This window comes from Canis aureus, chromosome 20 (assembly GCF_053574225.1).
Source record: "Canis aureus isolate CA01 chromosome 20, VMU_Caureus_v.1.0, whole genome shotgun sequence".
Taxonomy (NCBI): domain Eukaryota; kingdom Metazoa; phylum Chordata; class Mammalia; order Carnivora; family Canidae; genus Canis; species Canis aureus.
Window position 1 is genome coordinate 17,130,034 of NC_135630.1, and position 72,089 is coordinate 17,202,122.

At 34.6% G+C, this 72,089-nt stretch overlaps 1 long non-coding RNA gene across 1 annotated transcript; it reads left to right on the forward strand.

The window, feature by feature from the left end:
- The first annotated feature begins 44,858 nt into the window (after nt 1-44,858).
- On the forward strand, nt 44,859-52,874 carry LOC144291903 (uncharacterized). The gene is made up of 3 exons (XR_013359456.1): nt 44,859-45,005; nt 50,395-50,495; nt 51,915-52,874. It is a non-coding gene; the product is annotated as an uncharacterized LOC144291903 (long non-coding RNA).
- Nucleotides 52,875-72,089: the final 19,215 nt, after the last annotated feature.

A 72,089-nucleotide genomic window follows, 5' to 3' on the forward strand; every position in this document is an offset into this window, starting at 1 on the left:
TTTGAATATCTTGATAAATTAGTAATATATTCAGATCCCATAGAACACAAAATATAAATAAAGATGCTTTTAGATACCACGTTCTTAGTGTTCTCAAATGTCCACAAGTTGTTCAATATTATTAGATGTTCATTCAAAAGCCTCACTTGCCTAGAGTATCTTTGATCCCTGTTTTATCATCCTTCCCCTGCTCTGTGCTGACAGCTCTTGAGTTGAAATTATCTTCTCCTTGCAGTCAAATTTTAACAATCCAGTTATCTCTTTTCCTCTTTATTATTCATCTGTCTTAAACCAAATGAGAGGATTTTTTTTTCCAGTGGGACTTACTCTCCACACTTTTTAAAAATGAAAGTAACTTTCTTTATTGTAGAATCAAATTCATATCAAAAAAAGGTCTGAACTCCATTTAAAAGACGGCTTTGTAAGGGATGAATTGAAAGGATTCCTTTATGAAATAGCTTCACCTTAAGACAGAGGATAAAGGCCCTGAGGACAGCATTATAGTGAATCTCAAAGGTACTCTTCTAAATAATGCTAATACAGCTGAAAAGCAGGGTATGATTAAGAATTTGGAAGGGCGCTGTCTCAGGAGGAACGAGGCACCTCTTATCACCAAGGACTGATGGCTGCAGCCTTCATCTCTGATCTGCCATCTAAAGAAAGGCCTAACGAGCAGAGACAATAGACGATGAAGAGCATCTGAGAGTGGTAGAGAAAAGAAAAAGGAGGGAGCAAGAGAAGGAAAATAAGATCGTGGGCAAATAAGAATACAACTCTCCATGGAACTAATCAACTTGCAGTCCCTAACCTGGTCTGATGCTTCACCTTTCATAAACCCGGATTGCGTAATATCATCAGGCTAAATGAATTTCGGAAATGAGAGCTCCCCAGGAGCAGAGCAGAGGTGATTCACTCCATTTGGACCACATGTCAGGTGGTCTTCGTTTTGTGTTCCTTGAAGACAATGTGTATGAAGTCCTTTTATCAGACGTCATGGAGAGGGGTCTATTAGAACCCTTATGGTAGAGATAAATGCAACTCTATCCTTCCCTGAACTCAGTGGTAACTCATCAAAACTGCTCTGACATCACTGGTGGATGAAGTGAAGGGGAGGGCGTGGAGGGTGTAGAAAAGACACTGAAGTGTGAAAAAGTGGGTACATGGCTGACATTCTTCAAGAAGCAGTGACTCTCAGAAGATGATTGGCATCTTGAATTTATAGGAAAATGCTTAGCCCCCTCAACTCTGAAGGTCTGTTTGAGACTCAGAAGAAAATTGACTGAACATAATAGGGCTGCCACGTTTAGAAACTTGCGTACATATTCTGCAGAAAATATCATGGGCTATTTAGAGTCTACTTTAAATATCTATAGATTATATTTCCAGCTTAATACCTGGGGCATTAACTCTATTCATTTCACCAGCTTCAGTGAATTTCACTTTTAGAGCATAACACTGCATTGAAAATGTGTCCTCTAACCTATGATATTTATGTATCATTTAATATGAAATTTATGAGGTTCCATTTCTGATTTCTAAATGGATGCAAATTAGAATACAGAGTATTTACATTTCTTCATTTCTAACCCACATACATAAAGTTTGACTTTAAAATGCCACTGTACTTGTCTGTTTCATAGAAGCTGTATGTATTTGTATGTCCTTTGTGTCTCTAGCACACTCTGGATTTCAGTTTTTAATTTAATATTGGGCAAGGATCAGCTATGAAAATACTATGCTATTGAGAGTAGAGGTGAATCGGGTTTTTTTTTTCCTCCTCTAATTCCTGAGACATTTATAGGTTAGAGTAAAATTTGTAGCATTTTCATGTCTTCTTTGGAGATTAGCAGTTAAAAGTCTATAAATTCTTTTTGCTACTCAGATAATATTCTGGGTAGAGTTGCTATTTTGGTCTGTTTCCATTTACTTTGTTCAGAGAGGATAGATCTTTAAAAAATAAGTGTCCTGTTTGTTGCAGATAAGTGTTTGTTTTCAGAAAGAAATATCTGTATTTCCTTTCTTTTAATAAGCATTTTATGTTAGTTAAATACTGTGAACTATTTACATTTCCACAGGTGATATTTTGGTAGTGAAATGAAAACCTATGAATTAAAATCATAAGTAATTTTCTAAAAATTCTTTTCTAAGGGGGTAGATGGAATGACTGGACAAATCTCCTGTGAATATCGTCACTGACTTTGCAATGGTAATTGCAAAGGGGAACCCTGCTGTAAAGGAACCAGTATTTTTTGTGCACAATTTGGGCAAAGGATTTGAAATGTCAGTAATTTTTGGATATTATTATTGTTGATAAAAGTAGTGCTATACAAATATTTCTGCTTCAGGAATTGAAACACAGGAAAGTAGCAAAAATATTGCAAGAAAGACATTAAAACGGCATGAATGTCTTCTACACCTTCATCACTCTCCTTCCAATTGCATCTCATGCAAAACTGTTCATACTTACAACCTATCACTTGTTGTCTTCTGATAAATTTGTGACACATAACCTGTCCCCTCACTCCCCAAAACAAATAAAACCATTCATTCAGCCAACAAAATGTCCTTACCTTATTGATTATTAGTATTTCTGAATAAAAAGTAAGTTAATACAAGCAGATAGAAAAACAATCGATCTTCTCTCTCATATTCAAGATAAAATCAAATTGGTGTGGATAACATACACAATGCGAATTCAGGACACTTGGGTTCCATGTCCTGCTTCTGTCAGTGGTTATGTAATGGTGGTGAATAAATTCTCTATCCCCTTGTTTCTTTCCTTATAAAATGAGACTACTAATTTTTAACTTTACTTATAAAATTATTGGTGGCATTGTTATAATTCCCAGATTTTTGTATCCTATTTTGTCATCATCTTGGAAACAAATTCCAAAAATATGCTCCTATGAGTATCCTCTAGATTCCTCTAGAGTCCAGAGCTCTAAATTAGTGAAACCCTAGGAATTAAAATTTTGTGGTTGAATCAAAAATTTCGTTTTTGCAGTTTCTAGTCCTTTCATTATACATTTTGTTTGCTTGTTTTTTATTGCTTCATTAAATAGCTCCAGAATACACATTAATATTAATATCAAAGGAACTATTTTCCAACAGATTTTCAAAGTTTTACAACTTGAGTTCAACAAGATTCATGCTGCGTCCTTTTTTATATCTAAGTACTCATACGTTTATAGAAATCTACTTTGAAGTTATAAATAGGTAGAAATTTGCATATATAATATTCCTGGACTTTCTGATAAAATTTTTTATGAAAAAAGGGTCATCTGACTGGCTCAATTGGAAGAGCATGTGACTTATGATCCTGTGGTTGTGAGGTCAAGCCCCACATTGGGTGTAGAGATTACTAAAAACCTTAAAAGTAAGTAAGTATATAAAGAAATAAATAATTTTTAAAAAAGTAAATGCATTTATTTCCATTTATTATGAAGAATAATATTGGGTGGTATTTTCTTGGCCAAACCAATAGACCTTACATCACTTCAAAAGAGATTTGTTTTGTTTTTATTATATGCTTTAGGAAAATTGGACCACTGACACCATTTATTTATTTATTTATTTATTTATTTATTTATTTATGATTTTATTTATTTATTCATGTAAGACACAGAGACAGAGAGGCAGTGACATAGGCAGAGGGAGAAGCAGGCTCCATGCAGGAAGCCCAGTGTGGTGGGACTTGATCCCGGGACTCCAAGATCACTCCCTAAGCCAAAGGCAGATGCTCAACCACTGAGCTACGCAAGTGTCCCACACTGACACCTTTTAACAGTATAATATATTAATAGAGAACTTTCTCAGCAGTCCAGGATGCAGTCATTTATATGTTTCCAATGCTAATAAGAAACAAATCATTCTAGACAATTAAAATCCAAAAATCAAAGTTCTAGAATAGAATCATATATAAATATCCTAATATATACACATAAATATTTTAATGACCCAAACCATTATGACATTTATTTTCTACAATACCCATTTTTAAGATGCATTATTTTCTGATTCTACAATAATTCTACAAATATTTTACTGGCTTTCCAGTTGTAGGAAAACTAGGTAAATGTATTTCAGGAACTTCAAATGTTTAAAGAGTGCTAGAATTAAGCCAAACAGTGAGGAAAATTTATATGCACTTGAATGTAGTTTTTAACCTTCATTCTGTGTTTATCTTACATTGTTATTTTCTCTCTCTTTTCCCCTTTTCTAACTTCACTGCTATTCTTTGCATTTTTCCTTAAGTAAATTGTTTCCCCCAACCTAGCAATAAAATATATATTTCACAGTTATTCATTAAATAAAAAATGCCCATATCCCCCACAAGATAAACCATATTAGGGGCGTCTGGGTGAGCTCAGTTGGTTAAACAGAAGAGTCTTGATATCAACTCAGGTCTTGTTCTCAGGATGTGAGTTTAAGTCTGGCATTGAACCAGAGGGAATCCTACTTAAAAAAAAAAAAAAAAAAGTCAACCACTTTACCTACAAAGCCTTTTATTTCCTTCTCACCACAGTATAGTGAAATGTTTAGACTATTTTCATCTTTTCTCAGCCTCATCTCTAAAAATGAGGTAGACTGTTTTTGTAACTGTCCTCTTTGACCTTCAAGTCATTACTCATGCACAGGTTTGGTGAAATTACTTAGTACTTTTAGGCATATAAAAGATTCATGCTGCGTCCTTTTTTATATCTAAGTGCTCATAAGTTTATAGAAATCTACTTTGAAGTTATTAATAAGTGCAAATTTGAATATATCAGTCTTGGAAGGTCTCTTATTATATATCCCTTTTGTTACAAGAGTCCTTATTTAGGACACATATTCCATATTCTTAGTGTTTCCTATTTGTTTAGCCTTAATTACTAAAACAGAGTGAGAAAGATTAGTTGTTCACTGTTTTCTCTTCTTTCATATCTTGAAATCTTTTTCTAGTTGGCCCAAAGACTTTTTCTTAAATATTTTCTTCAGTGGAGCTATAGAGGTATTTTCTGAAGTGTTACATGTCTTCAATTTTTTTTTTTTTTTTCCTGGCAGGTTAGCATAGAAAGATTCTTGGATTGCAGACCCTTTTGCTTAGCAGTTCATAGGTGCTCTTAAAATTCTACCCTCCAGGGCTACAAATGAGAAGTCCAACACCAGCTTTCATTATTTTTTTCTATTTGCCTAAAAGCTCAACATTTTTTTCTTTCTTATTAGCATGCAAGGAATTTATCAGATTATTTCTAAGTGCGTACTATTCCTCGTTAGTTCAGTCTGAAGGTTGGTAAACATCTTTAATTAAAAGGTCTCAGATCTTTCTTTACAAACTCAGGAAGCTTTTCTTCTATCACTTCTTTGTTATTGTTTCTAACATTTATTCCTTTTTTCTCCTTGGAACTATGTGCATTGTTAATTGCTTGTTAGGTTACCAGTAATCTGTCTTCCATGTAATTTTTTTTTCTTTTCTTTCTCATGATTTCCACCTCTATATAATTTGCCTTTATCTTGGCACTATTTCTTATATTTTATTTGATTCAGACCACTGATGCAGATGTCAAGTGACTATCATATCTTCAAATCAACTATTAAATTGTTTGGATGACAAATCACATTTTCATTCTAAGCATTTATTTTATATTTTATTTTATTTTAGGCATGAAACTTTCTTTTCCTTATGTACTTTTGTTAGTATATGTTGTTCAAGTGGTTGTTCATCTGATGCTGCAGTAATGTTTTGCTGGGTAAATATTATTCAGATCAGAATGATCACTCTTTCTGAGTGCTTTTCATTTTAGATGAGTTGTACCTTATTATGCTGAGCTTCAGGGGTGCAGGTATGGTTATTGTTAGTAAGCAACAAAGTTCCACAAGGGCTGAGAGACAGAGTAACTACTTTTTTTAAGGAACAATAGTAAATAAAAAGGCAGGTTGTCTGGCTTCTCTGATTCCCCCCAAAGCATCCTCTCTAGTCTCTCTAGATCAACCATGCCCTGGATCTCAGAAGATAGGGCCCAGCTACCCACTGACTTTGTGCCCAGAGAAATCAGATATATTCATGTCCCTATGATTTCTACAATTCTCTGAGAACCAATAACTTCCCATGATGCTCCATCTTCCATACTTCTTTCAAGGCTTCAAGTAACCAGTTCTCTCCATGTAATTCCAACAAAATCTAGGCTTCACTTGTCTATACTCATTTACCTGAAGGCATAAACTACCATAAAGCTCAGAGGAAACAAATATATTAGGGCTGGAAGTCGAGGAAAAAAGAGTATATGTTCAGATTGCATATGCCTTATTTGTTCCTGGAAGTCTACCAAGGTGTTAAAAAAGAGGAAAAAAAAAAAAAACAACCCTGAATTATCAACTTCTGTTAGTTAACCTATATACAATTAGATCATGGTGTTATAAATATATACCTATATTCATATTTATAAGGATTTAATTATATTCATCCATTAAAAATAACTGATTATTCAGAGATTTTATTTCTAGGTCATAGAAAGATAAGTGATCTTTTTTTTTTTTTTAATTTCTTCCTTGTGTTTTGTGTTTTCCAAGTTTTCTAGCATGTGTATAAAGTGAATGCTGGTGTGTGTGTGTGTGTGTGTGTGTGTGTAGGTGTGTATACAGAGATATAATCACAAGAAAGTTTTTTTTTATAACACTTCAGGTGTTCTGCATATAGGTTAAGTATTCATTATTTTAGTTTATCTTTTGTACTTTTGAATTTGAAGCTCTGAGTAGGTTGCATTATTTGACTTGCTTTAAGATACTCCATGCATCTAGAAGTGTTTTGAAATCATAAATCTTTTGCTTTTTTAAATTAAGAGGATAGTACCTACTGAAGTTTTATCTACTGATAAGGGCTACATCCTTTATGTTTTGAGGCCTGCACTAGCCCATTCTCTTATCAAATGCAGCTTTGCTTTCCATTTTTTGTTTGCTTTTTTTTTTATCATACATATGTGAAATTATACTTTTTCAGCAGTCTACTACAGACTCCTGTTGAGAAAGAAATGTATTATCTCAGCTGGACATGACTCCACTAAAATATTGAAAATGAATGAATGGCAGAAACACTAAGTATGAAATTTAGAGTATAACCAAATACTCCCTAGGCAAGTGACTTAAAAACTAATGTCACCTTCTGGCAGGTGTAATATATAGGTTTTACTCAAGAAAATGTATGTTACTAATATTTATGGCCCCTTCTCCATTTCTTGAAATGGAGGAATCTTACCTTTTTTTTTTCTTTTAATATAGAACTTAATTGTTAAGATCTAAATCTTCTTCTTAGATTTTATGTAATGGGGACATAGTACATGAACTCAATTTAATATTCTTATTCTTAAGGATGGAAAAAGTAAAAGACCAAAGTTTTATCTATTTTTCAGTGGGCCTAAGGAACATGGAGTTCCAGAAGTCTACAAGGTATTTCTCCCAGAGTGGATATTTTAAGTCCTCCTAAATTTCCCAGAACTTATGTAGACATTTGTTCAGTGGCATCAGAGACCCATATTATTTCCCCTTCTTTTTTATCTTACCAGTTTGAACTTTATAGTCTATTTTTACATGTTTGATCTCCAATTAAGTATGAGTAATTTCAAGGAAGACGCCAGATCATACTATTTTTATCACTAGTATGGCACACTGCTTAAGTGAATGAACAAATACTAGAAAAATTTGCAACAAGTTCCAAGAAATCAAGAAAATGGACCACCACACACAGAAAGGAAAAACAAAAGATTAAAAACTCAGATCAGACCATACAGAACAAGCAAAGGAAACAATTGTCAGATTTTAAATCACATTCTCATAAAATGAAGTGGAGCTTTGTTTTGTCTTTAATGACTTTTCTGTTTTATGTTATCATACAGATGCTTTCAATTCACATGTTGTTACCACAACCCAACTAGGATCTACTAGAACACACACATACACAAAGAAATGTCTTCTCCTGTATCAGCCAAAATTGTGCTGCAACTAACAAATTGGCTGCAGAAATTTCAATTCATGGAAGGCAGGCAATTCTGGTCTAGTTGAGAGTCTCTTTCAAGTCATCAAGAAAGTGGGATGATTTTGCCTTTCTGTTTCACCATAAGTTGTGTCTACCATCCTCAAGGTTGCTGTGGGGTTCAAAGATAACTGCTGCAACTTCAGCCTTCACAGTTGTTACAGATGGGGAGAAAGAAAATAGCAAAGGGACTTTACTTAAAATGTATCAGTCACAAATGTCTTCAAAGGGGATGTAAATGCAGCTTTTCAGCATAGCATCTTGCCAGAGTTCTAGTACCAAAAAGGGACAGAAGAATGGAAAATAGGCAGACAGCCAGAATTTCTCACCACATCACAATTCCAAAGAAAAGTTCAATTATCTGGAATAGGCCCTTGATTCAGGATAGGATATGCCAACTCAAAACTAATGTGTGGTACTGAATTCTACTAGGTTGAGATACAGATCTTCAGATCAAAGGATAATCCATTTCTTCCTAAGGACTGGTACTGGTTAGGTCACACACCTAAGTCAACTCTGCTGAAAGTTCAGAGAATGCCAAGTCCCTGCCTTTATACATAGTAGGCCAATCTCTGATTACTCTTATTCATTCAGCCACAGTATTTACCAAGAATGGAATTTTTACACATTAGATGTTATTTTAAATTTAATTATTTTACACTTGTACAAAGGGCTGGCTTCATGGGTGTATATAACTCGTGCAATCTCACAAGATACAAAGCTCAAAAGTACCCTCTCTCATTCTCCATGTTGTCGCCTTAAAACTGTAGGGTCTCGTGTTTTCATTTTGCATCAGGAATCACAAATTACGTAGCTAGTCCCGTTCCCACATAACATAGCAGAAGAGTCCAGAAAAAAATCAGAACAACACTATTGAAAGCTTAATACCCAAGGAATGAAAAATAATTGTCCACTACTGGCTATAGATTAAATATATTTATGTTGCCATAGGTAACATTTACTAGACATTGTAAATAGCACACAACTTAGAAATCACATAAATTGTGACCCTGGAGCTAATTAAATTCAGCATCTAATGGAGTGCAATTTATTGACAGCTCACTAAAATGAATTAAAAGAAGCAGTAACTGCAGTGTGTTAAAAGTAATAAAGTGTTGATTTTTTTTCTAAGCTCTTGGAAGATTATTATAAAATTGCTCTAGGCCACTCAGTTAATGTGCTACACCCAATTACTATTCTTAAATCAGTGAGGACATGTCTATTTATTGAAAAGTAACTTACTTGTTATTGTTTCTAATTTTTATTCATACTTAAGAAGTTGGACACTTATTAAATATTGAAATTGAGCAAGGCACATCATAGATGTCAGGTTAATGACATGCAAAGACCAATTTGCATTGTATTATCTCTGTTTTCAGGCACTTTTCATTTCTAACATAATTTTAGCACAGGGAGCATGAATCTATATAACCTGCTTCCATGATTTAATTTTTAAAAGCTGAAATTTTTCACAAAGAGAAGAACATTACAGGCGAATATAGACTCTTAGTCACTTTACAGGGATGGAAATCCTTTTGAAAACTTTCTCATGGACACGAAGATTATATTCAGGTCCCAAATATTCAAGGAAACAACAACAACAAAAAAACTCGATTTATACCTGTTATCCATAATCAGTTCATATCATCAAGCAGCATAGGCAATACCCCTACCTCTCTTCTCCTACAATCTAAGAAATTGAAAGCAACAAAAGGAAATAAACTGTATGGATGATAGCACAAGGAGCAATGCAATCAGAACTATTTTAAGGAAGCACAGGAAACTACAGTCTAAATATCAAGGTAGGGGGATGCCTGGGTGGCCTAGCGGTTGAGCGTCTGCCTTTGGCTCAGGGCGTGATCCTATAGTCCTGGGATCAAGTCCCACTTCGGGCTCCCTGCATGGAGCCTACTTCTCCCTCTGCCTGTGTCTCTTCCTCTGTGTGTGTGTGTGTCTCTCATGAATAACTAAATAAAATCTTTAAAAATAAATAAATAAAAATAAATATCAAGGTAGAAAAAACAAAGTATATATTTAAATTGGGTAAAATAGCCATTACTTATGCCTATAAAAGAATTGGGTTTAAGTGTTTTTTTGGTTTACATTGGTGTTTCAGATTTTGTTTATTTGTCTTATTTTGTTAATTTTTAGGCCAAGGAGCTCCCTTAAAATAGTTCAATACATGAGATTAACATCGTAAACTTTATGGCAATTATCACTTAGATATGGAGAGTTTCTCCCCACTGTTAACCTGTAAATGGAAATACAAAATGTGCTTTACCAAAGCCATAAGCCCATTGTTTACAGTTCAAATGCAAGAGTGCAGTCCAGATCAACATGCCTTTTTGAAAAGCACCAAGAAAAGTTAGGTTCTTGCTTCAATTCTTTGGCTAATTGACATAATCCTCCACTTTGTTTTATTAGTGAAGATGAATCCTTTAAAAGTTGATGATCTGGCAAAAGAATGTTATACTCATCTTGTACTAAATGGACACAGGCTAATGTAAAACTAAATGAATTCTGAAAAATGGAGCTGCAGGAGTTACAAAAGCAGAAAACTAAAATGATTAAAAACAATCCATCAGTCCTAAAGAAATTCCGCTGTCCACAAAATTCCTAAGGAACCCACTCCTTCAGAAGCAACTATTTTTGCACTATGTCAAAACACCATGTTTCCTACCTATATAAATGCCATTCTATACAAGACAACATTTTAAGTAGTGAATGCATAACTTTTCACAGCCCCACATGAAAGCATTGGCAAGTATTCATTTTAAAATATTCAGGCGAAGGGAGCCTACCTATGAATGCCTCTTTGATACTGATTCAGGATCCTGAAGGTTCTATAATCAGTGGAGATGAAGAAATGTCCACCTCCATTATTTGCTGCACTGAGACAGAAAGATAAAGATATTTAAATGTTTAGATCTTCATATCTTATGAAATTCTTACCAAAATTTAACTACGTTAGTGTATAAATTTTAACAAAACAAGTAATAAAACGAATCTAGAATTGATGCTTTCTCTGCTTTGTGTGAGAGGATGCTAGAGAGGCCTGGGGTCAAGTGCAGCTATGATTGTTCAAGACAAATGAAAGCTATTACCTTTATCCTAAAATTTTATCCTAAATTCGGTGGAAAGGTATTGAAGCATGCCCATAAGGAGATACTCAGGACATGTGAGCTAATCCTTCTCCCTGGGTACCGACTGCTTGGTATAGTCATCTATGGCCAACCTACGTGCAGCCTCAAACATAACTTCTATGTAACTCTAAAAATATGTTACTAGCTATATAATAAACATAATCTTGGAAAGATGATGCCCACTCTTGAAAATATTAACAAATGTAAAGGCTACGTGCATAACAGGATAAAACAGATTAAATATATAAGATTCAAAATACAAAACAAAATTCCTCAGTGCTTTTACCGAAGAATATTGAAAACATGTTAGTTTTTTTTCTGTTCTTAAGCATGATTATCCTATTTAAGATAGTCTGTATCTTAAAATAGTCTGTTTGAGATTCTCTGTTTCCCTCCCTCTCTGCCTCTCCCCCTGCCCATGCTTGCTCTCGTGCATGCACTCTCTCTCTTTCTTTCTAATAAATAAAATCTTTTTAAAAAGTAAAATAGCATTTTTGTAGGAAAATCTTCTCTGTCTCTGACCTATGAAAACAAGATAGAATTATGTTACCTGTAAGCAGTTATAAAACAAAGCCTACAGTCCATGTGTTTAAAAAACAATAGGGATTCAGAACAACAGAAGCAGTGGCCCTCCCTCCTACCTTCTCCTCTATATGCACATTTTAACTACATGTGTCAATAACCACAGTTGACAAAAACTCCTGATATTGCATTTAGGAAACCTTTGAGCACCTTATTTTCCCCAAATTAACAAGCTTTAGTGGAAAGAGATCGTGGAAGCAAACTAGCCCTTCACACGGAGCACAAGTTCCTTCTACTGACTCCGCAAAATATCTCAAGTGACAGAAAGCTCCGTTCACGCTTGGGCACTTTGTGGAACCAAAATCGTCCCTCTTTTAACAACCACCCATTACACCTAATTTGGCTGAGTGTAGCAACATAGAATTAGTTTTAATTCCCCTTTAAAGTGAATTACCACCGCATATTTGAACATATATAACTGTTTATGATCTGTTTTCTGTTGGACTTGTCCGCACATCCAGTTGGCTCACCCACCCCTCCAAGTCCCCATGTGGCTCCACCCACCCTGCCTCTCTGATTTCCCCTTATTCCACCTTCTCTTCCACATGTTATTCTGTAGCCACAACCATCTTTTTTTGTTCTTTTAATGCACCAAACTTGCTTCTGCCTAGGTCTTTATGCTTGCTGTTCCCTGGGAGCCACATTGACATGGCTAACTCCTTTGGACCTTCAAAGCCAAGTTCAAATGTTATCTCCTTTTTTTCACAGCAGCAGTTGAAACTATTTTGTTTACTTAGTGATAAATTATTGTTTCTTTCCCCCCATCCTAGAATGGAAGCTCCATAATCACAGGGCCCTTGACTATCTTACTGACTGCTGAATCCGATAGTAAGTAGAGCAGTTCTTGGCACATAACATCTACATAATAAAAATTCATTTATGAGTGAATACACTCTACATTCCATTAAGAATAATTATAATGTTCTTATATGATTCCGAACCCAAAAGTAATTACATCACTCTTGGACTTGCAGCTATGAAAGCCCTTCCCATCTGGGATCAATGCAGATAGTTGCACAGGCTATGTGCTACACCACCCTGTAGGTAGTTATTTAGGTATACTACAGTGTGAACACAATTCACGTAAGTTGTACAGTGCCAAGGCCTGTCCCATTGTTCCTCAGCGTAAATGCAAGCTCTAACACCTGGCTTATAAAATTCTCACTATCTGGCCCCACTACGCTTTCTGCTTTATCTTTCTTCCTCTTCTCCCTTGAAATTACTCATCAAACTTCCTGAATTTCATAGCACCATGCTTTCTCTGATCTGCTAAGCCTTATACAGAGAACGATTTTGCCTTTCTCTCACACTCTGATCCTTCCAAGACCATTTACTCTCACCCTAAACTTGAATAAGCTCCTTTTTATGTGTTCTCTTCATTTTATCTGCTCTCCCACTCATATCATTAATCATCTTATTGTGATTTTCACGTGTCTGTTTTCACATTTCTTCTAGAAGGTGACAGCTGTGTTTGTCCTATTTACCATCGTACCTCCAATATCTCCAGCAGGGAGCTAGATGAATTTAACACACAAACAAATAAATAGTTGTAACATGCTATCCATATTGCATACAATCTTGGCCATCCCTTTTTGCATTCTCTATTTTATCATTGTCCAATTTTGAAACGTAGAACTCATATCGGATTTGTATTTCTGATCAAATTTCACCTTGAGCTGATCAATACAGAAAACAGTGAGTGTCCTTCTATTAATATAGTTTATTAGTACAATTCAGCACTTTTTTCTATTGAAAAAAGTCCAAAATATTATTCAACTGAATCTGTGTTGACTGAATTCATATTTCACAAGATCATCTCTCCTCTACTTGATTTCATCAGTGTCTTCTATTTCACAAATATTTTTAGCAAATATGTTTATTTTCCTTAGAAAAAAGCTTTCCACTATAACTGCATAGAAATGAGAGGTAAAATATATTTAGGCCCTTCTCATTCTCCGTAGCCATAACTTGAACACGTTTTAGATCTTGTTTTATACCTAGTAAATTCCCATGACATTTAAATCAAGTTAATTTCTGTGACTTTAATAGGACATTGTTACCAGAGTTTTGAATGTCCCATATTGTGATACTGATTGCCTCATAAACAACCCAAGCCTTGGGAGCAGTAATAGGGGCACCCTGGCACTCACCTTCACCTCCCATCCCATTTTCTGAGCGCTAAAAGCAAATACATCCTCTTTCTTGCCTTCCACTTTTTAAAGAAAAGCCACATCTTCCCTAGAATTTAACATCCCTATTAAAGGAAATTTTTCTCATGGCCGGATCCTTTAATTTTCAGCAGCAGTGTCATTATCACAGAAACACCAGTACCAGCCCTAGAATATACAATCAAAGAGATATTACTTGAGTTGACCTATTATTCAAGCAAATGGCTCTTTCCAGATTTTTAAAGTCAGGTGGATTCATGCAGCTACTATAATCTGATTATAAGCTAAGACAAAATTTTAATTTATTTTAAATGGCAACAAATTCAAAATGCAAATCAATGTCACTATGATAGGATCAAATGCCTTTCAAACACAGAGCAGAGAAGGTAAGAATGATTTTCTTTGAGTATTATCTTTTAGGTATAAAATTAAGAACTAGATATTAAATCACAGAGACGAGCTGATCTTCTTAAGAAGCTCAATGAATATGAAAGCAAAATGAATGACATGAGAGGTATTAGACTTCAACGAACCTGAGCAGAGTGGGGCAGGCTGAGTGTGGGAGATAAACAGCCCAGAGAAGGAAGATGGAAAAGGGGACAGTGACGGGGAGCTGCAGAAAAGATACTACTCAGATTGGCAGCAGAAGTAGACGGCTCAAGTGTGATAAAGAGCTTTAAAAGGTAAAAACTCCCATCAAGTTTCAGATGGCAGATGTTACTGTATATGAGTCCAGAGTGGGATCACAGCATAAGATAAAAGAGGCTGCCAGATAGAAATAAATAATGACAGACCATAGAAAAGTCAAGAAAGGACTTTGTTAGTTAACACTTTATTTGAACACAACTGCGTTAACAAGGCAATGATGAATATTCTAGGACAAACATAAAGGGCATTATTGAAATGGTAGATATCAGTCAGGAGAATTGGAAATGAGCTTTCTTTAATTAGGAACAAGAATGGAATAACAAATGTGGAAGCGACATTTGGAGATACTAAAGATGAGACAATATGTTTTCATATGTTTCTATTTGCTGATGGACCTGACGATGCATCGCATCGCTGCAGAGGAACTTAGAGTGAATAATGGTTGACCATCTGGTTGCAAACTTTGACAGTCTTTGAAGATAGTAGTTCATAGGGAGCAAGGAGTAAAGAAAATAGAGTTTTACCAACTGTATCAAAGTTATATGGGAGTAAAAGGGTTGCCTACTAATGAAGATAATTACCTCTTCTTGATAAGAGATGAAGGCACAAAGCTACAGCTGGATAATAAAAAATTCTTCTAGAGCAGAACAGCATAAAATTATATTCAATTCAGGTCCCATGCATTATTAACTCCCTCAAAATTAAAGCATTTCTTTTAGTCTCTGGTGAGGCAGAGGCATGTAATGGAAAGACCACAGGCTTTGAAGTCAGATAAACATGGATTCAAAATCCAGCTCCATCATCTATGAGTGTGTGATTTGGAGCAAATCTCTTAACTAATCCTCATGTTGAAAATGAAGACATAGCTACCTAACTCACAGAGTTTCGAATGGTTGGGGAAAAGATGAATATATTATGTGAACACCACAGTAACTTGTATTCAATATTCCTTGAACAAATATCTGTTGAGTGCTACCACGTGTGAAGCACTGTGCTAGTGCTGGATCATACAAAGGTGACTGAACACAGATTAACACCTCCTCCCTCTGTGTGGCTTATAGTCTTATAAGAGAGACAGTCACGAATCAGGCAACTACAGAAATAATGTGAATGTAACTATCATGGTAAGTGCTGCAACAGAAACAAAGATCACGTGACTATTTGATGTGTTCAGCGAGGTCATGGAGGTATCTACAAAGTGACAACTGAGCTGATATTAGAAAGATGCATTGGCGTTCACTGGGTGAAGAAAAGTAAAAACAGCAACAAAGGTATGCATCACACACAGAGACACTGAAGAGATAGGATAAGATCATTAAGATGGGGAAGTCTTATAGTATGTGCATAAGGGCATAAATGAAAGCAAGCACTTTCCCCTTTGTATGCATTGCTTCTAGGATCTTCTGTGTCCGATCAACATGAAAACACTAAACAGAACTTCTCTCTGTCCTTAAGATAGCCTTATCTATGTAATGAGGTAGTCTTAAAAGCATTGTGAGCTACTTCTCAAGCATATCAACATGTATAATGACTACTCCTTGTACACCCTGTAATGGGATAGAAGTGGGATAGGAACAAGAATGATCTCTGGGCAATGGGCAGGAACTGGATCACTAACCTTTAGGTGCCAGAAACAGCATGGCACAGGCCCCTGGACTAGCTCTCTCTGAAGGAAGTGATTCTCTTTCACGTTCGCAGCCCCTCAAGACTCCCCCACAACTGTTAAGATCCATTTTAACACCGGCTCTTGGCTCCTCACGTGAAGAAAAGGGCAGAGATTCTCTTAAACTTGTGGATAAGTTAACTTCCTTAACTTATTCTATATGTCAGAAGAATCTAGGTTATGTCAAACTAACAAAAACCCATAAAATGGTGTGAGACAACACACATTTGTTCCTTGCTCCTTTTTCATGACTTTCATGGGTCAGCTGGGGATGCTGCTCCACATTATCTTCATTTTGGGAGGTAGGCTGAGGGAATGACCATCACCTGGTACGTAAATGCATGGCACAACCATACAAACCTCTTTGGCTAAATCAAGTCACACAGACATATCTGATTTCAAAGGAGCAGAGAAGTGCAATTCTAGAATGTTTCTGGAATGAGGAGACCAAAATATTGATAAATAATCTTATTGACTGCATATAGTTATTATCATTGTGGATTCAAAGAACTAAAAATGACTTTGTCATACCTACTTTCAGGGTTTCTTTTTAACCTGTATTGTGACTTATTTGCCATTTCTTTACTAACTCCAGGGTATTTATTAAACAACTTCCAGCTACTGATGTTTATTTTCAATGATTCTCCTATAGTATACATATCCTGTTCATCTTCTCTTGCCTTATAACTCTCTCCAAGCTAATGCTTCCTGGAACTGATAGAATGCAATCAAATAAACTTACTAATCAAAATAGCATGTTACATGGGTATAGGGAAATATTTAAAAGTTACTTTGACAAATAATTTTTCACTTAATACCACAACCAACTTGGAGGTCACTAGTGTCCTCATTTGATAGGGAAAAAAGCTGAAATGCGGATAAGCTTAGGGTAGAGTCAAGCACTAATAAACAATAAAGTCCAGATTTGAAGCTATGTCTAATAACAAGAAATACACTCTTTCCATTGTACTACATGTTCTCAAATCTGACACCTACTTTTCATTATGAAAATCTGTGTATATATAAACTGTTATTCTACAGATCACACAACAGAAAGCAAACAAAAGCTTAGGGGCTGATAAGTTACTGGTTGGTATGCACACTCCAGAGACTCTACTTCAAATTCATTAACTAAATGTAGGCACTCAGAGTCCCAGTGCATTAACCTCATCAGACATTGCAGATAATAACTGACCCCACCCAAATCACAGGATACGGGAAGTATTGACATAAAATAATGGAGTCACATCTTCTAAGTAGTAAAAGGATTAAAATACAGTCAGAGATAAAAGAAGTAAAATACCCTTTCAAAATGTAAATTACTTCTTCCATAGCAACAATGATAATGTACTAATTCTAAGAGTCAAATAAATTATTCAAGGACACTGCCATTTAGTTTGTTTCTTGACTCCATAGGGAAAAAGTAATTATGTCTAGCCTAGCCAAGCCTATGATAACAGATGGCTATAAGGGAACAAAAGTGAAGGTAATATCTTCAAAAATCTACCATGATGTTTCATATTTTAGTGAAAAATGTCTTTGGAAGGACTTTAGAATCAATCAGTCTGAGGTTCTCATTTTATATCTAAAGAAGTTGAGACCTAGAGAGGTTAAATACTTTTCTTGAGGTCACATAGTTTGTGGCAGTACTTAACTTAAAGGCAGAAGGCATATTCCAACCATGAAAAGGCTGGGAAGAAAACTACCAATTACTTAGCATGTTCTTTGATACTTTATTCACATTGTCTCACCTCATGCTCAAATGAGCACAATGGAAAAGGTATCATTTTCTCTTCTATTATAAGTATATCAGGAAGCTGAAGGTAAAATAACTGGCCTGCATTCACATAGGAAAAGGCAGACCTGAGACCAGTTCTTTTTTTTTGCCCCCAAAGATGGGTGTTTTCTCCCACACCAAAAGCCCTGTGAGTGCATGCACTATCTGCTAGTGTGGGTGTTCAAGTCTGGATGACATTTTGCCAATGGTGCTATTTTAAGGGATTACTGCTTGTTTTAAAAGATTTTTGACTAAAGTCTCTTCTAATGTTATCATTCTGGGATGTCTGATTAATGTGTCTGTAACTTCTTGAAGCGCTGTCTTATTTGAGGGGTTAGTTAGATAATTGAAATAATTCAGGGGTCATTAAGATGATTGAAATTGTCTTCCTTGATTACTGTTCCAGGCCTTTAGAATGCATCTGAATGCAAGGGCCTTCTATAGAGAAGTTTCCTGAAGACTAAAGGAGGGATTGTCTTCCAGATTTGTAATGGATTCTCTTAGTGAGAAAACAGTTGCTACTGTGCTTCTGAAAAGTGGATAATCAGGTCTTCCCAAAGGAGCAAGGCCTCTTCCACCTGGCCATGCTCACCATAACACACCCTATCAATATGATTGGGGATAGATATAATACCCAAGAGGCAGCTGAATGATCCAACTACTCCTTTCTTAAGACTGGCCCCTTGTCTTGCTGCCCTCTTCTAAATGCATGTTGGCTTTGTCTTTTCTGTTTTAAGGGGTTGCAGTCTGGTCTAGATTGGGGGCACATGTGAAAGGACAGAACCACCCAAGCAGTCCTGCTGACTCACAGCAAAGAACAGCAACCTGCCTGACACTTTAGGCTTGATTACATTTCTGATACAGTGCCTAAACCTCACTGCATTTTCTGGAGAGGGTTTTTCCAACATGCCAGAGACTACAAACTACCACCCACACCCACAACCTAAATATGACCTTATCACCTCCAGCAGGAGAGCTTCTGACTAAAGGATTAGAGGAATAGAGGATTCTATTAGCCTAGGCATGCCTTTTTTCATATATATATATATATATATATTTTATTGAGATACAACTTAACTTTTTTCCAGTTTTACTGAAATACAGTTGTCACACAACATTGTGCAAAGTGGAAGGTGTACAATGTGTTGATTTGATATATGCATATATTGCAAAATGATTATACTGCCCTGGCATTAGCTAATAGTCCATCCTGTCACATGATTGTTTGGTTTTTGGGTGTACATAATATAGTGCTACAGTTCTATGTCTTTGGATGAATTTATACATCTAGGTTACTGCCATCCTAATTATACATGAAACATCCCCATCCCAATATGTTTGTTTAGTGCTTCTTTCTGCTCAATTCCAACCCCATGGGTGCTTTTGTGTCTTTTTTCTTTCACAGAGCATGTTTTTGAAACGCATCCATGCTGTGCAGGTCTTGTATCTGTCTCTTGTATGGGAATCATTGCAAATCATTACAGTATGTGACCTTTTGTGTCTAGCTTCTCTCATTAAGTTCTTTGTGGAGATGAAGAGCCAAAAGAATTAACAGTGAAGCTTGTCGAAAGAATTTGAGATTCCATAATGGGACAAAGAGAGTAGATGTTAGGATCTTGGCAGCAGCCAAAATGGACTATTTTGTGGCCAACAGAATGGTCTGGGAGCAAAATTGGGGCATATGCTGAGTTGGAAGGAAGGTATTGGATGATCTGTTAAACCAGGGAAGGAGGGTAGGCACCATCATGGGATCCTGGAGGTGCATCCATATTTCTCTTGGAAGAGCTGGTCCTGACTTCCACCCCAGCTAATTGCTGTCGTTTGGCTTTCTTCTTTTGCTCTATGGTTCTAGAACCAAACCCGTAGTACCGTGGGATGTATCTCCAGTTTGAGTACCATGGGATGTATCTCCAGTATGGGTATGGCTCATATCCATACTTGGCTCATACCGAGGAGTATGGGTTCTTACTGAACAGGAATCCCAAATCTGCCCATTGTTTCTCAGTAAACGTTCATTTTCTTCGTGAATACTTATGGTGCTTTCCTTTAGGAAGTTCCCCTGCACCTGACATCCTGAGATCTAGGACAGTGCTCTGATCCTGTGTCAAACCTAGGCATGGGTTCTGGATGAAAAGTTATTTACAGCATTCCCAATCTCATTCGGGAACATTCTGAGAATAAATAATGGCTACAAAGCATATGCAGTTATCCAAAGGCTGTTCTCAAGAGCAGCTAGGGTTGCCCTACAAAGATCAGTCTTTGACTATCAAGAAGAGACAAGACCCAATCTATGGTCAACATAAAGATTTCATTCTCTTCCTCTCCCTGCTCCTCATTTGCCATCCCTCGGTACTGATGCCCGATCAGAACCCAGTTCAGATCTCTCAACTGCATTCTTCGAGGGAAAAACAGAAGGTCCATTGGTGTCTGGTACTTTGTCACTGCTTGCAGTGAACTAGGAAGAAAAAGACTAGGGAAGAGTGGTAAGTCAGACAGTGTAACCAGAGACCTATTATAATAAGCAAGAACCAACTGGACCCCTCCAAGTTCCAAATCAAGTTTCACTGAGCTTCACTATCCATATTAAATATGTGAAATAGTGAAAAAGATTTAAAAAGAAAAAGAAAAAAAGAAAAAGATTTTAAAACTCTTAATAATTTTTTTAGAGATTTGATGAGCTCAAAAAGTAGTAATCTTACATTTGCACGATGCTTTATTATATACAAAGATTGTTCATTCCTTCTTTGAATCCTTTCAGATAGGAAAGATGGGTATTATTTTTATTTAAAAAATTAAGAAACGAAAGGCCACAGAGATGGGAAATGTTTAAGGTCACACAGGAAGTAAATTTTGAAGCAGTCAATAAATGCCTTTTTCTATTTCCTCTCACTCCCTTCCCCTGTCAAGTTGTATTTCATCTACAAAGTAGTCATGAGCTGTGCTTTTCCTTTTGTATCTTTTGACTTTTTTGAGGGATACCTATACTGATCTGCAAGTTTAATAAGAAGCACTGTAATTATTTTCTCCCTTCGTACTTGTCCAAAAGGAAAAGTAACTTATATTTCTGTTTAATTCTGTGGGTGGTCTCATTCTTTAAAAATCAAATGCAGTGTGTTTGAAGTTCTGACCCTTTTTTAAAAGCTAGGGATGTTTTTGTTATTGTTGTAGTTGGAAAGCTGACTCTGACATTTTAGCTATAGAAAAAAATGTTGAGGGATCCCTGGGTGGCGCAGCGGTTTGGCGCCTGCCTTTGGCCTAGGGCTCAATCCTGGAGACCTGGGATCGAATCCCACGTCGGGCTCCCGGTGCATGGAGCCTGCTTCTCCCTCTGCCTGTGTCTCTGCCTCTCTCTCTCTCTCTCTCTGTGTGTGTGACTATCATAAATAAATAAAAATTAAAAAAAGAAAAAGAAAAAAATGTTGATAAATCTGTTACGTTTGTCACCTTACCAAAACCAAGAAAGGTAGGAAACGGAACAGCTGTAGATATCCTAATAGAGACTGTCAGACAGAATAAGTATGAAGAGAACTCTGTTGATGTTAAGGCTTTTGATATGACCCTCCAGGCAGAGGTGGTTCTGGCAAGAGAATTATTCCTTTGTACCACTTTCAAGTAGAAGCTCTAGTGAGTGCCCACATCCAAAATATGTGGAGGACTGAAAGGACTTTTCCCCAAAAGAAGTTTCTTTTCCATCTAAAATGCCTATTCTGAATTAATGATTATAATCTCCATGGTACAGAATTAAATTCAGTGGAAGAGAGAGCACATCCTAAAGTTAGCAGTTGCAGAAACAGGAACCAAAATGATGGATCAAAAGCGATCACTTCATGATATTTATATGTTGCATTTTAAACTGGATTTCATATAGCTCTGACAAAAATAACTTGAAAAAAGACTATTCTTGGGTTAAAAAAAGAAAGCCAAATAGTGCCTGTTTGGGGAGTTGATGGGAATTATGGGAAAACAATAAAATTTTCACTTAATATTTATCCCCAGAGAGCAGATACATGAAAAATATTTTATCAAATACGGTGAGTTGAATTCCCTCTGTTATTTTTTCTCCCCAAATCAGTTAACTATTCTCAAATGATATATGTTTCCTTCCCAGAGTATTCAATTTTTAATTTTCATACTTAAATGCATTTTTAAAATTTGCTCAAGTATCCTAAAGGAGACCATTAACTTGATAAATTGATTTATGGTCTTTTCATATTTTGTAGGTTTTTGTGTGTGTTTTTTTTTTTTTTTTCACATAGAGGCACATGAACACTAAGAAGCTATTTAACAATTTAGGTTTCTCAATGTATTTTAGGATATCATTTCCTTCTTAGATAAATGTGCTGATTTGCTTAGCACTGCTTCAGAAAGCACACAAAGCAATTTGAAAAATATGCAAATATTGTGTTGTTGTTGTTTTTTAACATTACAGGAAAAAAAATAAACTATGTCCTACTTGAGCATACTGCCCTTTTTACTTTTGAAGAAAAGAATTCCCAGATCCTTACAAAAAATGCCAGCTAAATAACAGTATAATTGAAAATTTCCAAAGGAAAAAAAAAAGTTATTTCCAGTCAATCTTCAGTGGAAACCACAGGAGAATTTTTCCAATAAAACAGACATAGCAATCAGAAGAGCTAACAGCTTTTTTTTTTTTTTTAGTAACATTAAAAATATTTAAATGACTGTAGGCAGTTATAAACAATAATTCCCTCAGATATCTATCTTGTTCTCCTGTTGATTCTTCCTTCCAAAGAAGTAGATGGATCAAATATAACTGCCTAAGGAAGTGTGTGACTAAATAAGTACTTTTTACATTTTGAACTCAGGTTTTTACTCTTGAATATCTGTTTCTTAAATTCTGCTGGTTTGTATTATCCTTATGGTTAAAATTCTCCCAGCTCCTATCTCCAATAAGATGGTTATTCACATACATATTTTCATATCTTCATCTTCTCTACCCTTATGAGGACATGTAATATCTGAGCCTACAAAAAAAATTTTTTTTTAAATATCTGAGCCCACAACTAAAAGGTTGCAGGGAGGTGGGGATGTACTTTCCTCTCCAGAAAAGACATTAAACAAGAGCTTACCAAAGAATATTTTGAGACCTAGTTTCTTCATTCAAAAAATGTAAAAATAATGAGCCTGGTCCTCTTCAAAAAAGTCTTGCAATTTTGAATATTTGTAAAGAATTAAGACCTAGGAAAGACTAATATCTAATAGCAACATATAAACCTTGATTTTGAGTTTTCTACCTATATGATGTCAAAGCAAAAATTATAACAGAAATAAACAAACAGGCAAAGAAGACTTTATTCAAAGCTATTGAAATAGACAAGAGAGGCCAGAATTAAGTCTGATCTCAAACCTACTGGAACAAAGAGCAGTAGGGCTTTTAAAGGCTGGAGTTAGAGGGAGGGCATAGGCCATCTGTGTTTGCTAACTGGCTTTACTCAAAGAAAAAGGAAACTTCCAGGGATCCCTGGGTGGCTCAGCGGTTTAGTGCCTGCCTTTAGCCCAGGGTGTTATCCTGGAGTCCCGGGATTGAGTCCCACATCAGGATTCCGCATGGATGGAGGCTGCTTCTCTCTCTCTTTCTCTCTCTCTCATAAATAAATAAAATATTAAAAAGAAAAAGGACACTTCCTCACCTTTTGGACAGAAGATAACTTTAACAACTTGGAGCAAGACACCCACCAAAGTTTCTAAAGTAAATATTCTAAGAAAAGTGAATTTAGGGGTCTCAAGTAAGAAAGAAGCCTATCTAAAGTTTAGTCAAGTTGAGGGATGATTATCTTGATAAATAATTACATAGATATAGATATGTAGATATAGTTATGGATGACACAAAATGGCTTATAAATTCAACCTTCTTTTCTTAGACACGAATTTTATCTTGTTATTATCCAAGAGAGTAGAAATATAGTTTACAATACATCTTTCCTGGGGTGGATCTCTAATAGGAGTAAGAACAAAGAGTTTTCTTGTTCTTAAGAACTATAAACAGCCACAGCTTCTAAAAATTTATATTCCAAGTATCATTTAAAAAAAATACTTCAAAATAGCAATTCTAAAGTTCAGCATCATGGGGGCAGCCCAGGTGGCTCAGTAGTTTAGCGATGCCTGCAGCCCAGGGCCTGATCCTGGAGACCCGGGGTCGAGTCCCACGTCAGGCTCCCTGCATGGAGCCTGCTTCTCCCTCTGCCTGTGTGTGTGTGTGTCTCTCCCTCTGTGCCTCTCATGAATAAATAAATAAAATCTTTAAAAAAAATAAAATAAAATAAAAATAAAGTTCAGCATCATGGTTATAGTCACAGACTGAAGAATTAGACTGTTTGGGTTCAAATAGCAATTCAACTATTTATTAATGTGATCTTGGGTAATTACTGTGTCTCAAATTTATTTTTTTAATTCTTTTATTTTTGTTTTTTGGGTTTTTTGTTGTTGTTGTTGTTTTTTTTTTTTTTTGAGTGAGAGAGAGCAGTGGGGGAGTGGGAGAGAGAAATGGAAAGAGAGAATCTTAAACAGGCTCCACGCTCAGTACAGAACCCAATGTGTGGTTCAGTCTCATGACCCTGAGATCATGACCTGAGACAAAATCAATAGTGGGATGCTTAAATGTCTGAGCCACCCAGGTGCCCTTTTATGCCTCAGATTTATAAATAAACTGAATAATAATAATAATAATAATAATAATAATAATAATAATAATTCATCACTGGATATTCAGTAAGGTTGAGTTTATAAATGTAAAATACACAGAACAGCGCCTCATATATAATAAGTATGTTATGAGAATGACCTTTCTATTTCTAGTCAAAGAAGATTTGCAACTAGTGTTGCATAGCAGAGCCCTTCTCATCTTTGGTACTACAGAACTCTGAATCAGCTTTTTTCAGGATGGTGATCAATATCTTCAATACTTTCCTCTAACTCTCACTAGGTGTCATTGTATTTATTCATACATCTCTAGGATAGATCATCTTAAATGGTAAATTCATAAATATCCCTGAACAGAGTTCAGCATACTGAATGATAAAATCATACCTATTGGAATAATGAAAGCAAGTCTCATGTTGCTGACATGAAATCTAGAATAATAACAATGGGTGGATTTTGGAAGTGCAAGATACCAACAATTCATCATAGACTAACCCTCATGAGACATCACAAGAGTCTTAAATGGATTCCAGCCAAAGAAACTCATGATGCCTACTTCTCCTTAATGATTTCCTAAGCTTCTGGCATAAGTGAAAAAATAATATAGAGTAGAAAACACTACAAACACTACTTTTTATAGTTGGAATCCTAGTTCTTTCAATTGCTATCTATGTGATCTGAGCAAGTTAATTAACTTTTTTGAACATCAGTTTGATCATATCTGTGTTTAATTTTTTAAGAATTTAAAAATAGTAATACATTTTAAAACATTTAGCATAATGACGTATATTAAATGCTTTCTATTCTGGTGCCGAGTTTTCCTCTCCCTTTGCATCTTTATGAAACTCTCTAAAACAAGTTCATTCGTTCATTCAGTCAGTGGTGTGTTATGCCCTCTCAGCATAAAGTCCTAGGAGTACAAGGGGGAACACAGCAGACAACAGATACTCCTTCACAGAAATTGTGCACCCACCTGGGAATGCATGTAAGTGAATAATGAAAACTGAATGTGATAAATGCCACAAGAAGGAAATACAGTGTTCTGTGGAGGAACCTAACACCTAATCTACTCTCGGATGGTCAGGAAAGACTTAGACAATGAAATCATCAAAACTGAGCCTGGGTGGCTCAGCGGTTTAGTGCCACCTTCTGCCCAGGGCCTGATCCTGGAGTCTCAGGATCGAGTCCGACGTTGGGCTCCCTACATGGAGCCTGCTTCTCCCTCTTCCTGTGTCTCTGCCTCTCTCTCCCTCTCTCTCTCATGAATAAATAAATCTTTAAAAAAATAAAAAGAAATAATCAAAACTGAGGTAGTGTTTTTAATGAGAATAAATAATATTCCTGAGGCATACAGTTGGGGAGGAAAGTGGTGAGGATTGAAGCTAAAAAAGTAGGTATTGCCCAAAGGAGGAAGATATACTTAATTTGTGTAAAAAAGTTTGGATATTATCTCATTGGTAATGGAGAAATAAGCCAATGATTTAAGCTGAGAAATGACATAATCATATTTATATTTTAGGAAGATAATTGTAGCTATAATACAAAAGATGAAACAAAAGGGAAGAGGTAAGTTAGAATCATTGGTAATACTTGAGGCTGGACTTTCAGGTTGTCTGAACTAGGGTACTAGAAGTAAATGTGTAGAGAAGTCAATGAACTCAAGACATTTTCTAGAGATGCAATCAAGATGAACAAAGATGGGAAATCAAGGACAACATCTAGGTTTCTAGTTTGAGCAACCAAGGAGAATCATTCTCTACAATGGGGAATGATACAGAGAGAAAAAATGGAGTTGAGGGGGGTCAAGACAAAAAATCCATCTTTTGACACATTAAATTTTAGGTGTAGGTGGGGCAAAAGGTGATAATGACAAGAATTCAAATATATAGTTCCTGAACTCTATGTCAGAATATAGATAAATCTCAAAATTGAGTGGTAGATGAAAGTGTCTAAGCCCAAACTACAGAGTAACAGAAGATATGGACACAAGACAAAATACTAAGGAGCTCCAAAATTTAAGAGTCAAAATAAATAAATAAATAAATAAATAAATAAATAAATAAATAAATAAATAAATACACACACACACACACACACACACACACACAAATAACCCCTATTGGTGGCTAGGAAAGAGAGAGCAAAGAGGTAGGAGAAATACTATGCACATATGCTATCAGAGAGGCAAGAAAACACCATTGCAACCAGACTGAAGTAAAGAAACTTTTAGGTAAATCAATTTTTTTAATTGATCGGGCGTTACATAATGTAATGTAATATGCTTTATTCCTGACAACTTTCCATGCTGACTGCTAAGCTTCTTACTTGCCAGCAGTCAAAAGACAGTTTTTAAAAGATAAAGACCCAAAGTAATAAAATGGAAAACAAAAATAAGAGACAAACAATAAATAATGCAAGACAAAACAATAACCAAACCACAATTACAATGACTGAAATCTGCTTCCTTAGATGTTTGTGATGAGTAGCCAGTTTTCATTCTAACTCATCCCTGGAGAAAGTATTAGTCCTTTAGTTTTTATTTACATAATATTAGAATTTGATCTCATTCCGGAGGATACAGCATAGGCACAGGTACATTTCTAATGTGTGCCAATGTGAAACCATAGCTATTAGTGTTAATTCATCAAGCCCAATGTAGATAAATTCCTAATCTGTCAAGTGTTATGAAAATAAAATTACTATAAAAACAGTAAAATTTTTGAGGGAACAAATTCTGTCAGAGTTTGCATGTTTATTTCAATTAGAAAATCCATGAAGATAAAATAGTAATGCACAGACAGAACAATTTTCTCCAAATCTACTGCTTTTCCCTAAAGCTTTTAAAGTCTTTTCAGTCGTTTAAAATAGCCCCAATATATTTAGGGTGAGAAGTAGGGGAGGGCAGGTAATATATACACAGGAAGCTTTTTGTGACATAAGGGTGATAAATTTTATAAATAAGACCTTTTGGTACCTTAATAAACAAGGATAGTCAGATGGAATCTACGAGAGATAGAAAAAGGAGGCAGACTGTTATAAAGAGAAGAGATTTTAGAGCCAAGCAGACCTTGTTTTCAATCCGTTTTGCCACTTGTCAGTTAGATGGCATTGGCAAGTTTTTTAACCTCTCCAAGCTTTAGTTATCGAACTCTTAAAAAAAAAAAAAAAAAAAAAAAAAGGCAGTATCCTCCAGCAACATTCTAGAGATTAAGGGTAATATAAACATATGGATTAAAGATAATGTAAATATTTAAAGATAATGAAAATGCCAATGTAAAGCAACTAGCATGATGATTTGCACTCAATAAATAAGTTATTATATATTTTTAGAATTACTAGTTTATAAATTGTAAAATTTGTGTAAGTACATTACCATATTCAATAAATATTGAGTGTCTTGCACTGAGCCATGTGATGGGGATGAGGAGCTAAACAAGGCTGACAAGATCCTCTCCCCGGTAATTTAAGTTCTAGTGTACTCCCCCAGATCTGCACATCACTTCCTGCTCTCAACTAACTAAGCACTTTTCTTAATTTAACATTAAGAAAAATTGTATTTGTTATAAAGACCAAGTTGGAGGGATGGTGCCTGGGTGACTCAGTGGGCTGAGCGGCTGGCTCTTGATTTTGGATCAAATCATGATCTTGAAGTCTTGGGATGAAGCATCACATCAGACTCCCGCTCACTGGGGAGTCTACTCAAGGGTCTTCCTCTCCCTTTGCCCCTTTCCCTGCTCCCTCTCTCTCTCTCTCTCTTTCTCTCTCTCTCTCCCTCATAAATAAATAAATACATAAATTACCAACTTGGCATTTATCCAGGAAGTCCAGGAAATCCACTGAAGGGTTTCTGGCCACATGGTGCCAGATCAGATTTGGATTTTAGAAAGATTATTCTGGTGTTAGTACATAGGAAATCAGCTAACAGATCTTTGCAATAGTTTGGCTGGGAAATGATAGGACCATAGGAAAGGGGAGAGTGTACTGATGTAAGAATGTGTCAGACACAGAATCAATAGGATTGGTTTCTGTTTTAGATAATGGATGGCCCATTTTATTACCAACCAATATATTGAATATAAAACAAGGAGCTAGTCAGAGTGAAAACCAGGTAAAAAAAAGTTTTTACTAGCTGAATTTCACTTGGTTTTCATTTCACCAAGCAACTTGCTCTTTTTGTATTATGTGTAATGGGAAATAAGGTCTTTCAAATTCCCATTCAGATGTTCTAACCTCCATGAGGCCAGCTCAACCCTAGAACAGTTGAACTCTCCTCCCTCTTCTGGGTTTCTTGTATATTGCTTAGTTACTGGCTCTATCTCTACATCATACGTTTACGATATCATACATTTACCTGTCTCTACTACTGTGTGCTTCTTGAGATTGGAGCTTATGTTTCAACTATACATGTTTATCCAAGAATGGCAAAATGCCAGGCACATAACAAGCAATGTATAAATAATTTTGAGTTAAATTTCTTAAGATAGCTTCTTATAGATCAAGATCTGTAGAATATAAATATTATCTTTATTATAACCAATTTATTAGTGCTCTCCAAATAAATACACAATGAGGTATCTGCAGACACATTAAAACAATCTTGGAAAAAAAAAAAAAACAATCTTGGATCCATCAATTACTAGCTGTGTGACACTGGAAATAAATATTTTGAACTTCCTGAGTCAGATTTATAATCTAAAACCTAGGTATAATGATACCTGTTTGATCCATCAAACATAACTGTGTGATTAGGATGAGAGGACATCCCTAAGAGCAATCTTCAAAACCACAAAAGAATATAGGTATGCAATTTATATGTTACCCTGAGGAATAGTTTTTTTAAATCATGCATTTTTTTTATCTTTTTATACTTTCTGAAAGCTATGCAATATGTAAATATGCTATTACATTTTTAGGCTACATTTTATGACTAAAATATAGGAATAACAGGAACCAATATTCAAATATACTCTATTCTTCCTCATTTTTGTAGAAAGTCAATCTTTTATCACTGAACTTTCTAAAATTTACATATTTTTACAAAATATAAACTTTATCCTGAGCTGTATTAGGATGAAAAGCAATTAATTATCACTGGAATTTATTCTTGCAAATCATAAAACCAATCATTAGAAACATGTGGCATTCATTCTTTAATTCCTGAGTTTTACATCCTAAAAAAAATGAAGTGTTAAAGAAGAAAAGATATTCAGCCATAAATAAATAAAGTACAGAAGAGAAAATCAGTAGAAAAAAATCAACAAAACTTAGAGTTGGTTTTCTGGAAGGATAAACAAAATTGGCAAACCCCTAACCAGATCAACTGAGAAAAGAGAAAAGACTCAAATAAATATTTCTGATACCACAGAAATAAATGTTAAGAGGCAACTATAAACATTTTCTCACCAACAAATGGGATAACTTAGAAGAAATGGTAAATTCCTAAAAAAAAAAAATTACAACACACCAAAAACAGGAAGAATAGAAAGTCTGAGCAGATCTATAATTAGGAAGGATATTGAATCAGTAAACAAAATCTTCCAAAGAGGTCCAGGAAAATCTGAGACTAGATGGCTTCACTAGTAAATTCTACCAAACATTTTTTTAAAAGATTAATGCCAATCCTTCTTAAACTCTTCCAAAAAGAAATTAAAGAAGACAAAAGAAAAGGAAAGACATCCTGTGTTCATGGATTGAAAGATTTCATATTGTTAAAATGTCTATACTAACCAAAGTAATCTGTAGATTCAATGCCATTCTTATCAAAATCCTATTAGTATTTTTTACAGAAACAAAAAAATAAAATAAAATTCAGATGGATATCACATAAGAGCCCAGATAGGCAAAACTATCTTGAGAAAGAAGGAAAAGCTAGAGGCCTCACACTTTTTGATTTCAAAATATTTTACAAAGCTAGAGTAAACAGTACAGTGCTGACATAAAAACAGACACATAGGTCAATGGAACAGACTAGAAAGCTCAGAAATAAATCCTATCTATAAGGTCAACTGATTTTTGACAAGTCCCAGTAAACCACAGTGGGGAAAGGACAGTCTCTTCAGTGAATGATGTTGAGAGAATTAGATATCTACATGCAATGGAGTGAAACTGGATCCTTATCTGACACCATACAGAAAATTCAACTCAAAATAAATTTAATACTTGAATTTAAAACCTCAAACTGTAGAACTCCTAGAAGAAAACAGGAAAAAAATCTTCATGATATTGGTCTTGGCAAAGATTTCATAGATATGACAGGTAACAAAAGCAAAAACAGATAAATGGGACTACATTAAAGTAAAAACTTTCCTTGTAGGCAAAGGAAACAATCAAAAGGGTGAAAGGGCGAGCTTTGGAATGGAAGAAAATCCTCAAATCATATTTCTGATAAAGATTTAATATCCTAAATATATGAAGAACCCCTCTACTCAATAGCAAAAAAAAGCTCACAAATGGCCTGATTTAAAAAAAAAAAAAAAAAAACCTCAAGACTTAAATAGACATTTCTCCAGTAAAGACATGCAAATGGTCAATAGATATATGAAAACGTGGTCAATGTCACTAATTCTCAGAAAAAATGCAAATCAAACTCACAGTGAGATAATACTACACAGTTGTAATAGACGGCTATTACCAAAAATTTTTAAAAAAAGACAATTGTGTGTGAAGATGTAGAGAAATTGAAGCACTAGTAACACTATTGCTGGGAATGTTAAATGGTGCAACCATTATATTAAACAGTATGGAGATTCCTCAAAAACTAAAAATAGAACCACACCATGATCCTGCAATCCCACTTCTGAATATATACCCAAAATAATTGAAATCAGGATCTCAAAGAGACATCTGCACTCCTGTGTTCATTGCAGCATTATTCACAATAGCTAAATAAGGAAACAACATAAATATCTGTCCACAGATGAATGGATAAAGAAAATGTGTTATATACATGCAATGTAATATTATTCCCTTATAAAGAAGTTCTGAAATATGAAACAACATGCATGAACCTTGAAGACATTATGCGAAGTGTAATAAGCCAGTCACAGAAGGACAAATACTGTATGATTCTACTACATGACTTATTTAGAATAGTCAGACTCAGAATCAGAGGATAGAATGGTAGATACTTGGGGCAGGGAGAAGTGGAAAATGTGGAGCTGCCATAAAAGGGCATAAAGTCTCAATTATGAAAGATGAGTAAGTTCTAATGATCTGCTGTATATCATGCCTACAGTTAACAATACTGCATTGTATGGCTAAAAATGCATTCATGATAGTGAATTCCATGGTAAGTACTCTTTCCACAATAATATTAAAATTTTAAAAGTTGCCTCATTGATTTTTAAATTATGCCTTCAAAAATTTGGAATTTGCCATTCTCAAGGATTATGTGGTTCATGTCCTTAAACTAACTCAATAAGGATATCAACATGTTTTCTATTAAAGAAATTTCTTTCATTAAATAGATTAAAAGATACTTCGTCAATCCTGAAAGCAGCTGCAAACTTTTTAAATTATACAATGCCTTCTTACTGAATGAACATTTACTTAGCTAAGAAAGCAAGAAAGAGAGAGAAGGAGGGAGGGAGGGAGGGAAAGAAAGAAAGAGAAAAAAGAGAAAGAAAGAGGAAGGAAGGAAGGAAGGAAGGAAGGAAGGAAGGAAGGAAGGAAGGAAGGAAGGAAGAAAGAAAGAAGAAAGAAAGAAAGAAAGAAAGAAAGAAAGAAAGAAAGAAAGAAAGAAAGAAAGAAAGAAAAGAAAGAAAGAAAGAAAGAAAGAAAGGAAAGAAAGAAAGAAAGAAAGAAAGAAAGAAAGAAAGAAAGAAAGAAAGAAAGAAAGAGAGAGTTGCATATCATCTTGCCCATTTCCTTAGGCACTGTTGATGAGTATAGTCAATTTCTCTTTGTGACCCCAATTTTTCTCTGGTTTTCGCTGACCATTCCCTGTTGTCGGCATATGATATCTATATAAATTTTAACACCATCAGTTAAGCAGAGTACTAATATAAAGAGAATGGGCTTTGGATCTTGCCTTCACCTATTATTAGCTAGGTGACCTTACACAAGTGAGTGACTTCAAACACAAAATATGGTGTGTAGGATCCTATAATCAAACCTTAGGCAAAACATATGAAGTCTGTTAGTTCCTCCTTCCTTCTTTCTTTCCTTTTTAAGGAAGTTCTGGCCTTAAGCTGAATAAATGAAAACCAATAGTCTCTTGAAAAAAAAAAAAAAAAAAAGAATAAGAAAAAGAATGTTTAGCAATTTCCAATCCTCACTAAAATAATAACCTATCCTGAATCTTTCATATTATATTTTATACTAGATGATTTAACTTTATCATCAAAATATACAAATCAAAGGTATTAGCAAATCTGATTAAAATAAAGGTGTAGCATACTTGATTATATTTGCTCATTACTTTTCTTTATATTTTTTTCTTACTATGTTGTGAAATAAAATAGTCACAAGGCCTGCATATGAAAGCTGCAATTAAAGGTCAAGGCTTCCTAAAGCACCCTGGGTAAACATTGTTATTGTAGTAAATTGTTCTTCCATTTTTTAGAGATTTAAAAGGACGGGTGTAGTGGAGAAATAACGATAGTGGTAAATTCCCTTAAGAGAGACAAAGTGGTTTGAATTTGTTATAAAATTTGATTGAAAATAAGCTTTAAGAGATTATTTTTAACCTATAAATGCATGGTTTCTAATTCCACTTTCATATCTCTAAGGGAAAAAAAACCCTGTTAGATCATTACTTTTACAGTGTGCATAGGGTCCCCAAATAATAATTTTTCAAAGTATTTTTGATGTGAAAGATAAAATCCTGCCCTTGATATTAAAAAATATTATCAGGGCAGTAATGCTGCTCATCTAAATTGAAGGATTATCACTATTAAATTGAACATGTATATTTCTGTAGGACATCTATAATCCCCAATTTTTGGAACAATGATTTTCATCTTTATTTGCCTGTCAAACATCTATAATTCAGATTAACTTGACAGCTTTATGAGACATGATAATTCTGTCCAATTGAATGCAACAGGGTAGGGATTTTTTTTTCTACCAAGAAGCCCTAACAATATTACAAATATCAATGCAACATCTAGCTATCACATTAATGATAGTATTTTGTTCTTAGATGACTAGATTAAAAGTCTTCTATATGTATTAAAAAGTGATAATAATCTCCAATAACAAAAAAAAATCTTAAAATAATTCTTCTTGTCCTTAGTTTTCATTTGGCCAAGAACATAAACTAGTCTTTTATCGTACAACAGCATACAGTTGCTAAAAAAGAGGATCACATGGAAATTTGGGCTGACAAGTTATGACCTAATGGAGGAATTGTGTCAAACCACAAAGAAGCAAATCCACCAAGAAGTCTTCACAAAAGCATGAAGACTGTGTTGTTTTTCTGATTGTAAGTGGCATCAAGGGGTGCTTGGGTAGCTCAGTCCTTTAGGTGGTTTAAGCCATCTGCCTTAGGCTCAGGTTGTGATCCTGGGAATGAGCTCTGTGTTGGGCTCCCTGCCTGGCAGGGAGTCTGCTTCTCTGTCTCCCTCTACTCCTCCCCGCTGCTCCTCCCTGCTGTTGCTGCACACACTCTTTCTCTCAAATAAATAAATAAAATCTTAAAAAAAAAAAAAAAAGTGACATCAAGAGTCTTTTCCAGCTGCTACTAAATTCCCTTCCCTGTCACAAATTCTACTGTTCAGGACAAATTCTTCTCAGTTTATGTCTCAAAGAAGAATGGTGGTTTTTGTTTCTAATGTGTTTGTTACAGATATATATTTAAGAAAAAAAAAATGGCTTTGCTTAATGTTTTACTTGAAGTTGATGTAGACAGTCCAGGAAGTTTCCTGGATACTTTCTGAAAGGCAACAGGGCAAAGCAGGCAAGGCCAGGTCTTTGGCTGAAGGGTTGATATACCCCCAGATGATTCTGTATTGTATAAATGTCAGAAGCAAGTTGGTCCTACGATGGTTACTATTCACCTTGGAGACTGTGCATCAGCCAGATTCAAGACACAAAAGGTGAATGGGTATTGAAAGTCTAACAGGGGAAGGCAAGTATCTTGAACACAAATGGTGCCTACTAAATGCCCATCACAGTAGGAGAAAAACAGTGGGTGGGATTGCAGGCCTTTAGAGAACCATGGCTGCAGTTTTGCTTTATTTTTCTCTTTCTCTTTTAGATACTAAAGCAAAAGCATACAGTGTAGGCTTGTTTAATAAAAATAAAAACCTCACAGATAGCATACTGAGGTGCTTTGCCAAAGTAAAAGAACTGTTTATAGAAACTATTTAAGGGAACCTGTCTTGTTGTTGTTTTTGTTCAGAAAAAGGGCATATTTGTAGTTTACTTATTGCTGTTATTGTTAACCATTATTTAAGAATCTAGCTCATAATGTCTGTCTATTTTTAAACAATCCGTAGGATATTTGGTAATGTTTTGAAATAAAATGAAATTTTGTTTATTAAGGAAATTGGGAGCATTTGGGGCCTATTTTGATGAAACAACTAACATCTTACAAAAAAGACAAATGATTATAAGCTAGTGTGAGTACAAGAAAAGGAATACCATTCTATGAACATAAGTGACAAAGGTTCAATAATCATCATTATTAATTAACTGATAATAAAAGCTCTCATTATTTCAAATGTTCACCAGTTAGCTATATATAAAAAAAAAAAAAAACAAGTTTACACAAAGCAACCATACCATTTATGGGGTAGAGGATCTGGTATTTTTAATCTCGTTTACCAATTGATAGTATGTTAATTAAGTAATTTTCATAGGAAAATGGTCTAATAAGGTAACTAACATTGATGATGTATTGTCATTTTGGTCACATAAAGACTTCACAAAATCTAGGCTGAAAGAAGTAATAATAGTTAATTAGCTTTAGTTTTCCACAATTCAAAACAATAACAACAACAAGTCTTCCTTACAAACGTTTATATATCCACTTAAATAGAAAACATAGCAAGCCAACATGGGTGATGAGAAATTCTAGGAATAAAGAAAGCACACCAAAAAGAAACAAATTCTCAAAATATAAACTTGGGGTAAGGTAATAAATGAAAAACAAGTCTATCAAAGATGTTTGATATAATAACAATAAATGTTAATATTTGGTTACTAAGAAAACCATGAAAATAATTTCTATCCTGAGATACTATATTTTCTCTCAGGCTGGGAAAGATTAGAAAGAACATTAAAGTCTGGGATTAACTGGCTGTGAAAATAGAAGACCACATGTATATCATTGATAAATAAAACATTCCTGGGCATCTGGGTGGCTGAGAGGTTGAGCATCTGCCTTCAGCTCAAGGCATGATCCTGGGGTTCTGGGATTGAGTCCTACATCGCTCTCCCCACAGGGAGCCTGCTTCTCCCTCTGCCTATGTCTCTGTCTCTCTCTTTCTGTCTCTCATGAATAAATAAAACCTTTAAAAAAATCATTCCTAAAGGAAAATTTAGCAATATGGATCAAAATATTTTACAAAGTTATCTGCTTATTCTTCCTCCAACAATTCTAAGAATTTATCCTAATGAAGGAAAACCAAAACCAAACATATTTCCTCCAGTTTTGTTTATGATAGAAAAAAAATCCAACAACAAAGATTTAGCTAAAGAATTTATGATAGTTTAATTTTTTTTTGATAGTTTAATTTTTATCAAATACAGTTTTGTGTTAAGAACTGGGCATGTATCTACATCACAGATCATTGGCAGCTTAAAATAATGATATAAGTGAAAATGAAGATCACAAAACCTTACATAATGAGCAATACATATACAATATATATACATATATGTGCATAACATGCATACACACATATATATTTACATATATTAGCAGTGACTATCTCCAACTGTTAAAGTCCAGATTGTTTTGCTTTTTCTTATGACTTTTCTGTTTTTTAGTTTTTTTGCAGTTATTACATATCATTGATGAAATAGGGAAAAAAATAAAGATAATTTTAGTTCCAATTCATAGCTAATTCTAATATATAAATCAGACAAGCATTCATACCATAGATAGGCAGTATGTCTAATAGTTAAGGTTAATGCTTCTGACTACCGTATGGTCTGAGTTCAAGTCCCAGAGTCATGAGTTACCAGCTGCGTAACTTAGCCAAGTTACTTAACATCTTTGAGCCAAGGTTTCCTTATGTGTAAAATATATTAATTGTTCTTTATTAGATTTTGGATGACCAAGTGAGTTAAGGTGCATAGAGACCAATGAACCATAGTTGCTTCACAGTAAGCACTACATAAGGATTACCAATTATTATTTTCCCCACTTGAATAAAGGCACCACAAAGACAAATATTTTTTATCTATTTTGTTCACTGACAGATTCCCAGGACATGGAACAGTACATAGTAAGCAATAAATATACGATGAATGTATATAGGTAGAAAGGAAAGGGAAGAAAAAAGGAATATTTCCTTTATTTTTTATTTCCTTTATTTTAAAAAGAATTATAACTCACATATAATAACATGGCAGGGATATTACTAATATTGAAGATTATGTGATTATTCTGGTGTATTTGAATACCTTTTATCTAATTTGGTTCTTCTTTAAGTTAAATAAGAAAAATATAGATTCTGTACCTTTTGTTAGAAATCTCTGTGATTAAAAAAAAAAAAAGAAATCTCTGTGATTAATTTTTTCTCATGTGTACTGGAACAGATTTTGATCATTGGTTGACTTAATTTTGAACTTTTATATTATCACCTAACTCTAGGTCCACATTTTCCCTTTAACTTACATGGAGATCCATTTATTTTAGAGGAGAACCACACTCTACAAGGACACGGGGGGATAAAAAATATAACATGGTAGTGTTTGGATAGCCCTGAATGGCAGAGTTTGAACAGTGTAAAATGTTTCATATTTTCCTTAAGGATATGTAAATGCTTTGAAAATGTCATGAAGTGATTGTCTTTGCTGGAAAGACCATTTTCATTATTGAGGAGTATTGTGGTAGAATGTTATCAGGTTAGCCAGCCTACTTTTAAGGCATCTTCAAAACAGATTAGTCATCAAATAACAATGACCCTTAGGAAGCCAATTGTGGACTTCCATTTGAGATTAAAGTAAAACTATTTCATAAAATCACTTCTAAAACAACAAGGAGAAAAAAACACAGTATCAGAAACTATCTTTGGTAAAAACAGAAGACATCTGCAACCCTAATCGCAATACATAAGGGCTATAAATGGAAAGAAGTACGACTAGAAAAGAAGAAAATCATACTTAAATGTTGATGGAAATATCAATGAGGAGAAAACTCATTTACCACTACAAAAGTCTAGAAAGACTCAGGATTGTAAACTTAATGAGCTCAGCAGAGACACAAGCAGAGGGAGAAGCAGGCTCCATGCAAGGAGCCTGACGTGGGACTCGATCCCAGACTCCAGGATCAGGCCCTGGACTGAAGGCTATGCTGAACCGCTGAGCCACCCAGGCTGCCCTCTCCAATTCTTACTCGCAGCTACCAGGCCTGTCAACCCCCCAAAGAAACCAGATGTTTATATTCTGGATCTCAAGAGGCTCCAGAGTAGTGCAATTCTGATGTAAAACTACCAGTTATACTTAAGGGTGAAATAATTACACAAATAATTGGAATTATTCTCATGCAAGATTTGTCTATTCTCCATTAATTTATTTTTCCAATTATTTTTCACATTACGGCCTCATAGATATTTATTTTGTACTTTGAGTTATAATCCAGCATTACTTAATCTCTTATCAAATTATGCCATCTTTGATTATTGATAGCTCTTTCAGTTGGTTCTTGTGTCATTTTGATATGTCATCATCATGGTGTTGGTATTATTGTTTTAGCACTTCCTAGTGCTTACTTTCTGTCACTACAAGATGCTCTGGGGTTATTTTGAATATCCAGTCTTGGTCCTACAATCAGCTATTTCCTCCAGAAGTCTTGTTTTCTGTTATTAGAGAATTGCATTAGAAACTCAAATCTGGATGCTAAGTGTGCTATCTTTCTGTTTCTGATTTCTAGCCTAAGTCCCTTGTGGTCTGAGAAAACACAGTGTATTATTTCTATATTTAAAATTTGTTAAGGTGGAGGCACTTAGATGGCTCAATGAGTTCAGTGTTGGACTTTGATTTCAGCTCAGGTCATAATCTCAGAGTTGTGAGATCAGGCCCTGCATCAGGCTCTGTGCTAGGTGTGGAGCCTGCTTAGGATTTTTTTCTCTTCTCTCTCTGCCCCTTCCCCTCAATTAAAAAAAATAATACTAAGGTCTGTTTTGTGGCCCAGAATGTGGTATATCTTGGTGAAGCTTGAGAAAAACATGTATTCTGCTGTTATTGTATGCAGTATTCTATAAATGTCAATAATAAATAAATTGATAATGTTGTTCAGGTCAGCTACATTCTTACTGATTTTCTGCTTGTTTAATTTGTCAATTACTGTCAGAAGGTGTTGAAATCTAATTGTAAGAATAGATTTGTCTATCTCTCCTTTCAGTTCTAACAGATTTTACCTAACATTTTTATTCTTTGTTGGGTACATACATGTTTAGGATTGTTAAGTCTCCCTAAAAATTGCTTCCTTTATCATTATGTAGTACCCCTCTTTATCCTTGATTATTTTTGTTGTTTTGAAGTCTGCTTTGTCTGAAACTAATACAGCTACTACTCTATCTCTATCTTGATTAGTGTTTGCATGGTACATCCTTCTCCATCCCTTTATTTTTAACTGATCAGAGTCTTTACATTTAAAGTGGGTTTCTTATAGACAATATATAGTTGTGTTTTGTCTCCTCTGACAATCTCTGCCTTTTAACTGGTGTATTTAGACTAACCGCATTTATATTGATTTACTTAGATTCATGTAAATAGTGTTTGTAACTGTGGTCTAGTTATGAGCAGAGCCTTCTTTTTTTATGCCTTCTCTGGTTTTGATTGACATTTTGTATGATTCCACTTTATCTCCTCTTTTAGTGGATCAATTATATTTACTTTAAAAAAAAACTTTTAGTAGTTGTTTTAGAGTTTACAGTATATGTTTGTAACTTATCTAAGTCCATCTTCAGATAACACTATTTCACTTGGTTTTAGTTCCTTATAGCAGAATAAACTCAATTCCTCCCTCTTGCCCCCTATGGCTGTCATTCATTTTACTTATCCACATGCTATACTCACTTAATACATTGCTGCTGTTATTGCTTTTTTATTTTTTAAGATTTTATTTATTTGAGATAGAGAGAGAGAGAGAGAGCAAGAGAGAGCATAAGCAGGGTGAGGGGAAAAGGGAGAAGTAGACTCCCTGAGAAGCAGGGAGTCTGATGCAGGTCTACCTTCCTGGGACTCCAGGATCATGACCCTAGCTGAAGGCAGACACTTAACTGACTGGGGCACCCAGGCACCCTACTATTATTGCTTTAGAACAGTTTTCTTAAAAAACAATTAAAAAAAAAACAATTTTCTTTTAGATCAATTAAGAATAGGAATAATAAATTATTTTACCCTACCTTATTTCATCTCTGGTGCTCTTCTTTTCTTCATATAAATTCATATTCCTGACTTATATCATTTCCTTCTGCCCAAAGAACATATTTTAATATTTCTTGCAAAAAAGATGTGCTGGTAATAAATTACCTTAGTTTTTGTTTGTCTGAGTCTTATTTCTCCCTCACTTTTGAAGGATAATGTCATTAAGTATAGAATTTTAGGTAGGAGGTTGTTTTTCCATCAACAAGGTAAAGTCTTTCTTCTTCAGAAGTAAGCCTTTATTATGGAAAAAGCCTTAGGTGTTTTCCACATTACCTTTTCTCTTCCCCTGCCAGAAACACTAAGGGATCTTTCCCAGATCATCACTAAGGGAACCTGGTAAGGTTCTTGGAAGTAAAACTCCAAAAGTGTGTGGGTTCTCCATAACTGTGACTCCCAGAAGTCTACCATTGTATGCTAATCCCCAGTTACCCTCTAGCAATTAATCAAAATTATTCTTTTAGTGTTCCTATCAATTTCTGGCTCCAGTGTCTTCTGCTCCGGGTAAGTTGATCTCAGATGAGACTCTGTATTTGCCTATTTCCCCAGATTTCAAGGTGATGATTTGCTCTGAAAACTCAGTCCTCTCATGGGTCCAAGAAAAACCATTAATTTTGTTTGTTCCATTTTTGGTTTTGGTAAAGACAGGAGTGACAATTTCCAAGCCCTTTACATATCAGAGCTAAAACCCAAAATGTGAATTTAAAATTTTGATGATAAAAGTTCAAAATTAAAAGTTAACTTTGGAATCAAACAAAAAATTTGAGCAGTTGATTTTTTATCTTATGATATAAAAACATATACAGAAAACAATACTATCTGCCCTGAAAATTATTTACAAATCACTTCCAACTATATTCATCTATTCCACTCAAATATTCCCTGAGGGATAAAGACAGCTGCAATGTTGACTATAACATAGACTTCATATTGGTCATTCACATAATATAGAGGAGTGGAAATTTTTAACTTTTAGCACAGTAAGCATAAAGAGAAATTGATGAGAAATGAGGAGCAATTGGTTGCTTTCATTTTCATATTAACACTTTTAAAGAAAACATTTTATGAAAAATATTCCTAAAGCAAGTCTATATCTTTATTGATGCTATTTAAAAAAAATATTTACAACTTTAATCATCATTAGTTGATGTTAATTATCTTACTAAAAGTAGAATAAAAAATGATACTTCCATCATGCAGGTTTTCATGATGCATTGACGATTATTTGAGTAGGAGTTATGACACTAATTGATTAAATGCTATAATTTTTCAATGGGTTATTATAAGAAGAAACAAATACCATAATGAACCATGAGTAATGTATACTTGGGACTAATAGTGGGAATAAATTAAGGCACACTAGTATGCTAATGACAATGGATAATGGTTTGGATGATGTGGACAACTCAGGTCCCATTTCTTCATTCCTAGCCCTGTGAGTTATCTAAATAACATCTAGAAAACACCAGTACAGATGATTCAGCAAGTGTATGTCTTTAACTTTCTTATACAGAATATTCCATCAAAAAATATTTGATTTAGCTAACACATTTCTCCAGACTTAAAAATGCTCTACACAAGGATATACTAAATGCTTAATAGCATTAAGAGTGATAGGAATGTGTAGAATGTCCCCTATTATAAATGAGCTACAGTGCTAGGTCATTTATATCTCTATAACCATACTAGTTTATTTTTTTAAAGAAATATTCAATTTGGAAATTTTTTTTCTGAAAAATCACTGGTGGTAACTTTTTGAAATATCAGAAAATCCGACCACACTAAGCTAGAAATTCTACATAGTAACTAACAATTATCTAGAACTGAACATAGGTCCAGATCTATACACACCAGGATGATCAATCAACAAAAAATGAAGGTTTAGCTTTAATTTTTGAGCAGTCTCCCTTAGTGCAAAAACTGTCTCTAGAAGTCTTCCAGTAACTTAAGTGTAGCTTATATTCACCTACTTTATTTAAATTATTATTATTATTGAGGAAACCCTGAATTCATTGACCTAAACTGAAAGCAAGTGTTTTAGATTGATTATTTAAGCCTTGGTTCCCAATGTAATTTGTGTACATGCTTTACAGAACTATGCACTAGAAGACCTCAGTTGTTCCTTTCTGAGAAATGTTTCCTACTCTAACTTGTGCCATTCTCTTACCTTACCTGATTTTCCTCTTAGGACATTTGAGTTCAGGATCCCTGATTTATAGTCAGATCAACTTAGGTTAAATCTCATTTCTACTACTTACAGGTTGTAAAACTTGGAGCAAATCAACCAATCTTGTTGAGTCTCAGTATTAGTAAATGAATGAATGAATAAATAAATAAATCTAGGGATGCTGGGTGGCTCAGCGGTTTAGGCGTCTGCCTTCGGCCCAGGGCATGATCCTGGACTCCCAGGATTGAGTCCCGCATCGGGCTCCCTGCATGGAGCCTGCTTCTCCCTCAGCCTGTGAGCAGCCTGTGAGCCTGCTTCTCCCTCAGCCTCTCTCTCTCTCTGTGTCTCTCATGAATAAATAAATAAAATTTTAAAAATAATTAAATAAATAAATAAATCTATCACTCAGTGTACAATCAAGAAAACAGAGCTCCTATGAACCTTATTGGAATAAATACCTTACATAATCTTGGGGCTGCAGTTTGGACAGGCTGGACATCTGGGAAAAGGAGTTGGAGCATCAGAGAAAGTCACTAATTAGTCTTATTCACTGGCACTGTGTACAAGTCAGAGTTTTCTGGAAAATTCAAGAGTCCAAGCCTGTTTAACCACCAAAATAAAGCTAGGAGGAGTCAATTTCTGGAGAGGTCCATGAGAACCCATGGCCTCTGTTTATCCATTTGCCCAAAGTCAAGAGTCTGATCTGGATCTGCTGCTGCTGTTGGCCAGAAAGCAAGTTCAATACAAGGCAAAAAAATAGGAAGCTGGAACCCAGTGGGCACTTCTGTCTCTGACTACCACAATTATCTGTGAGTAATGACTGTTTCCTTCACTTCCATCCTCCAAGTCTCGCATAAGTTCTTCCTTTAGCCTACTCTAACAAAAACTTGATAAGAAGTAATTCAGCAACATGAACTCCAACTTAGCCAAGGAGATGCAGAACAAGAATCTACCTCACAGAGCTATGAAAATTGTTAATATATTGTACTGTTAATCCAGTTAATCAGTTGTCTCTGAGAGGAATGCCATCCCAGATCTGAACAAAACTTCTATACCTCTGAAACTTAGTCTAAAGATTACAATTATTCTTAAACAAGAAGTGCACAATGTAAACTGACCTAGAAATTTCACAGTGAGAATTTACAATGCAGATTCTAAAGCATATCTTTTGAAAGAAATCCCTACTGGACATCCCTTTATCATCACTGAGTTTTTCTCTCTTTGATTTCTTGCCCTCTTTCACAGAATATTTTGCCTTTGGGCTCCTGTCTTGCTCCATTTTTGGATATGTCCTGTGACAGTTAATTTTATATGTTAAGTTGACCATAATGGGGGATCCAGATATTCGGCTAAACATTATTTATAGGTATGTCTCAAGGATGTTTCAGGTTAAGATTAGTATTTGGATAAGTAGACTGAATAAAGCAGATTATCCTTCCCAAAGTGGGTGGGGTGGATATTATCTAAATCATTGAGAAAGGAAGAATTCATTTACTTTCTGACTGTTGAGCCGGGACACTGGTCTTCTCCTACTCGGACCAAGATTCATACTCTCAGAGTCTGACTGGGACTGACACCATTGACTCCACAAACTTAATTACTTAAAACAATACACAATCTACTGTGGTTTCCATGGGTCAGGAATCCGGTCATGGCTTAAGTGGGTCCTCTGCTCTCATGGCTTAGGTGGGTCCTCTGCTCAGGGTCCTAAAGACTGCCATTAAGATGTTCACTGCACTATTCACCAACCTGGAGGCTTAAGACGGGAAGAATCTGCCTGACGCCATTCAGATAATGTTGGCAAAATCATTTTCTTGCAGCATGAGTCACAGTGGTTTCCTTAATCAAGGTCAACAGGAGAACATCTCTCTGCACAGAGAGAGCCTACGATTCTCTTTTTAAGAGCTTTCACTGGATTACATCGGAGACCCATCCAGGAGAATTTTTCTTTAGATTAACTCAAAAGCTCTCCATGTGAGGATGCAGTAAGTTGGCAGTCTGCATATGGAAGACGGCTCTCACTAGAACCTGCCCATGCTGACACCCTGATCTTGGACTCCCAGCCTTCCAAACTGTGAGAGATAAATTTCTGTTGTTTATAGGGCATCCTGTTTATGCTATTCCATCTGTGCATCGATATGTATTAATCTTTCTATTCTATAATGTCAAAAATTAAAAGCAACATAAATTTTCAGAAGTAGAGAATAGTGAAGTAAATTATAGTTTATTAATACTATGATATTTGTGACTCCGTTATTATACCATGTTTGAGAGGACTATTTACTGTAGAAAAAAATGTTTAGATATATTTCTAGGTAGAGAATAAAAACAGACTATAAAACAGCATGTATAATATGTAACTATTTTATTTATTTATTTATTTATTTATTTATTTATTTTTTTTTTTACTATTTTACTTATATATACACTAAAACACACCTCTTTGATTCTTCCATTTGTTTTTGTGGGGGTTTTTAAAGATTTATTTATTTATTTTAAAGAGAGAGAGAGAGAGAGAGAATCTCATGCACACTCCACATGGAATGCAGGGCCTGACATGGAGCTCAATCTCACAACCATGATATCATGACCATGAGATCACAACCTGAGCAGAAAACAAGTGTCGGAGGCTTAACTGACTGCATCACCCAGGTACCCTTGATTCTTCCATTTGCACAAGGTCTTTTCTCCTACTACTGTGGTGATAGAGGGAAGAGTGAATAGACCAATCCCAGAGTCATACTGCCTCAGTGCCAACTCTAAGTCCACAACCTACCAGCCTATGACATGGGCAAATTGTTAACCTCATTCTGCCTCAGTCTCTTCTTTACAAATTGGAAACCCTTACAGGTTTATTATTGCTACAGGATTATTATTTAACTATGAGAATTAAATGATATAATGCATGAAAAAACAACATGAGGTCTAACACAGAGAAAATAATCTCCAATTTTAACTATTAACTTAGTAAGTGACCAAAAATATACAGAAGAATTAAATCAAGAACATGGATGATAGAATGATTTACAATACCTGAGAGGAATGTTTCACAGTTTGTTCACATAATAGTGAAATATAAATATAAATTCAAGTTACACAGTATATAATGGATATTATTGGCCTATCCTTTCCAACACAAAACATAACAAGTTGGTTAAATCGTTACCTAGGATACCATGTTATAGAGAAAAAAAATGAGTCTTAGCAAATGACATGGAAAGAAGAAAAATTGATGTCAGGAGTAATTAGTCTTGGTAGGAAATAATCAACACAAAATAAAACTGGTATTGTCTAAAAGCCCCTAGTGAAATTTGGTACTCATTTACAAATAGCAGAAGAACCAAAATTTCTTTCAAAACAATAAATTTACAATTATCACCAGTGAACATGGATTGGATAGCAATGATGATTTCAAAAGAAAACTCACAATAGGGGGACCTAGGAGTTATTATTTTGATCTAGAGAAAAAACTGGCTTTGAATCCAAGTCCATTGTTTGACCCACTATAAATTACCACCTCCAAGAGAATAAAACAAGCCAAAAAAATCATAATGACTAATATTAATGTTTCTGTGACCTAAAGTTGTAATCCTAAGGTAGGATATTAGCTGCTGGAAGGTAAGCAAAAGAAGTAAAATGAAGCCTGGAAACCTGCATTGAGTAGGGGGTGATAAAGGGGTAACTGAGTCACTTCCCAGCTGGGCATCAAGAACTCCTTATTGGGGGTCTGTGAGACACGTGCAATTAATGAAAAGTTGACAATATTTTTCTTTCAACTATAGCATTATTGAATGGCCAAAAAAATTGCTATGAAATGAAGAATCAGTGCACAAAAGGAATCTGCTTACATTGACCTCAAAAATCAGTGGGAATATCAGGACAAAAAGGTAGACAACCTCTGAGGAAAAACAGCATTGGGATACAAAAGAACTTATTATATATATATATACATATATATAAGATATATATATATATCTTAAGCTATTGGTAAAGTTTCACCAGCACCAAAATTTTATACTTAATTTAATGTTTCTCTGAAACCTTAGAAATGTTATTATACTTTGGTTCAGAATATGCATTTGAGACTTCATGGATTGAAATAATTCTGTTCATGAGCAACCTTTACAATCCAACAAGACAAATTATGTTTTCCCATGCAAGTACAGAATTTTTTTCCAGTATTACACATCTTGTGAATTGCTTTGTTACCTGTAGTGAATAATGTAAACATCTCTCTCTGTCTCTCTCTATCCCTCCCTCTCTCCCTCTCTTCCCCTTCCACCTCCCTCCCCATGCCTTCACTCTCCCTCTCCATCTCTCCTCTCTCTCCCGCCTCCTTCACTGTCCTTCCTTCTCTCTCTCTGAAAATCCTTCATCAACTTATGGTCACCAAAAATAGATTTGAGGGTGGATACAAATAATAAATACATAAAATAAAAACATAAATTACATATATGTATGACTTCATATGCTTTCGAATCTGGACTGAATTAAGAACATAAGGTAAAAAATAGATGTGTAGGGAAAAGTAATGCCCTGGACTAAAGTCAGAATGCCTTCCATCTTCCAAGAACAGTTCTGAGGCTGATGCATCTACTTCGTGCTCTGTAAATAGATACTGTGAAAGTAGGGGATCATCATGTAACCTAAAATTCTAAGAGATGATGTAAGCAGAGCACTGAGAATTAGTAATAAGGATTTAGAGAAATACAGTACTGAAATCTCAGTAGAAAAAAAAATGTGAGAACAGAGGAAAAATAGAAGGCTTTATGTAAAACCAACTGGCTAATACTAGATCCAAATATCTATCCTCTGGGAAGGGTTCCCAACATTTGCAGTTATACCTTTCCTTGATGTGTCTCTGACATTTTAGACATGTGCCTATTATGGTGCACAACACATTGTCGCCATGGTCTCTTCCATGTTGGCTTCTCCCACTGTGCTGGGAGTGTCCGGGCACAGAAGCACTCTATCATATCCTTACAGTGTCAACACTAGCAATGAACACGTAGCATATAGTCAATACAGGGCTGCATTAATAAATGAATTAATTAATTATTTAGTCTGACTTAGCACAATAAATAGCTATCCATAAACTAAATACATTAATCTCTCTCCCATCCCCATTTTTCCCCAGAAAATAGTAGATTAGGGTTTCAGTAGCATTTTACTTTCTTTATCCAGTTGTAGAATGTATTTTAAGCACATATCCCACATAAATAACCAAAGGTTTCTATACATGTTGATTACACTAACAAGAAATAAGTCATCACTCCTGAAATTCTTTCAGAATCAAATATTCTACTTTTAACCCAGAGTTTTATTTAACCTGCAATCTTCTTTGCATATTTTACTCTCTAGTCGATTATTTTCTACATCTATTTTATAGAAACCCCTAAAACAAGCCATATTAAACATTAACTTAAGAAAAAAAAATACAATCCATGGTAACCTTGGAAGAAACTTTGGAGCCATTATAGTCATATGAAATATAGCTGTAAGAAATAGAGAGTGTGAATTTATCAAATCTGAATTAATAAAAAAGAAAAAATAATAGACAATAAGAATAATCTTCAGTGTCTGTAAACTCCTTTATATTTTATAAGGCTCTTCTGATATATTAACCCTGTATCTTTAGAAGAATTGGATATATTATTTCCATTTGCCAAGGCATACACTGAGCCTCAGTAAATTACATGACTTGTTGGATTTTATGCTAATTATAGACGGTAGAGTTGAAACTACAGCTGAAAGCTCCTGATTCATAGTTCACTTTTCTTTGCATCAAAACCACAGTCCATCTTTGTTACATATCAATTTTGGTAAATAAAGATATTTTAAGTATACGTCCCATACATATTACTATTAATAATATTCCTATTTTAGTACTTTGAAGAAATACTAGAATACATAAATGTTAACTTCTTTAAGTGTAAACCAATATAAGCATAAAACAGTATTATTAAAGCACAATAATACAGCATTTAAAAATTGATTTGTCTCAATTGATGGAGAATCCAATTTAGGTTAAATAACTATGTTTATGAAATTACTTCAGGATTTATTGGCTATAGCATGATAACTCATCAACTGCAGTTGAGCTTGCAGAAATTTGAGCAGAAAACTTAATTAACAATAATTTTAAAACTGCCAAAAGCTGCTGCAGTTCACTCTGCACTCTGCATACATAGCTACATGTGCTGGACTTCCAAAAGAAAGTCATTTCCTTAAACTGTTTACTTTCACGTCATTGAACTCATTATCAAAAATAAGTGAGCAATATTGATTTGGATGGTTTAATAATTCAAAATGGTTAAAGGCAATAACATCAATTGAACAGACAAATATTTCCTATTATTGTTTACTACCAACTTTATACTGTCTCAATTAATCCAGGCATGGTTTCCCAAAACAAATGGAAATGCAATTATCAGACCAAGAAGATACTAAAACCAGTAACTTAAACCTCAAGGAGGAGATTTTATAAAGTGATATAATCAATACTGCATTTGAAGTAGTATATGGTGGTGTTAATTTGCCACAGAAAAAACAGAGATTCTATTACCTTTTAAAAGTTAAAATAAAATATTTCAAAATATACTGATATGATACTAGCTGCACTTTGAATAGCTACTTTGCAGAAAATATATGTTTTAAAAAATAGCCTACATTCATACGCTTTGAATAAGGACATCTGCCTCTTAAGTGAGAGAAATTGTGGCTAATAAATGCTTGGAAATACTTAGTAAGAACACAAGTTGCCTTACCAACATACAAACAATTTTCATATATTCCTTGTGTTGAAGAAATAGCTGTACGTGATTTTTGCTCAAAAATCTATTCACAACCATCATATTTATTATCTTATCAAACCTCCCCTCAAAATAATAAGTATTGGCTCTAGAACCAAGTTGTTTCTACATTTGCCCATCATAACTCTTTTTAAATTGAAGAAAACAGAAGAACAGTAACATACCTTTGATAGAGAAAATCATGCTATCTCTTCAGCGGCACCTATTCCAGTTGTCCTTCTTGGGCTAGTTTTCTAGTTTTCTCCCTAAACCTTTACAATCCTCTGATTCAATATTACTGGTTTAAAAGAAGTGAAATGCACAAAGCTAGAAATCAAACTCAAGTAAGGAGAGAGATTATGATCAGGAACTACCTTAAGTAAAAGGAGAAATCTATTATTGGCTAATAGTGCACTTTTTTTTTTTCTATATGAAAGTACTCTTACATCCATCCAACCACAGAATAAGAATAACTACTAATTGGTTTTCTCCTCAAAGAAATGTATCATTGGTTGGCAACTAAGGTAGCAAGAATAGTATTTTCACCCACTCGCAGCTTTAAAAATGAGAAGAAAATCTGATGTACTGAATATAGATAAGAAAATCTTTCAGATTCAATAAACTTGCTGAGGAAATTGCCTTCTTTTCCTTTAAATTCTGATTGGTATAATGACGACCATTGTCTTTAAAAAAATATAATCAGCATCAAATGCAAAAAATTGCAAAATTATTTTGCAAGTCTTTACAAATGTTAATATTGTTAAAAGTAAGCCTTGTAAAAGATTTAAAAATGGAAAATATATAAAGGTAAACTTAATATTTCCACCCTCATACTCCCAATTCCAACCTCCTGAAATAACAATATGAAGACCCAGGTGTATATACCTCCAGCAAGTTCTCCAAGCCTGTACAAATACACACATATGTCTTAGCGGATGTTGTGTTGCACTACCAGCTTCAGGATAGGCTCACCCCAGCTGTTGGAAGTACAACCGTAAGATGCTTTCACTGTCAATTATCTTCAGGATGGCCTCATTTGAGTAAAACTGCCTCTTCAAAGCTCATGTTTGCTTGGAGGGGCAGTAAACATCTAACGACTACTCATCTCAGGGGTGGAAATGCCTGTTCCCTCATCCCAATTCAGAACAAATCTGAGAGCTATGCCAGCTCTAAAACATGCATAAAGTAAATGGCGGCTTTTAGGATCTTCTCCCTCTCCCCAGACCTGTTTCATCCCTTTCCTCCCACAGGTATGGATGCAAAGAGCACTCCTGAAAAACATCCAGCTTACTAACCATCTCAGATGATTTACAAAGACATCTGATATCATATTATACTGTTCACAAAGAGGGTAAGAGCCTTAAAATAGTGCAATTTGAATTATCCATTCCCTGCCTTTGTGCGTCTTTTGTCTTATATTTTACTGCTACATATGCTATAAACCCCCCACTACCTTCTTACTATTTTTGCTTTAAATAGTCAATATTTTATTAAAGAAATATAATTACACATATACACAGAAGGAGAGAGAGCAGTAAGAGAGAGAGAGACAGAGAGAGAGACCTTTTCAAAGGTACTAAAAATACCCTGACCTACTCTGATATTTACTTAGCGTGATGCTCTTCATTCCTTGGTCAAGATCTGGAATCATATCTGGTGTCATCCATTGTTGTTTGGTCTAAAGAAGTTTTTTTTTTTTTTTTTTTAAGTTTTATTTATTTATGATAGTCACAGAGAGAGAAAGAGAGGCAGAGACATAGGCAGAGGGAGAAGCAGGCTCCATGCACCGGGAGCCCGATGTGGGATTCGATCCCGGGTCTCCAGGATCGCGCCCTGGGCCAAAGGCAGGCGCCAAACCGCTGGGCCACCCAGGGATCCCTAAAGAAGTTTTTAACATCAATCTTACACAGAGCTCTTAGCTCTTGTCTCTCTGAGAATGCCATTATATTTCCTTCATTTTTGAATATTTTTGTCCAGTACAAAATTTAGATTGACAGATTTTTCTTTTAGTGTTCTAAAGGTGCCCATTTGACATCTGGTCTTCATTATTTATGAGGAAATTTCATTATCATTTCTGTTAATTTTTCCAAGTATGTAATAGGTTGGGTTTTGTTTTTGTTTTTTGTTTGTTTGTTTTTGTTTTGTTTTGTTTTTACTACTTTTGAAATTTCTTCTTTATTTATGGTTTTTAGCAGTGTGGCCATAAAATGCTTAGGTGTTTTTGTTGTAATTGCCTGTATTTGTTCTGCCTGGGATTTGCTGAATTTCTTGGACTGTGGGTGAATATCTTTTATCAAGTTTTGAAACACCTCTCACATCACCTCTGAGATTTCTTTGTCCCTGTAGACTCCAGCAATACATATGTTAGGCTGTTTCTTATTGCCTCATGTATCTTGAATGTTTTGTCCCTTTCCATTTTTTATTCCTTCTTCATGTTTCAATTTGTATAGTTTCTATTGACCTTTCTTCTATTCCATTGATTTTTCATTTGCTGTGTTCAGTATGCTGTTAAAGACATTTAATATTCCATTTCTAAAATAATATATATATATTTTTATTTCTAGCTTCTCTATTTGGCTATTGGAAATTTCCACTGGACTAAGTCTCTGCTAAGGTTTCTCTTTATAAAATTGTTACAATTTTCCTTCCAGATTCTTTACCATTTTTATCATAATTAATTTAAATATCCCTATTAGATAATACTGTTTGGGCTATCTTGTAGTCTGCTTTCATTGACTATTACCTTCTTTTTTTAATTTTTGTATTTGAGAGAGGGAAAGAGAGCACAAATGGTGTGGAAGGACAGAGGAAGAAGAAGAAGTAGACTCCCTGCTGAGCAGAGAGCCCAACACGGGACTCCATCCCAGGACCCTGAGATCATGACCTGAGCTGAAGGCAGATGTTTAACTGACTAAGCCACCTAGCCTTGACTCTTATCTTTCTTGACCTGGAGTTACAACCATCCATCTTTCCTTCCTTCCTTCTTTCTTTCCTTTCATGTGTTGTAATTTATTTTTTATATGTCAGACATTTCTATTAAAGACCAGCGGGGACTGAAGTAGTAAGTCCCAGAAGACTTTTTTTTGTCAATCTAGCTACCATAGTGATGAATCTAAGCCCATTTGCTCTAAAATGGAGCTGAGTTTTTTAAATTTTACTGATTCATTTCACCTTAGACTTCAAATATGTTGAGAAGGGTTAGGATTTTTCCCCTGTCAGGGCCTTGGATCAGAGCACTTGTATGATTCCAAAGATTTACCTGGGTTTCAAAACTGAGCCATCTGGCTGTGGCTACTCCCAATTTGTAATCCAATCTGGCTGCCTGCTTCTTGGATAGCAGAGAAATCACTGTTGCTTTCCAATTCTTGCTCCCTATCTTCTGAGTCTTTCAGCCCCTGCTATCTACCTGAGTCTTCCTAGACAGCAGCCCTCTACTCTTGGAAAGCTTCAAGTGCCCCAGTAGGGTTTTTCTCAGCTACCCTCTAATGCCCCAATGTTGATATCTGATTCTGAGTGTCTCTGGAGATCTGTCTCAGCTCCTGTGTCCTCCTCCCTGACTTAGAGTGATAGCTGCTTTGTACTTACTGAGCTTTCCTTTTTTGTTTCCTTCATTTTGTTCTCATTAAAGACCTATAGAAACAAAATGTCACAGGTGGACACTTGTTCTGTGACTAGAAAGTCTAATCTTTCAAACAGCCCACATGTGGTCATTAAAATTTGATTCAAATTTTGACTGGCTTCTCTTTTCCTGGTCCAGGGTATATTCCTCCTCTTCCAATAGGTCTGCCAAAGATGAGAGGAATTGTGGTTCTTTCCTTTCCTATAATGGGCTCTTCACTTCCTGGATTTCAGTTCATTTGGGGTTTTGTCTCTAATGGGTTTTTAAATCTATTATTTTGAAGTTTATCATGCTTTTATGGGCTGCTGGCCTGAAAATAAGAGTCTCCGGATTTTATTTTACATCTATAGAGTTCTTTTTCTATTGAGAATATTAAATCCTATGAACTGATATTTGAACATTGCTAAAAAGTTTTAGTCAATCTATAACAGGTTTAATTTTTAAAATATTAAAATCCCCAATTATTTTGTCTCCTTTGAATTATTAAAGATATAGATAAAAGAGTTAATTCTTCTTCTAGAATAAATTATTTCATCACTCAAGGAAATTCAACTCAACAATAATTGCTGCCACTAAACCAGGCTTTTAATAAATTGATCAAAATGTACAAGTAAGTTGTTCATATTTATACCAGATTGCAGGACATTATTTTGGTATGTATTTTACAGAAATGTATCCTATGATAGAATAAATTTGAAAATTAACAAAAATATTTGATATAAGTCTAATATATTTTGAAATATAACAGTACTATGTGTATCTAACCACTGATAATGATCACTCACCTAGGATATGATTTATACCAACATCAGACAACCTAAGATCTCAAAAAGTTGATTCTCTAGTAGTGTCATTTGCCTTAATGTCTATTTTGTATTATATACATATAGCTATCAGGTTTGGGGGGTTTTATTTACCTAGCTGTATTTCTAATCTTTGAATTTTGAATCCCTCATTATTCCTATTTTTTACATTTTTTATAGTAAATAGCATATAGTTGATTTTTTATCAACTCATCTTTTAACTGAAGTATTTTGTCTAATCATTTATATTATAATTACTAATATAATTTTATTTATTTTGACCATCTTGTTTTATGCTTTTTGTCTCAGATTCTTACATTTTTTCCTTATTTGTCTTTTGTTGCTATTTTAATTTTACTCTTTCTCTTACTTGTTTAGAGATAGTCCTAGAAATTTTTATATGCATCCTCATCAATATCTGTACATTCCTCCCAGTTTACCACTATACACTTGATATCCTGGTTTTTGTGTGATTCAGTAATATTTATCTTTTCTTTCTGTCCTGACAGGACATTATTATTATTGTGCTATGAATGCAGTATTCTTACCTTATTCTTTTTACTTCAATGATAGAAATGACAGAGTAGACTTAGTCTGATCAATCACCTCCCTTCTGGGCTTGGTGAAACTTCTGGAACCAATTTATACATCAGTTGTCTTTTGCTATATAATGAATTACTCCAAAACATACTGGCTTAAAACAAAAGCAAGTTATTATTTCTCACAATAAGTGGGTTGACTGAGCTCACCTCAGATAGATGAAAGTGACAAAAATTTCTCTCCACATGTTTCTTATTGGCTTCTTAAACATAGCAGCAGCATTCCAAGAAGATAAGGACAAACATTTATCTAGCCCACTGCTTGGTGGGCTGATTTCCCATTGGCCAAAGCAAGTCACATGGCCAGGAACAGAGTCAATATGGGAAGGAATACGTAAAGGCACTGCGGAAGAAAAGATTTAATTCAACCAACCTGGATTACTTAAACCCTTCTCATTTGCAAGGAAGACTTTATCTTCAGGATAGGCCCTTGGGAGAAGAACTTTGATCCCTTATAATATTCTGCCTAAAATGAATGTTTTTGTATGCAAAACATACATAGCATACCACTTTGATGAGATAATTTATGCTAATAATGCCTTTTATGGTGAATGACTGCTTTTGTATGCCTCAGGCCATGGGCCAGTTCCATCAGATAGTTTATGCTAACATATGTAATTTACAGAGAAGTCTTGTTTTTCCTCTGGAAAGCAGGAATTTGAGTAACTGAGATCAGTCACATGAGTACTACATGCCTATATGACTGAACCCCAATAAAAACACTGGACACCAAGGCTCAAGTAAGCTTCCATGGCTGTCAACACTTCATATGTGTTGTCATACATTGTTTTTCCCACTCCACTGGGCAAAGACACCTAGAAACTTATATATGGTTTCTCCTATGCTTTGCCTCATATATCACTTTTCCTTTGCTTATTTTAATCTGCATCCTCTCACAGGAAAACACTACAATCAAAAGTATAAGTTTCTGTGAGTCCTAACAGTGGATCACAGAGCCTAAGTGTGGTCTTGGGGTCTCCCACCACAGGCATGAATGGCCATAGGCAAAATTATTGGTGACCTTCAACGTAGGAATCCATTATAGAGAGTGAGAAAGAGCCAGACCTCATACAAATAGATTCTAAATATTGCCCAAAGTTCGAAGATATCCCAATGCACAGCTCATGAAGGAATCTGCTGCTTTTCATTACTTTCCCCACTGGCCAATTTCACACCTCGTGGAGAAGAAAGTTTAATGCCAGTTTTCCCTGTAAGTAGCCTAAGGTTCCATCCATACCTAGTAGCCCATCTGGTTTAGTGATAGGAAGTAGTTTGAATATGAAACTAAATCAGAAGGTAAGTAACAGTAGATTAAAGCTGAAAAATCTGTAAGACATACTCTCTCTAGAAACAGAATGTAGGAAACCACCAAAACCAAAAGTAGGGATAAAAACAAGGGCATATAGACATTCAAAGCCTGCTTCTCATAGTTAAAATAAATGTTAAACATAGCCGAACTCCTAGACTGATTAACATAAATCATCACATTAACTGCTTTTTATCTCAGTACTTATGACTCAATACATATTATGCTTTCACCAAAAATAGGAATCATGCAAAAAAGCAAGAAAACTCCATAAATATAGAACAATCATATTAGAATTACCAGACTGAGAATTAAAAAAAAAAAGTATCAAATATACTAATGGCTCTAATAGAGAAAGTGTAAAACATGCAAGAATAAATGGGAATGTTAGCAGAGATGGAAACTAAGAATCAAAAGTAAATTCTAGAAGAAATAATCAACAGTAACAGAAATAAAAAATACCTTTGACAGATTCATCAGTAGATGCAGTATAGTAGAGAAATGTATCAGTGGATTAGAAGATCAGTCAACATAAGCCTAACAAACTAAATTCAAAGACAAAAAAAGAAAAGATATTGATGATGAAGAAGAAAAAAAAAACGAATAGAACATCCAAGTGCTGTGTGACTTTCAAAAAATATAAACATACATCTAATTGGAATAACATAAGAAGACAGAATAGAACATAAGAAATAGTTGAAATAATAATAGCCAAAAGTTCTCAAAATTAAAGAAAAACACCAAACTATAAATTCAAAAAGCTTAAGGAACACCAAAGAGAATACCAAAAACAAATCAAAATAAAACTCTCATTAGGAGCGATATCAACAAAATGGCAGGAGTAGAAACTTCCAGATGCTTGTTCTCCCATAGAAACATCAAATAAACAACTACAGACTCACTAAAATAAGCTTATAGAAGTTCTGGAAATGAGTCACAGATTTATATTAAGCATGTAAATGCCCAATTAAAACACACATAGGATGACTGGGTGACTCAGTGGTTGAACATCTGCCTTTAGCTCTGGGTGTGATCCCAGAGGTCCTAAGATCAAATCCCATATCAGGCTCCTTGTGCGGAGCCTGCTTCTCCCTCTGCCTATGACTATGCCTCTTGTGCATGTGTGTGTCTCATGAATAAATGAATAAAATCTTTTAAAAAAATCAATCAATCACACATGCACACATTAAAAAGGATGGGAACTTTTTTTGTTGTTTTTGCTTGACCTTGTCCTATCCCTTCCCTGGATTAGTATGGCACAGTAGGAGGAAGTGATGCACTTCCTTGTCCTCTTCCTTGAGATGGAGGGAGCAAAGTAGAACTTGCTTAAAGCTATCTGGTCTTATTGTGGGCTGCCCAGTGGACTTATTTCCATCCATTTGACTTGGAGCTTAGACAGAAAATGGCAACATAGGTTAGATCTCAGGCTGGAATCCATAGAAGGTAGAGATGGGTACCTCAGCACAGGAAAACCACAAGGTGAGTGTAGACCCATGGATGTCTGGGTGTAAGAAATTATGGGCATAGAAATATAATAAATTAGCTAAGTCCCCCAAAAAAGTTGTGAGGGGAGACCCTTTGGCAAATTAAGACATTTAGGGCAGCCTGGGTGGCTCAGCGGTTTAGAGCCGCCTTCAGTCCAGAGTGTGATCTGGAGACCCAGGATCGAGTCCCACTTCAGGCTCCCTGTATGGAGCCTGCTTCTCCCTCTGCCTGTGTCTCTGCCTGTGTGTGTGTGTGTGTGTGTGTGTCTCATGAATAAATAAATAAATAAAATACTTTTTAAAAAATTAAGACATTTAAAAGCAGTTGGGTAAAATTGGGTAAAAAAGGAAGCTCATACACAGGTCCTGATGGGATATATGCCTAAAAAGACATTAGAAGTACTGAAGTTTTCACTCTGGGTTGGTTTCAAGGCTCAGAGGCTTAATAATCAGTAAAAGTCTTCCACAACTGTCTGCAAAGATTGAAAGAAGTGACTATTTTTGCAAATGCTCAGTTTTCAACAAAGATCACAAGGCATATAAGAAAACAGAGAAACTGTCCTATTCAAAGGAACAAAACAATCCTCCAGAAACCATACTTGAGGGAACACACTCATAGAACTTACTAGACAAAGACTTTAAAACAAATGTCTTAAATATAATCAAAGAGGTAAAGAAAAACAAACAAAGAATTAAAGGAAGTCAGGAAAATTACATATGAAGAAAATGAGAATATCAAAAAAGAGAAATTATAAAAATGGACAAATTCTGGAGCTGAAAAATACAATAACTGAATTGAAAAACTCATTATAAGGATTCAACAGCAGACTCAAAGAAAGAAAAGAAAAAAATCAGCAAGCATAAAGATAGATCATTTGAAATTGTTAGTATGAGGAGCAAAAAGATAAAAAGAATGAAGACAAGTGAACAGTGAATCTTAAAAGAAAACGCAGGCAAAAACTTCCTGAAATTGGATTTAGTAATGATTTTGGATATGACACTAAGGTGCAGGCATCTAAATAAATAAATAATAAATAAATAAATAAATAAATAAATATGAACAAACTTCATCAAAATTAAAAACTTTTGTGTACCAAAATACTATATCAACATGAAAAGATGACCCATAGTATGAGAGAAGATATTTTCCAGTTATATATCTGTTAATGAATTAATATCCAGAATTTATAAATAACTCCCCAAACTCAAGAGGAACAAAAAACAATCAATAAAAAAACCAGCCAAAGACTTTAAACAAATACATTCCAAAGAAAATATACAAAAAACCAAGGGTCCTTTAAAAGATGTTTAATATCATTAATCAAACACAAATCAAAACTGCAATGAGATACCACTTCACATACATTAGGTGGGCTATTATCAAAAACACAGAACACAAGTGTTAGTGAAGATGTGGACATAATGGAACTTTTGTTCATTACTGTTGGGAATGTAAAATGATATAGCTACTATGGAAAAGAGTATGGCAGTTCTGTAAACAATTAAATGCAGAATTACCATTATGTACCAGCAAGTTTAATTCTAGGTATATACTCCCCAAAAAATTCAAATCATGGACTCAAACAGATATTTATACACCCAAATTCATAGCAACAGGAGTCACAACAACCGCAAGATGACAACTCAAATGTCCATTTAGAGATGAAAGGAAAAACAAAATGTGGTGTAAACATAAAATGGAATATTATTCAGTCTTAAGGAGGAATGAAATTCTGATATATGCTACAGAATGAATGAACCTTGAACAAAATATTATGCTAAGTAAAATAGGCCAAGCACTAAAGATTAAATAGTACGATTCCACTTCTAGGTATATGAAGTACCTAGAATAGTCAAGAGGAAAATAAAAGAGTGGTTTCTAAGGATTGGAAAAGAGTGGTAGGGGGAGTTATTGTTTAATAATTATGAAGTTTCAGTTTAGGATGATGAAACATTCTGATAATACATGTAGTGTTGATTACACAGCATTGCAAATGTGCTCAATGTAACTGAATTACACACTTAACAGTGGTTAAAATGGTAAATTCTGTATTATGCATATTTCACTACAATAAAACAATGTTTAATTGTATGATACATACAGCAAAAACATTGCTTAGAAAATAAATATATTAAACATATATTAGTAAATAAATTAGTTTAAAGCTAATAACCTAAGCTTATATCATAGTAGGCTAAGAGAAGGAAAAACAATTTAAGCTTAAAGGATGCAGAAAAAAGAGATTACAAAAATTACAGCTGAAATTAATAAAATTAAAATAGGAAAACAATAGAAAAAATTCAACAAAAGCAAAGCTGATTTTTTTTTTAAAAAGATCAATAAAAGTGAAAAGTCTCTAACCAGGTAATCTATGAAAAAAAAATTTGAAAAGACATAAACTACAAATATCAGTAAGGTAATAGGGATTATCACCACAGAAGGTAAAGAAACAAAAGGGATAATAAAGGAATATCATAAACAACCATTCCCACAAATTTGATAACATGGATAAAATAGACCAATTTCTTTTAAGATATTAACTGCCCCGATATATAAAATGATAAATAGATAACCTGAAAAAGCCTATATTTATCAAATAGATTAAAATTAAAACCTTCCAGGGGCACCTGGACGGCTCAGCAGTTGAGCATCTGCCTTTGGCTCAGGGCGTGGGGTGTGATAGAGTCCTACATCGGGGTCCCTGCAAGGAGCCTGCTTCCCCCTCTGCCTATGTCTTTGACTCTCTCTGTGTCTCTCATTAATAAATAAATAAAATCTTTTTTAAAAATTGAAAAAAATATATCATTTTTCTGCAGCTGATATCATATTTAATGGGGAGAAACTAAACCTTTTCCCCCTGACATCTGGAACAAGGCAAGGATATCTTCTTTTATCATTACTATTCAGTGTTGTACTAGAAATATAATACTAGTGCAGTAAGACAAGAAAAAGTTATAAATGATATAAAGTTTAGAAAATAAGAAAAAACTATTCAGAGATGATATGACTGCCTATTAAGAAAACCCTAAAAATACACCAAAAGTGGGGAGAAACAACTTTTAGAATCTCCCAGCAGGTGTAGCAAGGCTGCTGGATACAAGATCAAATTGTATATACAAAAGTCAATTAGAATTTGACATTAACATCATTTATAATAGCAACAAAAAAAACTGAAGTACATAAACAAAAATCTCATAAAATATACAGGATGTACTCATGAAAAATAAAAAACACTGATAAAAAGACAAAAAAGATCTAAATAGATCAAGAGATATCTGTGTTCATGTATGAAGGACCTAAGATGTCAGTTTTTCCCAACTTAACCTATAGATTCAATGCAGTTCTAATCAAAATCCCAGTAAGCTCTTTTGTAACTAGCAATAAACTGATTCTATGGTTTATATGAAAATGAGAAGTCCAAAATAGCCAACACAATCCTAAAGAAGAACAAAGTTAGAGGAATTACAGCACCTAATTTCAAGCATTACTAGAAGACAGTAATCAAGATAGCATAGTATTGGTGAAAGAACATTCATAGAAATCAGTAGAGCAGAATACAGAGCCCAGAAATAGATCCATACAAAGAAAGATTGTCAATTGATTTTTCAGAAGGATACAAAGACATTCAACAGAAAAAGAATAATCTTTTTAACATATAGTACTGAATGTTTAAAGCAAAAATATAAATCTAGACATGATCTTACAATATATAGAAAAATGAAAGAAGAATGAATCATAGATATAAATATAAAATGATAAAACATATTTAAAAAAGAAATTTTTATGACTGCATTTGATGATGAGTGTTTAGATATATCAAAGGCATGAATAATAATAGGAAAAAATTGATAAATTGAACATTATTAAAATTTAAAACTTTAAGAGAATGAAAAGAGAAGTCACCAACTGTAAGTATTTGCAAAACACATATTACATAAAGAGCTTGTACTCAAAATATACTAAAGTTTTAAAACTCTACAAGAATAAAATTTTTAAATACTACTATTATTTTTCTATTGGGAAGGAAGAAAAGCAATAATTGACACTTGATCAATATCCATAGTTTGGAAGTGTCAGAGAATAAGGAAGATTAAGAAACAGAGAGAGGGATAACAGGAGAATTTCTATATATTTGCTGTTTATAGAACAATGAACAGAAATTATTAAAATGTTGTACTGGTCAGTTATCAATTGCAGAGAAAGAAAGAAAAAGAGAAAGAAAGAAAGAAAAAGAAAGAAAGAAAGAAAGAAAGAAAGAAAGAAAGAAAGAAAGAAGAAAGAAAGAAGAAAGAAAGAAAGAAAGAAAGAAAGAAAGAAAGAAAGAAAGAGAAAGAAAGAAAGAAGAAAGGAAGGAAGGAAGGAAAGAAGGAAGGAAGGAAGGAAGGAAGGAAGGAAGGAAGGAAGGAAGGAAGGAAGAAAAAGAAAGAAAGAAAGAAAGAAAGAAAGAAAGAAAGAAAGAAAGAAAGAAAGAAAGAAAGAAACCTGAAAATGTACCCCATCAGAGAGCATGGATAAATGGCAAATAGCATGTTAAAACATGGTCAACATTATTCATCATTAGGAAATACAAATTAAAACAACAATGATGTACAACTACACAACTATTAGAATGTTTAAAATCATACCAAAAACTTGAAATGCTGACAAATTTACCTTGTAAAGTAGACTTTGTTTAGATTATTTCCCAAAGCAAATTGCTCAAGGGAAAATTTAAATGCACAAGAAGTCCAAGAAATACTCTATAATATAGTCTCCCCTCAGACATACATATAGTAAATGTTCTGAAAAATCAAGCAGTAAAGGAATTTGCATAATTTTATTTAAATTAATGTTCCCCCATCTTATTGAAACATAGAACTCATTTTTATTGATATTTTTTCTAAATACCTATTAAAATTCTCTGTTACACACTTGAAGAAATGTAGGTCTGTATCCCTGTTAACATATGGATTTGCTTCCTTTTAAAAAGATCTCTAGCTTTTTGTTCTCCTTTTTAATATGTATTACAGATATATCAGAGAATATTTGGTGTTAAATTAAAGTGATGGAGTTCAAATCTTAGTTTGGTTATTTAGCTTTACTTCTGTGATCCTGGAAGAAATTAAGTAAACTTTCAAAGTCTCTGTTTCCTCATCTGTAAAATGGAAAATAATGGCAATGCCATATTATAACGATAAAATGAAAGGTAGAGCAGGGCCCTTGGCCCACAGTAAGCAACCGATGAAGAGAAGCTAATTCACTCAACATTGTCATCAATGCCATCTTCGTTAGTGTTAATATATGTATAAAGGAAGAGCGACTAGCCCGTCACTCCCTCATTCTCACTTTTACTGTCTTCACCCACCAGCTCTAATGTTAGCTCAAGGATAAAGAGGTAATTATAGGAAGAAACCAAAAGGGAAAAACGAATCTCAAGGTCCCTATCTTTTCAGGGAAAGAAAGAAAGGGAGAGAGGGAAGAAGGGACGGAGAGAGGGAGGGAGGGAAGACAGGGAGCTGTTCTTTCTGCTGGTAACCTTGCAGGGTGATATTTCTATGAAGAAAAATAGTATTTGCTTACCAACTTTCAGAACTTTAATATCTGCTTATCAAACTGTAGAAAATTGGACACAAGAGAAAAATAATAATTAAATATTAAAAGTACCCGCCCTCCTGCAAGCACACTGTTGGTTGGCAAGCTCGAGAGTTTTTCTGGTGAAACTTGTAAACTGGCCCCTGGATATGACTCTGAGGGCAGAGAGAGAGCGGAATGAGAGGCCCACTACACCAGATTTATAGGGAACAGGCCTAAAGACAGGAATTGATAGATGAGGTTTGCATGGGGCAGCTACAGAACAAGCAGATCTCTGCACCCCTTGGCCAGAATCTTAAAAGTTTGTAAAGAGGCCCTCATTGGGTTCAGTCAGATATTCGGCCAGATGGCCTCAGCAACCCCTTATTCTCTCAATCCATATTCTTTTTTTTTTTTTTTCAAGTCAATATTCTTGAAACAGTTGCTAGTGTGGGAATCATGGGCAGAATGTACAATCCAAGGCCAAGGGAGAGGGTGAAGAGCCTCCCGTTGCCCATGTCCAGCTTTAAGGTCAACCAGAGGCCACACACTCTCACAGCGATCTCCTTCCTCAAACACTTTGTGTCATATCTTATATGATGTTTACTTACAATAAACGATGCCTCCCCCAAGGCCAGGAACTCTTGCAATTTATTCAACTCTATTGCAATTGCTCTGTACATTTGGCAGTATTTAAATTTTTTCTATGAATGATAGATCTCTGAGACACATGTTCACTCTTGGAGCAATCTTAGGCAACCTTCAGAGAAGCAAAGCCACAGTGAGTTCAATGTTACCTTAGTGGACAATAAAAAGAAATCTTTCAGCTGAAGGATTCTGACAGCAGCATATTCCAGCTGACCAGGCCATTCCAAATGTGTGTCTGACCATTATTTTAAATTAAAAGATATACCACTGTCAAACCATAGCAGCCAAGAATCAAAAGTGACAAAAAAAAAAAAAAAAGTCAAAGGAAGAACTGTGGACAATTTTATCAGAACTTCTCATCCAGTGTCAAAATGCAACGTATGCCATAAATAATCTGTCCCTAATAATACAAAAGTGCCAAAATTCGTGGGATAATATACTTTCTGTAAAACATTGTTTTAGCATAGCTCAAGGTTACTCTTATACACCACTCTCCCTTGGTTGCATTCAGTTTGCTTTATTTAACAGGAGAAGAGGGACTGATGATACAGGTTTTAACCTGGAGAATCGCCCTCAACCTCAGTTTACAAATTCATCAGTCAGATATATTCTACGTCATGATGGAGAACAGGTTAAGAACCTCTGAACTACAGAATGATATATACAGACTAGGATGCTTTCAGATTCCCATGCAGACAACAAATAAAAGAAAACAGAATCTTGCAAAGCCATTTCAATTTATCCTCCATTTCTACTTAATAATTCATAAAATACTTAACACCTTTACACAATTACTCCATAATAGTACCGTAAGCTGGGTAATGAAAGAAACAATTCTGGGTATGATCCACTGAAGGTAATCGAGAATTTGCTTCTCTTAGAAATCAGGTGTATAAAATCCCATTAGTGAATACATCATAGCTGAAGTTTTGACAAACAAGATTTTAAATGTATGCAAAACTTCAACGTTTTGGTAAAGTTTTCAATTACCCAAGTTTTTCAGTTAGTTTTTCATTAAAGCGGAGTTAGATCTAACACGATTATTCACACAAAATATTTAGCTCACATTGAAGAAACAGGAACTACGCAACATTTCGAAGTAGCTGTAGGAATACTTACTAATTGTCATATAAGTTCTAGATAGCAACTCGATTCTCAGTATACCAAACATTTACATATAGAGCAGAGGAGTTTGGGTATCCTAATGAAAAGTATGCTTTCTGGTGTTTTGCTAAACTTGGTTTTGCATTTTTAAAAGAATGCACAGAGCTAATCCCTAAAAGCCTTGATATATTCTTCAAGCTGAATTACCAGGATGAGCATTAATTTCTTCCTCTATCCATAGGTAAAATATCTTTAAAACTAAACTTAAAGACTCCATTGCTTTCTCCTGCTCCCTCCCTCCCAGTGAGTTATTTACTCCAGATGAAGATAATCTTCTACTCAAATAGAGCACTTGTCAAATGAATAAATATTAATTTATACAATGCAACAATTTCAATTTCCAACTGTGGGTCATCTATAAAACATAAATCAATGTAATATTCACTAATTGCATATTCAAAGTTAATGTAAACAAAAGTAATTTAAATATTGAGTGTTATTTCTAGGTTTTTAAATAACAGTTAAATGAAATCGTAAATATCTCATTTAAACAGCTGAATCTTTAATCATATTAAGATATTTTATACTAACATGTCTTTTTGGATAGCTTTTTGAGCATCCTGGCTTGATTTAAACACCTTTTTACTATTTCATACTGCTGCTCACGTCTCTGGCTAGGGTTGCACAAAATATAAATCGCCACTTCAAATGTCCCCAGCTGCTCTTTTATATCTTGATAGGTCCAATCATTCTCAACAGGAATGCCTGATAGCTTTGGAATCCTCAATAATACAGTGCCATATTCTTGACTTTTTTTATTATTATTTTATACTATGGCATAACAGGTGCCTCATTTTTATTGATTAAATCAAAGAATGAAATTTTCAATCTTTCAACTTTTTCTTGTTTAGGTAATTCTCTGAATTCTTTCTAAAGTTTATAATTTACAAATCTCTTTAGTTTATGAGTATGTACACATATGTGTACCCTACACATAAGCTATTGGATAAAAGAGAATTTTTAGCAAAAGCTGTTGAATTGTAAGTTTGAAAAATGGACTGACTGCAGGACATAATATCCAAAGCCACAGATTCAGGCATTATAACTAATGAGAGATCCTATTTTTAAAAATTCCTATTGAGTAACAGTTTTTCCTTATAAATAAAAAAAATGCATCATCTATTGTACCTTTAAAAATAATGTTCTGCTTCAAATGGATTTCAGAATTTGAGAGTTTTCAGCTGAATAAAATATTGGAACCAAGAATAATAGAATTGTTATTATTAACTTATTTTATATTCAGGTGTGTTTGTTCTTTATTATTTTGATTTTAAAAAGACAGTACAGAGGCACCTGGGTGGCTCAGTCAGTTAAGCGGCAGACTCTTGATCTCAGCTAAGGTCTTGATCTAAGGGTCATGAGCGGGCGTGGAGCCTACCTCAAAAAAGTAAATAAATAAAACTAATAAAATAAAATAAAAAGACTGTACATGGTTACAAAAACATCAGCACTGTTACATGGAATACACAATGTAGAGTCACATGAATAAAAGATTTTTCTAATAATCATACAATTTTATACATCTGGATATGGTTTTTCAATTTAAAAAAATGTTTTCACAAACACAAAAAGATAGCACATGGAAGATGCATGTTGAGTTGAATTTTCTAAATGTAATGCTATGTATCCCTGAGTCCGACTGTTTCACCATGTCCTTCTGCAGCCAGCAAACCTAATGCCAGCAAAACATGAGGACACGTAATTCAACCAAGATTTTTTTCATCAGAAAAAAAAAAATTAGCAGGTGAACTTTGTGTAGACTCAGTCACACCACTGTCTAAACATATGAACTAACTTACCCTTAAAAATATCAGTCATGTTGAAGTGAAATTTTCTTACACTCTTGGTTTTCCTGCTATGGCTATGTAATATCTCTTTACTGCACTTAGAAACTTGCAACCCTGTGATTCTATGGTTTAGAGAAAGATTCTAATACTCTTACTTCTCATTCATGAGTCTATCTTGATAGCTAGTAAGGCTCACAGATACCCCAAACAATATCATGGCAGGCACTCATTAGTAAAGTGTTGAGTAGCATTTCTTATCTGGAAGGAAAGCGCTCTGTAAAGACCAGACTCAAAGAATGGGTGAGATGTTATTGACAACACCGGATTATCCCTTAAAAGCCAATCACCTTTCTTCTCTCCCCAGAACATTATCCGTTAAACAGTTTTACTTTGTAACGACATCTATCATAGTAATACAGCTCAGTAGGTCACGTGCACACAACAATGACCTTTCCAAAGAACATTTGAATTTGACATAAAAATGTGGGGTAGTCTAATTGCCACACACATCCTATTCTTAGAAAAATATCAATGCTCAGCAAACCTTTACATTGAAAAGAACAGATTTGCGATGCTCAGAACAACAGATGTTAGTTTGCTATTACATTAAAAACAGAACATAAAAGAGAAAGATATTCACTCGTATCATATGCTGTGAATTGATCATCTGCATCTGCCTGGCATGTTTGGGTCTAAATGAAGCAAGTTGAGTTTCCAAAGGGAGTATCCATTTACTGCCGCATAGTCAAAGCAATTACGTCTCTTTCCTACTGCACTCATCAGTCATAGAGCAAGCCAAATATACACGCTGCAGCTGAAACAGGAAGACCAGAAGGAAACAGGTATCACACACAAGGTATTAAGTATGTGAGTGAGATACTAAAGAGAACAGACTGGGCATCGTTGCAAACAGAGGGTAAAGGGAAAGGCTTGGAGCACTCAGATTGCTCTCAATCATCCTGTCACTTTTCCACAGAATTAATTTAATTAGCCTCTCCCCAGTATTGGGTATTGCTCCTAACCTTGGATAGTGGCTGATGGAAGTATGTGTCACTGCTGCCCCTACTAGCTGAGCACTCTTCTGCTCTGTAATGGTGATTTGCCTCAGGTGAAAAATAGGATCACTCTCTTTTCCTATTGATTTCTGAAAAAGAAAATGCTTCCTCCCAACCAGCACTGCACTATTATTATTGTTATCACTTTTCATGCAGCCACACTCACTCTACGTAAAACTGAAGAAAAAAAAAATCAAACCCTTGCCCATGCCTAGAGGTAGGAACTAAAATCCAATTATCTAACTGATAGAAACTCTTACACTCTAAAAGGAAGAGGGTTATTGTTTTAAAAATAGAATGTCATTGCCAATTTCTAATGTGTAATTTAAGTTTACAAAGGAAATATACAATCACTGAAGTATAAAAATGAAGTAGAATGTAACATTTACATCTAAACTTAAATTTGTATTGTTAAAAAATACTTTTAAACATTCACCTTTCTGTTCATTCAGTTTATAAAGCAACAGAATTCTTGATCGGTGAACCTCACATAAGAAACTTTCATGAGAATAATCCAATTTCCAGGCCCTACATTGCTTGTTCTTCCTTTATTCCTGAAACAAAAATATAATCTATTTTTAAGGTAAAAAATACTATTACTTCAGAAATTTTGATTAGAAGAATCACTCATTAAAAGATTTATTTATCCATAACTACAATGTTTAACTAAAATAAATTACAAAGTTACAAAACAATATATTACAAAATAAAAGTAGTATGCAATGCAATTAAATTTTCTTCTAAGAACTATAGAATCATAATCAGTAATTATGTGGGGGGAAAGCTATATTAAACTAATTCAGTTGGAATTTGATTTTAAGATGGAAGGCTGGTAACCTCCTTTTTTTTTCCTCAATACTAACTGAAATGAGAGAAAATAAAAATTTGTAAGTCCTTATATATAAAGATACAGAATGGTTGAAAGCAAGAGAATAGAAAAATACAAATAATACAATAATAATAAATATGAGAGCTCAATTACAGAATCATTACCCTCAATAAACTCAGTGATCCATTATTTCAAAAATTTTACAGTAGGTTTTGATGATGTTAAAACTTGCAGAATGCTCCTATTCTACTACCACACAGCAAATAGACATAAAAAGATGTATTCATTATTATAGAATCCAACACATAATATGTATCTTGGAGCATTCTCAGTGCAAAATAAATACACCAACCTTAAGTCCCCTACCACTGAGCAGCTGAAAGAATTGAGAATTGACCACATATTAAAAGCTCTTTGAAGTTCTTACCTGAAAATATTCTACACATTCATAACGATGTGTGCTCTTATTTTATAACAATGTTGATTCCATAGTACCAAATGTATTGTGCCTTTTTTCTAAGATTTATATTTTGACATTATGATGTAAGAGCCTAATAGCAGTTCGTTTTAAAGAATAACAATGCCTGGAATTTTATAGGGAAAAATATAACAATGAAAGAAATGTATCCCCACTGGAAAACAAATAAAAAATGTTAACAATATTGAGCATATTCTTCTTAGCGACTGATTGTAACAACCAGTGTTCATTGAAAGTAAAAAGAAAAAAACTACATTTATTTTAACAGAAATAATGTTATAAATAGTTGTATAAATGGATATTTAGGACTAAAGGACCAAAAAACACTGAGATAAGATTTAGATAATATGTGCAGGAAGCAGCTACTTTCCTTAGGGCTGAGAGACAAACGGAAGAAGTTAAGGCTATCCAAGCTTAGAAGCTTGGAGAAACTTGGAGAAGGGTCTTATGCAGCTGGATTCACACCTTTGAGGAGAAGGCATTATCAACTTTCTGTTGGTACTTCCAGAGCTTTGAAGGGCATCCCAAAATTGAGACCTACTTCTCTCAGGAATGAGTGCTATCCAGTGGCAGGGGTTACTCGGGTACTTTGAGGAGGGCTTGGGAGCAGGGATTCAGCCTCTTGAGGAGAAGGTAGCCTAATTGTGCTTGCAATTTCAGACGTGGAGAGATGTGGAAGGCTCTGGGAAGTGTGGGGAAAGGGCAGAAATTGCAAGCAACTACTGCTGGAATCAATTTCTGCTGCTTTGATAAAAATCAATCAAGGGAACACGCTTTCAGCACAATTAAATAGGAAGTAGTAGTTTACTTCCACTATTTCCTACCTCCCAAATTCCTTTATTTGAACCCATTGGAAGACTCTAAGAGAAAGCTAGCAATGACAAAATGTAGCTTGAAGAGGCTTAGCCTAGCACCACAGAGCAAAGTTCAGCAGGAAGGTTTGAGGATGAGAAAAGATAGTTTAATAACAGAGTCATCAACTCCTTTAGTTAGCATTTATAAACACTCTTCTTCACATATTTGACCTTCAGTACAACAACAATAAAATAATACTTTTGCTGTATAAGATGCAACTACCTTTTACACTATCAAAGTCAGTCTCACCTTCTTCCTATAAAGGGGAGACAAAAATTCTTACAATCATTGTATCCATTTCTATGAGAGATAATCACAGTGTCCATTCTGTGGCAATGTCAATTAGTCCTCAAATTCAGCAACGTGTACATTTGAATATTCTGAAAACCAAAAGCTATGAATAACATCATTAAATAAGAATATGAAAAATGAGGGAGGAAAAAAAAGAAATATGCAAAACTGCCTCAGGCAACAGCTTCGTAATGGGTCACATAGTTGATATTTATGATTTCTCTTTCTGTATACATTTTATGATCCCTTGGCCTGGAACCAACACCTCAGCTGACTAGGATTCTTTGCCTTGTGAAGTAAGTCAGTATTCCATTTATGGAGGGTACTAATCTTCAATAGTTTTGCTGCTTTTGGGTTATGATAATGTTTCCTATCTTGTACAACATGAGAGTTAACACAGAGGACCCCATAGAATCACTTGTGTTCCACAGAGTATCATTTCTGATATACTATTAGCAATAATTCATTATCCCTTTGGTATTCAAAATGAATCACTCAAGCCAATACAATCACCCTGGTTGGTTGGTTGGCTGATTGGTTGGTTGATTTACTGATTGATTGCCTTTTCAGTGGCACAAAAATCCCTCATACTGGATCAAATACTCAGTGGTTATCTCACAAGCAAGAGAGAGAGCATTTACACCTACAAGAAACTTTGCAAGTGCCCTTCTAGAGATCAAGGCACAGTGCAAATATCTCTCACCATTCCAGAAGAATAGGTAAATGAGTAACGTGTAGATTAGGGAGATTTACTGCAGATGGATTAGATAATTTTAGGTTTAGCAATCATGTGTTGAATAGGCTATGGCTGGTTGATTTCCACTTACTAATGCACAGTGGACTCAATGTAACATGGTTGACTGCAGGTCTTGAGTCCACACACACACACACACATAAACACTGTATCATTGGTCTAGCCTACTTCCTCTATAGCTCATTTTGCTTGGCCCCCAAAAGGTCAAAGAAGAAATCAAAAGGAAAATTAGAACACATTGAGACAAATGAAATTGAAAACACTTATGGGAAACAACCAAAGCAGTACTGGGAAAGAAATTTACATAAGAGGGAAGTTCAAGTAAACACCTACATTAGGAAAGAAGAAAGATCTCAAATAAACAACCTAACTTTACATTCAAAAACAAATAGAAAAAGAGAACAAACTAAGGCTAAAATTAACTGAAGAAACTAAATAATAAAGATTAGAGTAGAAATAAAAGAAATAGAGAATAGAAAAAAAAATCAGTCTGAGTATTTTTGTAAAAAACATTAACAAAATTGGCAAAACTTTAGCTAGACCAAGAAAAAAGGGAATACTCAAATAAATAAAATCATAAATGAAAAAGAAACTACAACTGATGCCACAAAAATAAAAAGGATCATTTGAAATTACTATGAGCAGTTGCTCACCGACAATTTGGAACCAACAAAATCTGAATTGATCTATAGCTAGTAAGGAGACTGAATTACTAAACAAACTTTCCAACAAGAAAAATCCTAGGAAAAGATGGCTCTACTGGTGACTTCTACCAGATGTTTAAAGAATTAATGCCAATCCTCCTCAAACTCTTCCAAAATATTAAAGAAGAAAGAACAATTTAAACTCACTTAGGAAGGACATTATCCGGATACCAAAGCTAGAAAAAAATACTACAAGAAAAGAAAACTGTAGGCCAATATCCCTGATAGATAGATGTAAAACTCCTCAACAAAATAATAACAAAAATCAAATCCAGCCGCACAATAGAAAGATCATAACCCAGATCAAATGGGATTTATCCCTGGGACCCAGGAATGGTTCAACATGTGAAAATCAATCAATGGGACATACCACACTACAGAATGAAAGATAAAAATCACATAATCCAGAAAAAAACATTTGGCAAAATTCAACACCCTTTCATGATAAAAATAACAAACTAGAAATAGAAGTTAATTATCTCAGCATAATAAAGGACACTTATGAAAAGCCCACAGCTAAAATGATGCTCAATGGTGCAAGTGTTTTCCTTAAGATCAAGAACAAGGCAAAGAAGCCCACCCTTACCACTTTTATTCAACATAGTTCTGGAAATCTTAGCTAAATCAATTAGACAAAAGAAAAAATAAATAAGGCATCCAAACTGAAAAGGAGGAGGTAAATCACTTCTTTTTACAGATGACAAAATCTTATATGTAGAAAAACTTGAGATTCTACAGAAAAATCAAAAACAAAACAACTACTAGTACTAATAATTGAATTCAGTAAAGTTACAGAATACAAAATAAAAATGCAAAAATTGATTTGCATTTCTATACACTAAGAACAACCAACCTGAAAGGGAAATTTAAGAAAACAATCCCATCTACAATAACATCAAAAAGAATAAAACACTTAGAAATAAACTTAACCAAGACAAAATGCTTGTACACTGAAAACTATCAAACATTGCTGAAAGAAATTAAAGATTACACAAAAAAATGGAAAGACATTCCACTT